Below are 72,089 nucleotides of genomic sequence, written 5' to 3'. Positions count from 1 at the left end.
GCATCTCCTGCCTGGAGGGGAGATGAGAGGGTGGAGGGGGTTAGAAGCTGATGAAAAGGATACAAAAAGAGAGTGGAAGGAGAGAACAGACTGTCTCATTAGGGGGAAGAGTATTTGGGAGTGTGTAACAAGGTGTATATGGGTTTTTGTGTGAAAGACAGACTTGATTTGTAAACTTTCACTTAAAGCACAATAAAAATTATTTAAAAAAAAGAGAGAGAGAGTGGCAGAATGGATTAAAAAACATGATCCATCTATATGCTGCCTACAAGAGACACACCTTAGACTTAGAGACACAAATTAAAACTCAAAGGATGGAAAAACATATCAAGCAAACAACAATCGAAAAAGAGCAGGAGGGGCAATATTAATTTCTGACAAAATACACTGTGAGGTTAAATCTACCAAAAAGGATAAGGAAGGACACTATACAATGATTAAAGGGACAATATACCAGGAGGATATATCCATATTAAATATTTATGCACCCAGTGACAGGGCTGCAAGATACATAAAACAAACTCTAAGAGCTTTGAAAAGTGAGATAGACAGCTCCACAATTACAGTCGGAGACTTCAACACACGACTTTCACTGAAAGAGAGAACATCCAGAAAGAAGCTCAATAAGACACAGAAGACGTAAATGCAACAATCAACCAACCCGACCTCATAGGCATATATAGAACACTCCACCCAACAGCAGCCAAGTATGCTTTCTTTTCTACTGCTCAGGGAACATTCTCTAGAATAGACCACATATTAGGTCATAAAGCAAGTCTTAGCGGAATCCAAAACATTGAAATATTACAAAGCATCTTCTGACCATAAGACCATTAAAGTAGAAATAAATAACAGAAAAAGCAGGGAAAAAAATCAAACACTTGGAAACTGAATAGTACCCTGCTCAAAAACGACGAGGGTATAGAAGACATTAAGGATGGAATAAAGAAATTCATAGAATCCAATGAGAATAAAGACACTGCCTATCAGAACATTTGAGAAACAGCAAAAGCAGTGCTCAGAGGTCAATTTATATCAATAAATCACACATACAAAAAGAAGAAAGGATAAAAATGAAAGAATTATCCCTACAACTTGAACAAATAGAAAGAGAGCAACAAAATAAATGCTCAGGCACCAGAAGAAAGCAAATAATAAAAATAAAAGCAGAACTAAATGAAATAGAGAATGGAAAAACAGCTTAAAGAGTTAATATGACCAAGCCCTGGTTCTTTGAAAATATTTAAAAAATTGGTAAACCATTGGCCAAATGACGAAAGAAGAACAGTAGAGGAAGCAAATAACCAGAATAAGAAATGAGATGAGCAATATTACAACAGACCCAACTGAAATTAAAAGTCATATCAGATTGCTATGAAAAATTGTTTTCTAACAAACTTGAAAACCTAGAAGAAATGGATGAATTTCTACCTACCTAAACGAACACAAACAGAGGCAGAACTACTAAATAAACCAGTAACAAAAGAAGAAATTGAAAAGGTAATTAAACTACTCCCAACAACAACAACAAAAAACTCTGGTCTGGATGGCTTCACTGCAGAGTTCTGCCAAATTTTCAGAGAAGAGTTAACACCACTACTACTAAAGGTATTTCAGAGCATAGAGAAGGACAGAATACTCCCAAACTCATTCTATGAAGCCAGCATATCCCTGATACCGAAACCCCTTAAAGACACCACAAAAAAGATAATTACAGACCTATATCCCTCATGAACTTAAAAAAAAAACCATTAGATGCAAAAATCCTCAACAAAATTCTAGCCAATAGAATTCAACAACATATCAAAAAAATAATTCAACCTGCCAATTTGGATTCATACGCGGTATGCAGGGATGGCTCAACATTAGAAAAACGATTAATGTAACCCATTATATAAATAAAAGACAAGAATCACACGATCTTATCAATTGATGCAGAAAAGGCATTTGACAAAGTCCAACATCCATTCATGATAAAAACTCTCAGCAAAATAGGATTAGAAGAAAAATTCCTCAACAGAGTAAAGGGCATTTACACAAAGCCAAAGCCAACATCATTCTAAATGAGAGAGTCTGAAAGTATTCCCTTTGAGACTGGGAACCAAACAAGGATGCCCTTTATCACTACTCTTATTCAACACTGTGCTGGAGCTCCTAGATAGAGCAATTAAGCTAGATAAAGAAATGAAGGCATCCAGATTGGTAAGGAGGAAGTAAAAGTATATCCGTTTGTAGAAGACATGATCTTATACACAGAAAACCCTATAGAATCCTCAAGAAAACTACTGAAGTGTTCAGCAGAGTATCAGGATACAAGATAAACATACAAAAATCAGTTGGATTCCTCTACACCAACAAAAATAATGTAGAAGAGGAAATCACCAAATTAAAACCATTTATAGTAGCCCCCAAGAAGATAAAATACTTAGGAATAAATCTTACCAGAGACGTAAAAGATCTATACAAAGAGAACTAAAACACTACTGCAAGAAACCAAAAGAGACCTCCGTAAGTGGAAAAACATACCTTGCTCTTGGATAGGAAGATTTAATATTGTAAAAATGTCTATTCTACCAAAAGCGATCTATAGATATGATGCAATTCTGATCTAAATTCCAATGACTTTTTTTAATGAGATGGAGAAACAAATCACCAACTTCATAGGGAAGGGAAAGAGGCCCCGGATAAGTAAAGCATTACTGAAAAGGAACAAAGTGGGAGTCCTCACACTACCTGATTTTAGAACCTATTATGCCACCACAGTAGCCAAAGCAGCCTGGTACTGGTACAACAAAAGATACATAGACCTATGGAACAGAATTGAGAATCCAGGCATAAATCCATCCACATATGAGCAGCTGATATTTGACAAAGGCCCAAAGTCAGTTAAATGGGGAAAAGACAGTCTCTTTAACAAATGGTGCTGGGATAACTGGATATTCATCTGCAAAAAAATGAAACAAGACTCATACCTCACATCATGCGCAAGCACAAACTTAAAATGGATCAAAGACCTAAATATAAAATCTGAAATTATAAAGATCGTGAAAGAAAAAAATAGGGAAAATGCTAGGAGGTCTAATACATGGCAAAAACAGTATACAAAACATTACTAACAATGCACAAGTACCAGAAGAGAAACTAGATAATAGGGAGCATCTAAAAGTCAAACACCTATGCTGATCCAAAGACTTCGCCAAAAGAGTAAAAAGATTACCTATAGACTGGGAAAAAGTTTTTAGCTATGACATTTCCAATCAGCATCTGATCTCTAAGATCTACATGATACTGCAAAAACTCAACAACAAAAAGGCAAATAATCAAATTTAAAAATGGGCAAAGAATATGAACAGGCACTTCACTAAAGAAGACATTCAGGGAGCTAACAGATATATGAGGAAATGCTCACAATCATTAGCCATTAGAGAAATGCAAATCAAAACTACAATGAGATTCCATCTCGCTCTGACAGGGCTGGCATTAACCCAAAAAACACAAATAATAAATGTTGGAGAGGTTGTGGAGAGACTGGAGTACTTCTACACTGCTGGTGGGAATGTCAAATGGTACAACCACTTTGGAAATCGATTTGGTGCTTCCTGAAAAAGCTAGAAATAGAACTACCATACATCTAGGAATCCCACTCCTTGGAATATATCCTAGAGAAATAAGAGCCTTTACATGGACAGATATATGCACACCCATGTTCATTGCAGCACTGTTTACAATAGCAAAAAGATTGAAGCAACCAAGGTGCCCATCAACAGATGAATGGATAAATAAGTTATGGTATATTCACACAATGGAATACTACCCATCAATAAAGAACAGTGATGAAACCCTGAATCATTTCATAACATGGAGAAATCTGGAAGGCATTATGCTGAGTGAAATTAGTTGCAAAAGGACAAATATTGGATAAGACCATTATTGTAAGATCTCTAGAAATAGTTTAAACAGAAGAAAATATTCTTTGACGGTTAAGATAGGTGTGAGGGAGGGAGGGAGGAAGGGAGAGGGATTTTCACTAATTAGATAGTAGGTAAGAACTATTTTACGCGAAGGGAAAGGCAACACGCAGTACAGGAGAGTTCAGCACAACTGCACTAAACCAAAAGAAAAGAAGTTTCCTGAATAAACTGAACACTTTGAAGGCCAGCATAGCAGGGGCAGGGGTTTGGGGACCATGGTTTCAGGGGACATCTACGTCAGTTGGCATAATATAATCTCATAAGAAAACATTCTGTATCCTGCTTTGGAGAGTGATGTCTGGGGTCTTAAATGGTAGCAAATCGTCATCTAAGATGCATCAATTCTTCTCAACCTACCTGGAACAAAGGAGAATGAAGAACACCAAAGACACAAGGTAATTGTGAGCCCAAGAGACAGAAAGGGCCACATAAACCAGAGACTACATCAGCCTGAGACCAGAAGAACTAGATGACTGCCCTGACGGAAACACAACAGAGAATCCCTGAGGGAGCATGAGAGCATTGGGACGCAGACTTCAATTCTCTTGAAAAGACCAGACTTAATGGTCTGACTGAGATTGGAAGGACCCCAGAAGTCATGGTCCCCAGACCTTCTGTTAGCCCAAGACAGGAACCATTCCCAAAGCCAACTCTTCAGAGAGAAATTGGACTGGACTATAGGATAGAAAATGATACTGGTAAAGAGTAAGCTTCTTGGACCAAGTGGACACCTGAGACTATGTGGGCAGCTCCTGCCTGGAGGGGAGATGAGAGGGCAGAGGGGGTCAGAAGCTGGCCAAAGGGACATGAAAATAGAAAGTGGACAGAAGGTGTTGCTGTTTCATGAGCAAGTTGTATATAAATTTTTGTATGACAGACTGACTTGATTTGTAAACTTTCACTTAAACCACAATAAAAATTAAAAAAAAAAAGAATCTGAATTCTGTTCCACATTTTTCTCCCATTCTATCAAGATCCATCTATTGTATCCCTGATCAGAACAGTTGGTAGTGGTAGCAAGGAACCATCTAGTTCTGCTCTCAAGGTAGATGAGGTTGTGTTTCATGTAGACTATTAGTCCTTTAAATTAGTTTCCTCTGAGTCTTTGGTTTTATTTTTCTTCTGCTTCAGACGAGTAGTGACCAATAGTTGTATCTTAGATGGATGCTCGCAAGCTGATAAGACTCCAGAGATTACTCACCAGTCTTTCTCCATTGAGAATAATATCATCACTTGGCTTTCCATATATGCCCTTTTATTTTGAAGAATTTCACTTCTGTTCCTTTTTTGTTGAGAATTGTTAACAGGAAACGTTGTTAGATTTTACCAAATGCCATTTATGCATCAATTATATGACCACGAGGTTCTTTTTCTTTTTTAATTTATGTGGTGAATTACATTGATTGATTTTCTCAAGTTGAACCACACTTGCATTCCTGGTATGAATCCCGTTGATCATGATGTATGATTTTCTTAATATATTATTGAATTCTGTTTGCCAGAATTTTGATAAGAATTTTTGCGTCTACATTCATGAAGGATACTAGTCTGTAATTTTCTTTTTTTGTGATGCCTTTACCTGACTTTGGTATATAGGTGATGCTGACTTTATAGAATGCGTTAGTGAGTATTCCTTCTTCTTCTATATTTTGGAAGAATTTATGTAGAATTGGTGTCAACGCATTTCTGAATGTTTAGTAACATTCCCTGGTGAATTCATCATCTCCTGGGTTTTTTGTTTTTGTTGTTGGGAATTTTCTGATGATATCTACAGTCTTTTATTTTGTTATGAGTCTGTTTATATTTTCCACCTCTATTTGTGTTAGTTTAGGTAGGTAGTGTGTTTCAATGAATTTGTCCATTTCTTCAGGTTTTTCAAATTTGTTGCAATAGGCTTTTTCATAGTATTCTGTTATGATTCTCCTTATCTCAGCTGGCTCTTATAATGTCTTCAGTTACATTTCTTATTTTGGTTACTTTCACCTTTTAATTTTTTTTTTCTTTTGTCAGTCTAGTCAGTGGTTTGTCTATTTTATTGATCCTTTCAAAGAACCAACTTTTGGTCTTGTTGATTCTTTCTTTTTCTTTTTTCCATTTCATTTATTTCTGCTCTGACTTATATTATTTCCTTTCTTCTAGTTTCTTTGGTCTTCTTTAGATCCTCCTCTTCTTTTTGTTTAAATTGTCTGGTTAAGTCACTGATTTTGGATCTTTCTCCTTTTGTAATATAGGCATTTATTGCTATGAATTTCCCTCTGAACACTGCTTTTGCCATATCTCATATGTTTTGGGATGTTCTGTTTATATTTTTGTTTGATTCTAGGTATTTTTAAATTTTTTTATTTCTTCTATGGTCCAATAGCCTTTTAGTAGTGTATTATTTAGTTTCCATGTATTCCTTTGTTGTTTTCTGCTTTTTCCTTATTCCTTATTCTTCCTGTTATTGATTTCTAGCTTCACTTTGTTATTATCAGAGATCATGCTTTGTATGGTTTCAATTTTTTGACATAAGATATGATCTATTCTAAAGAATGTCCCATGTGTATTGAAGAAGAATGTGAATTGTGCTGCCGTTGGGTGGTATGTTCTACATATGTCTGTTAAGTCCAATTGGTTAACAGTGTTATTCAGATCTTGTATATCTTTACTGATTTCTTTCTAGTTGTTCTGTCATCAAAAGTGGAGTATTAAAATCTCCTACTATTATTTTAGAATTTGTCTTTAATTCTGTTAGTTTGCTTCATAAATTTAGGGGCTCTGTTGTTGAGTCATAAATATTTATAATTGTTATGACTTCTTGGTGAATTGATCCTTTTATCATAACATTATGTAGCATCCTTCTTTGTCTCATAACAGATTTTGACTTAAAGTCTATTTTATGAGATATTAATATTGTCACGCCTGCTCTCTTTTGGTTACTGTTTGCTTGGTATCTTTTTTTTTTTCCCATTCTTTGATTTTTAACCTGTTTTTGTCTTTTTGCCTGAGGTGTGCTTCTTATAGGCAACACATTGATGGAACATATTCTTTTTTATCCATTCTGCCATTCTGTTTCTCTTGACTGGTCCATTTAATCCATTTGCACTCAGTTCAGTTATTGATAGGGATAAATTTATTGCAGCCATTTTTTGTTTTTGTGTTCTTTACCTTCTTTGTTGAGTTCTTTTTGTATGTGGATTTTCTTCTCCTTTCATTTATTATTGTTCTTTTTGTGCTTACTGAGTCTTTGTTTTTCTTCTATGTTTTGGTAAGTAGATTTATTAATTTTCTTTGCAGTTACTATGAGGTTTACATTTAACATCTTACATTTAAAACAGTCTGTTATATCTTGAAATTGTCTTAACTTCCTCATCGTATAGAAGTTCTATAACTGCACCAATCATTCTTCCTTTTGTTTTGATGTGGTCATCAATTACAACTTTGTGTCTTGGAGTCCCTGTAACCTTTTTTTTTTTACTTTATTTTACTCTTGTGATGTCAACTTTTTCTTGTTAAGTTGTGTGCTTTCTTCATGTATTCTGGATATTAAACCCTTATCTGATATATGGTTTCCAAAATTTTTCTCCCAGTATCTTCACTTTGTTAATAAAGTTGTTTGATGTAAAGAAGTCTTTAATTTCAATGAGGTCCCGTTTATCTATTTTGTCTTTTGTTGCTTGTGCTTTCAGTGTCATATCTAAGAATTCATTGTTAAAAACTAAGATCCCAAACTTTAGCCCTATGTTTGCTTTTAAGAATTTTATGGTTTTGGGTCATATGTTAAGGCCTTTGATGCATTTTGAATTAGCCTTTTTATGTAGTGTGAGTTATGGCTCTAACTTCATTATTTTGCATGTAGATATTCAATTGTCCCAGCACCATTAATTAAAGAAACTATTCTTTTCCCATTTGATGGATTTAGCACCTTTGTGAAATATTAATTGACCATAGATATGTGTGCTTATCTTTGGACCCTCAATTCTATCCCATTGATTTGAATATGCCTCAGAAACAGACTGTTTCGATTACTATACCTTTATAATATGGTTTAAAATTAGGAAGTTTGAGGCCTCCTACTCTGTTCTTTTCTCTTTTTTTACCCAATATTGTTTGACTATTTGGGGCACTTTGCATTTCCATATAAATTTGAGAGTTGGCTTTTCTACTTCTGCAAAGAAAGCTGTTCAAATGTTGATAAGTATTGTCTCCAATCTATAGATTGCTTTAGGTAGAAAAATATAGATTTATTATAGTACTTTCAACATGTAATGAAACTCCCATTACCTGATTTCAGCAACTAAATAATACATCAGTGCCTGTAATTATTCTTCATGACCATTAAGATATCCAAACACTTTAATGTTTGTGATTGGGGAAAAATATTTACATTTATGTTGAATTAACCTAAAGTCTTTCATTCACATGATTTTCTTAAATTTATCTCTCTCATTCTAGGTAACTAAGATTAAGTACCCTGGGGAATTCTCAAGCATTTGTTAGGAAACCAAGAGCCAATAGGAAGTCTACAGAACCCTAAAGAAAACATTTCTAAACAGAGATGACATATTTGGACACAAAAATCTCCAGAATATATTAGATTCCCAATATATAATTAAAAAACTTACAGAGATACGCAGTTCATATTACAGTTGAATAGCCCCATAAAGGTACCTACTATTTTCATTAAGTATAGCAAATCTCAGTAAACTTCACTGTTCTTAAATATTCAGCTTCACATACTGGTCCCTACAACATGCTATGATTACTCAAATTCACAAAGAGAAATGCCTACAGATTAGAGATACTACAGACACAGACACTGAATATAATTGGTCACTGATGATTTTATTGGTCCTAAAAAAATTCCATAAAAATTATCAGGTGTAATAATTTATAAAAAAAAAAAAACATAATTTATAGAACCTTGAAAAATACATAGAAGTTTTTTACAACATGGCAATTGTGAAGATCAGACTTATAGTATGGAGATTTGTAGACCTGCTCCCAAGCAAAATAACCTTAACTGTTAAAAAAAATATTTTAAAAAGAGTCATTTAAAGTCTCCAGAAATTTTTCTAGGCACATCCAATAAATGAAGACATATTTATTGTATAAAATCTGCTGCATCTCAATAAGAATAGTGAGTCTTAGGAGCACTTGACCTGTAACCTGCTTACTCTCTGTGCTCTCCAGCTCAGCCTGACAGAAGTTCCATTTCACACAGTTGTGGACAAGAATATGGGGCTCCCTCTCACCATAGCTCCAACTCAAGGACTATATCATCTGGATAGGAGGGGGAGGCATTTCTAATCCAATCCAGCTCCATGCTGCAGTGACTAAATTCCAGGTGAGTGCAGACAAGTGGTTTGAGATGCCTTTGTCAACCAAGCATCCATACTTAACATGGAGCATCCCAAGCATGGCAGGCCAAGAATACTGGGACCTCAATCACCCTCACCCCACTCACTAGTATGGAGGCTCAATGTCGTATTGTGGATGTCTATCTCAGACATGGCAAGCCAGTAATACTGTGGCTGTCATGGCTCTGACTCCAGTTCACATGTAGGGTGGAGGTTGCAGGCAGACAGAGGCAGTCCAGGAAGACCAGGGGTTACAGTCCAACCTGTTGTCCTGCATGAATGCCACTCTAAGAAAATCAAGTCGTTAAACCCATCCCTTTCCTCAAGAGCATTAGTTCACAGATTTTTCCCTGGGAGAGAAGCAAGCCTGTTCGCCACAAAGGCAATTACTTTATTTAGAATTGGGTGTGAGAATGTTAAAACTTAAGTATGCCCTTGAAAACAATTGAGATTTAGGTGATAAGCAATCAGAAGAGGTTGGTAACTCCATGAAAATAAAGAGCTAAACCATAGGCCAGTTAGTTTACTGAAGAGAAACAGGGAAAGGGACAACTAAGAAGACTCCTTATTTTGGTCAGAACAAGCCTCAAAGCCTTGCCTCAAAAGCTACTTCTGCCTGAAATTAATTGGACCCTACTGTGCAGAAATTCGTGTACAAGAATATTACCAAAAACAATAGATCAGTCAATCAGCAATTCATAGAGCCTTAATCTGTGTGGTATCAACAGAAGCAGACAATTTAACAGAGCAATCAGGGAGAAAGAAAGTGAATGAAAGCTGTGTTAAAAGCACTGTCATCCCAGGGTGACTATGCCAATAAGCATGACTGCAGCCTCTGAGGAATGACATCAAAGACTTCATACTGTTGGGGGAATAGCCTTCCTTAATATAATCCACCCAAGTCACTGCATTAATAAACAAAAATAATAAACAATCTTGTGAGTGTATCAGTATACAGAGTTGCAGCACTATATTGTCTAAAATGTCCAATTTTCAATAAAACCTTATAAGATGCAAAAAATCAGAAGAGTGTGACCCATACATAGGATAAACAGCAGGCAAGAGAAACTGCATGCTAGATGGTCCAGATATTGAATTTAACCTACTAAGACTTCCAAATAGCCATTATAAATATGTTCAAAAACTAAGTAAACCATATTGACAGAATTAAAGGAAAGTAATATGACAAATCTGTCTTGGAAGAAGTACAGCCATAATGCTCCTTAAAAGCAAGTATGGAGAAACCTTGTCTCACATATTTTGGAGATGTTGTCAGAAGGGACCAGTCCCTGGACAAGGATATCATGCTTGGTAAAGTAGAGGGTGATCAAAAAAGAGGAAGTACCTCAAGAAGAAGCACTGACACAGTAGCTGTAACAATGGACTAAAATATAGCAATTTTTGTGAGAATGGCACAGGACTGGACAGTGTTTTGTTCTATTGTACACAGGGTAGCGGTGAGTCAGAACTGACTTGACAGCACCTAACAACAACAAAAGCAACATTATGACAATATCTCATCAAATAAAGAGAGAAATTTTTTTTAAAGATAGGAATTCAAGAGTAAAAAACAAAATAATCAAAGTAAAAATTTACTATGGGGCAAGTATATTTAAACAGGCATGAGAAACAACAAATCCAGGGATACAATGTCTAAATGAAAAACACTTTCATTTAATATTCTATGCAAAACTTACCCATTGCCCTTGAGTCAAATCCACTGCATTTGAATAATTTTGTAACAAAATATGAGCACACCACTATTTATACCTCTCTGCATTAAGTTGAAAATATCAGAAAGCATATATACTAAAATGCTAGTAGGAAGTGTTTTGTATTGATGGAGTAAGGATCAAGACAGGCCCTCTCCCCAATAAAACAACAATTTAACTTGTGAGAATTAAAAACATACACAATTGCTAAAACATACACAATTGCTAAAAACATCAGGGAACTGTCATAAGGGCATATAGCAAATAGAGACATATTCGAGTATATCTACCTAATCACAGTAAGAACTGCATGAGTCTGTGACATTTAAGCCATGATCTACTCCTGCTCATTAAACTCTACCCTGGATGTATGCAGCTAATAATACAGAAGTCCCTTCCCCCTCCCCAATTCCCAGTCTGAGGCTAATGGTTTCATTCAAAGAAAGGCAGATTTCTGCCATTTCTCATCCCTTCTAGCCACAAGGTACAGAACCTCTATTCTGGGTGTGCAGTACAGAGAAGATTGTGTTTGCCTTCCTACACGAAGTCTGACTCATAGAATGGAAGCTCTACCACTAGTGTAGCAGGGCTGAGAATACTGGTTACAAATTGCCCTTGCCCCAGTTTATTCAGAAGGAAGATGGACATTCTGGAAGGGCCATCCAAGAAGACTAGGGGATGACTACTCCTCACAATGCCTACTCATAGACTTGAGGTGGCATTCTTAGAAAAGTATGTTTCTGCCACCAGCTCCAGTACAATGGTGCAAGGGTTCTGCCAAAGGGAAAAAAAAAAGCAATAGATGAAGGGCATAAGAACAAAGAGCTGCACTGCTCTGCTTGAAGCACTGATTTTGTTTGGAGTAGGGAGTGAAGGACTCCATGTCTAAGAACACTTTAAAAACAATGGTGATCTTGGTGGAGAGCAGTTAGTACAATGAATGTAATTCCATGGTATAAGCAGAACAGCAGACAAGGAGTTTAAAAAAGGTAACCAGGGAAAGAAACACCAAGAATACCTTCCTGGGAGCACGGTAGATTCCAGAGGTTGAGAAGAATGGACATATATGCTAGACCACACCCATTCAGAAGAATCAGAATATAATGTGGAGCATACTTGAAAGTTTTACCGAAGTTGCCCAAAAACCTGTAAACACAATAGTGAAGATTCACTGGCAAAGGGGCATAAACACAACTTGTAACCAAACACTGACTGAATATTAAGCTACTTTGACTCAGTAGTTACTCCTAGGAAACCAGACTTTTTTTTTATGATCGGTTGGTATTCATACAATGGATGCAATGCTCTTTCTTGATAAAAACTCTCGCCAAAATAGGAAAGAAGGAAAATTCCTCAACATAACTACGGACATATATGCAAAACCAACCTTAGTCTCAGTGGAGAAAGATTGAGAGCATTTCCCTTGAGAACAGGAATGAAACAAGGATGCCCTTTATCACCACTCTTATTGAATATTGTACTGGAAGTTCTAGCTAGAGCAAAAAGGCAAGAAAGGGAAATAAAGGGAATCCAAATTGAAAAGGAAAAAGTAAAACTATTCTTACACGTTGATGACATGATCCTATAAAAGAAAATCCAAGAGAGATTCTATAAGAAAGTTACTAGAGCTAACAGAAGGATTCAGCAAGGTGACAAGGTAGAAGATCAACATACAAAAACCCGTTGAGTTTCTCTACACTTACAAGGAGGGCTCTGAAAAGGAAATCAAGAAATTTGCAATAGCCTCCAAAAGGATAAAATACTTAGGATAAAACATAACCAAGGACATAAAAGAATTATACAAGAAAAACTATAAAACACTACTGCAAGTAACTAAAAGAGATCTACATAAGTGGAAAAACATTCCATCCTCATGGAATGGAAGACTTAACATTGTGAAAATGTCAATACTACCCAAAGTGGTCTATACATATAATGAAATCCAAATCCCAACATTCTTTAATGAAATAGAAAAAACTAATCTCCAATTATTTATGGACAGGAAAGAGGTCCTTAACAGCTAAAGAAATATTGAAGAGGAAAAATAAAGTAGGCCTCACATTTCTTCATCTCAAATCTTACTACTCAGCCACAGTAATCAAAACAGCCTGCTACTGGCTCAATGACAGACACATAGACCAATGAAATGGAGTTGAGAACCCAGAAGTAAATCCATATCTCCATGGGCAGTTGAACTTTGACAAAGGGTCAAAGTTCATTCAATGGGGAGGTGATTAACAAATGGTGCTGGCAAAACTGGATATTCATATGCAGAAAAAATGAAGCAAGATCCATACTTCACACAATGTACAAAAACTAATTCAAAAGACTTAAACGTTAAAGCTAAAACTATAAAGTTCCTGGAAGATAACATATGGTCAAAACTAGGAGACCCAATTTTCAGCATCAATAGTCTATCAGACAAAACTAAAAATGCATGAACAATGAAAGATAAATTAGACACCTGGGGCCTCCTAAAAATTAAATAGTTATGCTCATCAAAAGACTACCAACAGAGTAAAAAGACAACCTAGAGTCTGGGAAAAAAATCTTTGGTGATGACATATCTGATAAGGGTCTAATCTCTGAAATATGCAGAAAACTTCACCAACTCAACAACAAAAAGACAAACAATCCGATCAAAAAAAATGGCAAAGAACATGAAGACACTTTACCAAAGAGGACATTCAGGCAGCCAACAAATACATGAAGAGATGCTCATGGTCATTAGCCATTAGAGAGATGCCAATCAAAACTAACATGAGATGCCATCTCACCCCTGCAAAAATGACACTGATCAAAAAAAACAGAAAACGACAAATGCTGGAGATGCTGCGGGGGTATTGGAGCTCTTACACATTGCTAGTGGGATTTTAAAATAATACAACCTGTATAGAAAACAGTATGGCCCTTCCTCAAATAGCTAGAAATAGAAATACCTTATGATCCAGCAATCCTACTCCTAGATGTATATCCTAGAGATATAAGAGCAGTGACACAAATAGACATATACACACCTATGTACATTGCAGCATTATCCACATTAGCAAAAAGATGGAAACAACCTAAGTGCCCATCAACAGATGAATGGATAAACAAATTGTAATACATACAATAGAATAGTACGCAACTATAAAGAATAATGAGTAGTTCATGAAACATAACACGGATGAATCTGGAGGACATTATGCTGAGTGAAGTAAGCCAGTCACAAAAGGACAAATATTGTATGGTCTCACTTTTATAAAAAAGTCAAGAATAGGTGTACATACATAGAGAAAGCAACATTCTTTAGTGGTTACCAGGGATGGGAGGTGGGAGATAGGGGAAATCATCTTGTAGGTAGTAGAAAATTTTTATTTTTGGTGATGGGAAAGGTAATGTCCAATATAAGTGAAGCCTGCACAACTTGTCCAAGGTAAATGAAGACAGTAAGAAGTATGCAAGAATAAGAGAAAATGTTGGTAAATGCTATAACATACAATTTTGCAACAGTGTAACCCGATGATGGTGGGTCCTGCCTGGCATGACCCCTCGAGTCAATTAAGAGACAGTAGGCCTTTGAGAAAGAGACTTTATTGCAAGCCAGTCAAGCAACGAGCTTGGAGACTAAGTCTCAAATCAAGTTGCCGGAGGTTGGGGACCCTACGGCAGTTATAGTGTTCCAGATAGGGAACTTATCCTTAATTCATGAAGTTTATAGGAATAGGTGGGCAATTCTAGTAACTAATTAACATGTATGGGGGTGTAGTGGGGGGTGCAATATGACGGCTAGAGGGCATGTGTTTTTTGGGGGGATATGACCTATAGAGTTTATCTAAGGACAATTTTTTGGCTTATTGGTCATGTCCGAATGGAGGGGAAGTGGAGATGGATAGTGAAGTGGTCTTGAGCAGAGGAGCAGCAATACACCTTGGGCTATTACACAGAATGCCTTATCAGGCACTCACAAAGCAAGAGTGTGATGAAAACCCACCACGGGAGGAGGGGAAATAGTTTAACCCTGTAAGTTACAACAACAATAATAACAACCAAAAATGTACATGGTTAAGTAGGTAGATATGTATACATATATGTGCATAGGCAGCTGGTGGCTCAGTGCTTAAGAGCTTGGCTGCAAAAGGCTGGCAGTTTGAATCCATCAGCCACTCCTTGGAAACCCTTGGAACAGTTCTACTCTGTCCTATAGTTTTGCTATGAGCAAGAGTTGACTCAACAGCAACAGATTTTTTTTACGTATATAGAAAGGCACATGTGAGTATACAAGTGTGCATGTATAGGTGTATCTATAGGCATATGTATATACATGTTTATGTGTGCTGCGTATATATTCATATATATAATAAACCATATAGAGGTCACAGTTACAGAAGTATTGAGGAATTGGTTTATTGGGTAAGAAGGTTTGGGACCATTGTCTTATGGAACAACTTGGTCAATTCGCATAACATAGTTCATAATCATGATGCTCTACATCCTAGTTCAGTGAGTAGCATCTGGGGTCTAAAAACCTTGCAAGTGGCCATCTAAGATACAACTGTTGGTCTCTACTCATCTGGAACAAAAGAGAATGAAGGAAACCAAAGATTCAAAGAAGAAAATCGTTCACAGGACTAATAGCCCACATGAACCGCAGTCTCATCTAACCTGAGACTTGAAGAACTAGATGGTGCCCCGCTGCTGCTACCACTACTGACCATTCTGATGAGGGACACAATAGAAGGTTGTGCATAGGAAAGGAGAAAAATATAGAACAAAACTCAAATTCCTTAAAAAGGCTACACTTGCTGGACATATAGAGACTAGAGGAACTCCCGAGGTTATCCTTCCCTAAGATACCCTTTGAACTTGGAACTGAAGCCACTCCCAATGGTCACCTTTCAGCCAAATAATAGATGGACTTATAAAATAAACAATATCACCTGTGAATACTGTGCTCCCTTAAATCAACTATATGAGATCAAATGGTCAACATTTACCCTAAAACTAAGATGAGAAGCTCAGGAGAGGCAGGGAAGCTAGATCAATGGAAATACAAAAAACATAATGGAAATAATGAGAATGTTGACACATTGTGAAAAATGTAACAAATGTCATGGAACAATTTGTATAAAAATTGTTAAATGAGAACCTAATTTGCTATGTAAACTTCCATGTAAAACACAATATAATATTTTTTAAAAACAATTATACACAGTGATCAAGTGAGATTTATCCCAGGAATGTGAAGACATTTAAACATTTGAAAATCAATCAATTTAATATACCGCATTAATAGAACAAAGAAAAAGAGCCACTAAATCATCTCAATCAATGCAGGAAAGGCATTTGACAAAATTCAACAACTATCATGATAAAAAGCATGCTAGAATAGAAGGAAAATTCATAATACAATAAAGGGCATTTATGGAAAACCCACAGCTAGCATCATACTCAATGGAGAAAGATTGAGAGCTTTCCCCTTAAGACCAGAAACAAGGCAAGGATGCCTGTTCTCACCACTGCTATTCAGTGTAACACTGGGAAGTCCTGGCCAGAGCAATTAGCAAAAAAAAAAAAATAAATAAATAACAATAATAACATAAAAGGTATTCAAATTGGGAAGGGAGAAGGAAAACTACCCCTTTTCACTGACGACATGATCCTACACATAGAAAACCTCAAAGAATCCACAAGAAAGCTACTATAGCTAATAAAGAAATTCAGGAGAATGGCAGGATACAGTCAACACACAATAATCAGTTGGATTTCTATACATCAGCAATGAGCATTCTGGCAAGAAAATTAAGGGAACAACTCAACTTACAGTAGCATCTGTAAGAATAAAATACTAGAAATAGATTTAACCAAGGAAGTGAAATATTTATGCACAGAAAACTATAAATCTTTACTGAATAAAATTAAAGAAAATCAAAATAAATGATAGGACTTACTATAAAGCTATAGATATCAAGACAGTGTGGTATTGGTGAAAGAATAGACAAATAGACCAATGTAACAGAACACAGAGCTCAGAAATAGAACCACAGGAATATAGTCAACTGATATTTGACAAAGGAGCAAAAGCAATTCAAAGGAGAATGGTTAGTCTTTTCAACAAATAGTATTGAAACAATTGGACACCTGCTTGTAGCTTATTTGCAGATAAGAAAATCTGGACACTAACCTTACACCTTTCACAAAAATTAATTCAAAATAGATCATAGATACATATGTAAAACACAAAACTATAAAACTCCTAGAAGATAACATAGGAGAAAATCTAGGTGACTTGAGTTTAGTGATGAGTTTTTATATGTAATACCAAAAACACAATCTATGAAAAAAATTAATAAATTGGATTACATGAAAATTAAGAACTTCTACTCTGTGAATGACACTGTTAACAGAATAAAAAAAAACACACCACAGAGTGTGGAAAACATTATTTGTAAACACATATTTGATAAAGGACTTGTACCCAAATTATACAAAGAACACCTAAAACTCAACAATAAGAAAGCAAACAACCCAGTTTAAAATGAGAAAAAATCTGAACAAACACCTCACGGAAGAAGATATACAGAACAAAAATAAGCATATGAAAAGATAACATCATAAAATAACATCATAATAACAGAAATATCATTAGGGAATTGCAAATTAATACGAGATACTGTTATGGATTGAATTGTGTTCCCCAAAAATGTGTGTGAACTTGGCTAGGGCATGATTCCCAGTATTGTGTGACTGTCCACCATTTTGTCATCTGATGTGATTTTCCTATGCTTTGTAAATCCTACCTCTATGATGTTAATGAGGCAGGATTAGAGGCAGTTATGTTAATGAGCAGGACTCAATCTACAAGATTAAGTTATGTTTTGAGTCAATCTCTTTTGAGATATAAAAGAGAGAGGCAAGCAGAGAGACAGGGGGACATCATGCCACCAAGAATGGAGAACCAGGAGGAAAGTGTGTCCTTTGGAATCGAGGTCCCTGTGCTAGAAGCTCCTAGAAGAGGGGAAGATTGAAGACAAGGAATTTTCCCATAGCTGCAAGAAAGAGGAAGACTTCCTCTAGAGCTGGCACCTTGAATTTGGACTTCTAGCCTCCTCAACTTGAGAGAATAAAATTCCGTTTGTTAAATCTATCCTCTTGTGGTTATTTCTGATATAGCAGCCCTAGACGACTAAGGCAGATAGCAAAACATACCTATTAGAATGGACAAAAATTAAAAAAAAAAAAATAATACCAAATGCAGGTGAGGATGAGGAGCAATAGGAAATCTCATTTATTCCAGGTAGGAATGCAAAATGATACTTTGCAAGGCAGTTTGGAAGTTTCTTGCAAAGCTAAACATAGCTTTCCATATAATCCAACAATCACACTCTTAGGTATTTAACCCAATGACCTGAAAATTTATGTTAATACAAAAACCTGCACACAAATGTTTAAAGCAGACTTATTCATAATTGCCAAAAAGTGAAAGCAACCAAGACAGCCTCAACACACGAATGGATAAACAAATTGTGACACAACTATACTATAGAACATTATTCAGAGATTTAAAAAAATGATCCATCGAGCCATGAAAAGACATGGAGAAACCATAAATGCCTATTGCTAAGTGAAAGAAGCTCATCTGAAAAGGCTATATACTATATGATCTCAAATATGTGATATTGTGCAAAGGGCAATACTACAGAGACAGTAAAAACACCAGCATTTCTCAGACATGGAGGGAGTGAGGGAGAGGACGAACAGGTGAAGCACAGGGTATTTTCAGGAGCTGAAACAATTCTGTATTATATTGTAATGGTAGATACATGATTTTACACATTTGTTAAAATTCATAAAATTACACAATAAGAAGACAGTCCTAATGTAAACAATGGACTGTAGTTTAAGATAATGTATGAATATTGCTTCATCAATTGTAATGAACATACCACAATAATACAATATGTTGATAACAAGGCATTGTGTGCAATGGAGACGGCATATATGGGAATTGTCAGTACTATCTGCTCCATTTTTTCTGTAAAATTAAAATTTTTCTGAAAATTCAGTCTACTAATAAGAAAAATCAAGTTTACAAAATGAGGTGAAATATGGGTAAAACATATATCTGAAACAGACTCGTATCTACTCTTAAAACACATTAACAAGAAGACAACCCCATAAACAAACTGGCAAATGTTTTGAAGAGGCACTTCACAAAAGGAGATGTAGAACTGCCAAGTAAGCACATGCAAAGATATTAGCAATCATTAATCACTATGTAAATTCAGATTAAAATACCCTGAGATAACAGTATACATACATTAAAAAAAACAGTTGAAATTAAAAATAACAAATTAAAAAGATTGACCATTCCAAGTGGTGGCAAGGATGTGAAGCAAATGGAAGTTGCATACACAGCTGATTGGTACCCTTGAGCACTTTGGAAAAAAACTGGGCAGCTTCTCATAAAGGTAAACATATACCTACCCTACAACCAACCAGACCATTTTGTTTCTTCATAATTACTCAAAAGAAATGAAAGCATACATCTACACAAAGACTTGCCTGGAAATGTTTATAGCAGCTATAAAAACCCTGGAAACTACCCTAACCTCTCTCAACAAGAGAATGGATAAATAACTTATGACATATCCATATAATACAATATAGTCTGGTATAAAAATAATTAAACTATTCATACATAAAACAACAATGTTGAATCTCAAAATATTCTATTTGAAAGAGCGCTGATAAAAAAGTGCATATCCTATTATTAAATTTATATAACATCCTAGAAAATGCAAACTAATATATAATGACCAAAAGTAGATCAGTTAATGATGGTGATAATAGGAGGTAGATTACAAAAGAACACCATAAAACTTTAGGGGGTGATTGATATGTGCATTATCTTTTTGTGCTGATTATTTCATAATTATTTCATACTTGTATACAAATGTCATAACCATTAAATTTTACACCTTACGTATGTGTAATTTATTTTATACCAATTGTACCTCAAAAAAAACTAAAATAAATCAACTGTATATTTTCTACTAGCTACAAATAATAGGAAAAGGAAATAAAGATTCCATTCCATTTATGATTGTGCCAAAAACTTAAAATACTTAAGAATAAATTTAACCCCAGATGCAAAATCCTTCTTCAGTAAAAATTTCAGAATGTCAATGAGAAAAGTTAAAGAAGACATAAATAAGGAGGTATATGTTTATGGATTGGAAGAGTCAATGATGTTCTGTAAAATTAAAATTTCTCTGAAAATTCAGTCTACTAACAAGAAAAATCAAGCTACAATTCTCCTCAAGTTGACCTATAGATTCACCAAAATCCAAATAAAATCTCTTTGAAGAAACTGGTATGCTCATTTTAAAATTTTATACACAAATGAAAATGACCTAGTGTAGCCAAAACAATTTTGAAAAAGAATAAGTTTTCCATTACCTGATTAGGAATGAATCTCTAAGAATCAAGACAGTGTGGTATTGATAAAAATATGGACATATAGATCAATGGAACAGAATAACTCCGCAAAAATGTTGACCACGTACGGTCAGTTGGTTTTTGACAAAAGTGCCAAGACAATTCGACGGTGAAAGGAAAGCCATTTCAAACAGTGGTAATGGTTCCTCTGGGTATCAGTGTGGGGGGGGGAGGGAAGATCTTTACGTAACACCATATGCAAAATGTAACACAAAATGGACGATAGACCTAAATGAGTAAGCTACAACTATCCAATTTCTACAGGAAAACCTAGGAGAAAAACTTTGACTCCAAGATAGGCAAAGATTTCTTTTACAGGGCATGCAAATCATACACTGTAAAATATGTGTTAAAACCGAAGTTTATCAACATTTTTTGGGGGGAGCTTTTTGAAAGACACACTTATGAAAACTAATATAAAAGCCACATAATGCAAATATATGTGCATATAACACAGGACTGCATCCAGAGTACATAAATAACATTTGCAAATTATTAAGAAGGCAAACAATTTAGTTAAAAATAGGAAAATGACGTGAACAGACACATGACCAAAAGAGCTAAGAATGGAAAATGAGCACATGAAAATATTTTTTTTTATTTATTGTATTGTTGCTTTTGAGAATATGCAAAGCCAAACATACACCAAATCAACCATTTCTACATGTACAATTGACTGACATTGCATGAAAATATTTTTAAGATCATTAGTTATCAGGGAAGTGCATATTAAAACCACAAGGTGAAACCACTACACAACACTTCAGAATGGCTAAAATTAAGATAATGTAAAAAGAAAATATCAAGTATTGGAGAGGTTTTGAAGCAACTGAAACTCTCATATATTGCTGGCTGGATTGAAAAATCATAAATTACTTTCGCAAAACTCTTTGGCAAGTTATTAAAACATTGAAACATAGGACTATACTATGGCCCAGCCATTTCACACCTAGGTATTTACCCCAAAGAAATGAAAACATTTCTTCACACAAAGGCTTTTGCACAACTGTTTCTAGCAACTATATTCATGTGATCCAAGAGTCGGAAAGAACCTAAATAAATGGCCACTAACAGGTGGGCAATGGGTTTTTTTTTTTTTTAACAGGTGAATGAATAAACACACTGTGGCATATCCATACTACGGAATACTACTCAGCAGTAAGAAGAAACGAACTACCAATACATGCAACAACATGGATATCTGCAAAAACGTAATGATTTTAAAAAGCGTTACGTTTATTGAAAGAAGCTAGACATAAAAATATTCCTACTGTATGATTCTACTTAAATAAAACTTTAGAATATGCCTAGATAGCATTTTCTGTAGCAACAGAATCCATGGTGACAGAAAGCAAATCAGTGATTGCCTGAAGGAAAAAGAAAAGATGGGTTGAAAGGCAGGAAGAAATTTGGGGATGATGAAAATTTTCTGTTACTTCATTTCTGTGAAAATTTTATGGGTATATACATATGACAAAACTAATCAATTGGTATACTTCAAATGGACACAGTTTATCATATGTAAATTATATCTTTATAAAGTTAATTAAATAAGAAACAGGTGGAAACAATCATGATAAAATATAGGCAAAATAAAATACAATAGTAGAGATGAATAGGAACATTCATAAAGATAAAGGACATATTAATGATTTGGAAGATCAGGTCTAGTAATTCGCCCAGAAAAATAAAGGGAAATATAAGGAGACAGAAGATATAAAAGAAGATAGGAGTAGGTAGTAGCAATATATTTAATGGGGAGTTCTGGAGATAAAATAATTATAATTGAAAATATCAAAGACAAAGTATTTGAAGAAATAATGGAAATAAATTTATCAGAATTAAAGAAAGATTAATAATATCAGAGTAAACAAGACATAATATTGTGAAACTGAAAATTCATGAAAAATACAATCCTGGACACTTTGTAGTAAAATTTAAGAATTGATCATATACTAGGCTGTAAAACACATCTTAACAAATTTTGCTAATTTGGAATTATACCCACAATGTTCTCCGATCACAACCCAATTATAAGTGAATAATAAAAATAAAAATGTTTTAATGCTAACATATTTGTAAATATTTAAAAATCTACCCATCAAAATAATCTAAATAATCACATAATCCATATATGGATATAAATACTTTCCACATATAGCACTATCCTTCACATTACAGAAAACCTACCCCTTAAATATGTTGTTGTTAGGTACCATCGAGTCAGTTCTGACTCACAGCAACCCTGTGTAAAATGGAATGAAACACTACCTGGTCCTGCGAGATCCTCATGACCATTGTTATGTTGAGCCCATTATTGCCCCACTATGTGAATCCGTCTAGTTGAGGATCTTCCTCTTTTTCATTGACCCTCTACTTTACCAAGAGTGATGTCCTTCTCCAGGGACTGATCAGTCTTAATAATGTGTCCAAAGTATGTGAGATGAAGTCTCACTGTTCATGTTCCTAAAGGAGCATTCTGGCTGTACTTCTTCCTAGGTAGATTTGTTTCTTCTTTTAGCAGTCCATGAACTATTCAATATTCTTGGAAAACACCATAATTCAAAGGCATCAATTCTTCCTCAGTCTTCCTTATTCACTGCCCAGCTTTCACATGCATATGAGGAGACTGAAAACATCATGTCTTGGGTCAGGCGCACCTTAGTCCTTAAAGTGACATCTTTGCTTTTGAACACTTTAAACAGGTCTTTTGCAGCAGATATGCCGAATGCAATGTGTCCTTTGATTTCTGGACTGCCGCGCCCGTGGGTGTTGATTGCAGATCCAAGTAAAATAAAATCTTTGACAAATTCAATCTTTTCTCTGTTTATCATGATTTTGCTTATTGGTTCACTTGTGAGGATTTTTGTTTTCTTTATGTTGAGGTGTAATCCATACTGAAGGATGTAGTCTTTGATCTTCATCAGTAAGTGCTTCAAGTCCTCTTCACTTTCAGCAAGCATACTGCAGGTTGCTAATGAGTCTTCCTCGAATCCTGATGCCATGTTCTTCTTCATACAGTCCAGCTTCTTGGATTATTTGCTCAGTATGCAGATTGAATAGGTATGATGAAAGGATACAATCCTGAAACACACCTTTCCTGACTTTAAAACATACAGTATCTCCTTGTTCTGTCCGAACAACTGCCTCTTGATCTATGAACAGCTTCCTCATGAGCACAGTTAGGTGTTCTGGAATTCCCATTCTTCACAATGTGATCCATAATTTATTATGATCCACACAGCTGAATGCCTTTGCATAATCAATAAAACACAGGTAAACATCCTTCTGGTATTCTCTGGTTTCAGACAGGATCCATCTGACATCAGCTATGATATCCCTTGTTCCACTTCCTCTTCCTAATCCAGCTTGAATTTCTGGCAGTTCCCTGTTGATATATTGCTGTAAACCCTTTTGAACGATATTCAGCAAAATTTTACTTGCAAGTGATATTGATGATATTGTTAGAAAATGTCTGCATTCTGTTGGATTACCTTTCTTGGGACTAGGTATAAATATAGGTCTCTTCCAGCTGGTTGGCCAGGTATTAAATTTCTTGGCATAGACAAGTGAGCACTTCCAGCACTGCATCCTTTTGTTGAAACATCTCAATTAGTATTCTACTAATTCCTGGAACCTTATTTTTCACAATGTTTTCAGTGCAGCTTGGATTTATTTCTTCAGTATCATTGGTTCTTGATCATATGCTGCCTCCTGAAATGTCTGAATGTCAACCAATTCTTTTTGGTACAGTGACTCTGTGTATTCATTCCATCTTCTTTTGTTGCTTTCTGTGTCATTCAGTATTTTGACCACAGAATCCTTCACTATTGCAACTTGAAGCTTGAATTTTTTCTTCCGTTCTGTCAGCTTGGGAAATGCTGAACGTGTTCTTCCCTTTTGGTTTTCTAACACCAGGTCTTTGCATATGTCATTATAATACTTTACCTTGTCTTCTCAAGCCGCCCTTTGAAATCATCCGTTCAGCTCTTTTACTTCATTATTTCTTCATTTTGCTACTCGACATTCAAAAGCAAGTTTCAGAGTCTCTTCTGACATCCATTTTGGTGTTTTCTATCTTTCCTGTCTTTTTAATGGCCTCTTGGTTTCTTCATGTATGACATCCTTGATGTCATTTGACAACTTGCCTGATCTTAAATCATTAGTGTTCAATGTGTCAAATCTATTCTTGAGATGGTCTCTAAATGCAGTTGGGTTGTACTCAAGGTCATACTTTGGCTCTCGTAGACTTGCTCTAATTTTCTTCAGCTTCAACTTGAACTTACGTGTGAGTGACTGATGGTCTGTTCCGCAGTCAGCCCCTGGCCTTGTTTTGGCTGAGAATATTGAACTTATCCATCGTCTCTTTCCACACATGTAGTAGATTTGATTCCTGTGTATTCTATTTGGTGAGGCCCATGTGTATAGTCACTTTTTATGTTGTTGAAAAAAGGTATTTGCAATGAAGAAGTTGTTGGTCTTGCAAAATTCTACAATTCAATGTCCTGCATCATTTCTATCACCAAGACCATGTTTTCCAACTACCAATCCTTCTTCTTTGTTTACAACTTTCATATTCCAGTCACCAGTAATTATCAATGCATTCTTACTGCATGTTCGATCAAGTTCGGACTGCAGAAGTTGGTGAAAATCTTCAATTTTGTCATCTTTCACCTTAGTGGTTGGCGCATCAATTGGAATGATAGTCATATTAACTGGTCTTCCTTGTAGGCATATGGGTATTGTCCTATCACTGACAACGTTGTACTTCAGGATAGATCTTGAAGTGTTCTTTTTGACAATGAATGCAATACCATTTCTCTTCAATTTGTCTTTCCTGGCATAGTAGACCACATTATTGTCTGATCCAAAATGTCCAATACCAGTCCATTTCAACTCACCAATGCCTAGGATATTGACGTTCATGCATTTCATTTCATTTTTTTTTCCTAGATTCATTCTTCGCACATCCCACATTTGGAAAAAAAAAACCCAAAAATTTACAACTCTTTCCCTGAGACAAATAAAGTAGTCTTTTATGAAGTGAACTTTTATATGAGCCATGATAATCACAAAAGTCATCTTAAACATCAAAGTTAACCAACTCAACAAAGGATGCCTTGCAGGGTTTTTAATTTATTTTTTGGAAAATTATTACTATGAAGTAATCTCTGCCCCTTAAATTCATGTTATCCACTTTATTGTGACTTTGGCAGATTTTGTAGTATCTTAAAGAATTGTCCAACAATTTATAGAAATTAAAGCTCTACAAACAGGTCTCCAACACTTTAAAGAATCCTACACCTTAACAGAGTCTCTCAGTGAGAACAGATACAAAGAGATACAAAATAAGTGTGATAACTACTTTAAACCCTAAGTTTTCCTAAAAAGATTCCATTACCCCCAGCATTCAAATAGTCTCACAGTGGAACTCCTTCTATTTGTAGACATAGAAAATTCAAAACTGTATTTTCTGCTTTCATACAAATTAAAGCTAGATAATTGTCCTCCAACATACCACAGAAAAACAACTCACAATAGGGAGTTTCTACAGCTCAAAAGGTAGTTCAGAGCTCTGTTACATTTCTGTTAACATTTTAAATACACTCGACCATTGTTAAATTCTCTGTTCCTATGAGAGATATCAGATTGTTGACTGCTTCTATAGTAACTTAAGAATTCAGGTGAAAGCTATAGATGACCTCTATTTCAAATAGATTCTGTTTCCTTTCCATACAGTCAGACATTACTTTTCAGGCACAATGGTCCCCTTATACCATTTGTCTTCACCCCAAATGCCAAGAAGGATTAAGTAGTTCATTACACTTTGTTGGCATACTGGCATTTGTGTACCTCTTGACTACAACATGCTGGTCATTATCCCCAATGTAGGTTCATACAATTTGATAAACTTACAGGGAGTTCATCTAATAAATGGGATTCCTATAAGTAATGCAACGGGCTGCATAGACTTGCATATATATCTGCTCTAAAAGATAAGTTGTACTACAAAATAGGTTAGTGAATTTATATTGATTATTTCACCAAACAAAATGTGCATTCCCTTCTGTCTTAATTATCTATGCGGCTGCAATGAAAATACCACAAGTGGATGGCTTTAACAAAAAGAAATCTACTCTTTCACAGCCTAGGAGGCTAGAAGTCCAAATTCAGGGTGCCAGCTCCAGAGGAAGAATTTCTCTAAGACGAATGGGATTCCTGGGTAGCAGAAATGGTTAACCTCTCAACTAGTAGCCTAAAGGTTGGCAATTTGAATCCACCCAGAGGTGCCTCAGAAGACAGGCCTGGCAATCTGCTTCTGAAAGGTCACAGCCATGAAAACCCTATAGAGCACTTCTACTCTGTGCACATGGGGTTGTCATGAGTCCGAACGCACTGGACGGCAACTAACAACAACAAAGACGAATATACTTCCCATCTTGTGACTCATGTTATCCTTGATTGGATTCTAATTATGTTATTTTTTAAATAGCCCATGAAGGGATGTTGTATACCACAAAGACAGAGTGGGTACACCAAAAATCATAATTGGCTAAACAGAATATTACAGAAGTATTGGCTAAAAATACTGACTTCTTCTTATTCTAGGTTCAGAATGTATTTCCCATGGCATCTCGAATATAACATAACATTTAAAAATGCACAGATATTTTCAAAGACCATAATCTTGACTGGGCCTACTCTCCTTTATTGGTTCACACAATAAACACAGAAATATCATACAGCACGCAGATTCTTCTTTTTTTCTTGAAGATCCCCATGCCATTTCTGGATTAAGTAGATTTAAAGAGTTTCTGTATACTTCATGTTTCACGGTTTATTAGAATTTTGGGGCACGGCATTCCTCTGATATATCCTTGTGATTTGATTATGGTAATCATTACCTGGGGTGTGGGTACTCAGGAACCTTATATAAATTGCTTCCAAACAGAGCACCAAGGTACTCTCCTTGCCAAAAATACTCCTTTGAAGTAACTATTTTTTGTCATCCACCCAACAAGAGCCTTAAGAATTTCCTAAGGAATTCTTCAACAATTAAAAAAAAATCATGACTCATTATCTCATAAATGGCAACTGTACATGTGGACCTCACCAGACAGAATACATGAGAATCAAATTGACTACATCTGTGGAAAGAGGCTATGGAAAAGCTTAATATCAGCATTCAGAACAAGGTCAGGGACCGAATGTGGAACACACTGTCAATTGCTTATATGCAGGTTCAAAATAAAACTGAATAAAATTAGAACACGTCCATGAGAGCCAAAGTATGACCTTGCATATATCCCGCCTGAATTGAGACCATCTCAAGAATAGATTTGACGAGTTGAACACTAATGACTGAAGACCAGACTAGTTGTGGAATGATATTAAGGACATCATATATGAAGAAAGCAAGAGGTCGTTAAAAAGACAGTAAAGAAAGAAAAGAGCAAAATGAATATCAGAAAAGACTGTGAAACTTGCTTTTGAACGTCAAGTAGCTAAAGTGAAAGGAAGAAATGATGAAGTAAAAGAGCTGAACAGAAGATCTCAAAGGGCAGCTTTAGAAGATAAAGTATCATAATGATATGTGCAAAGACCTGGTGTTAGGAAACCAAAAGGGAAGAACACATTCGGCATTTCTCAAGCTGAAAGACCTGAAGAAAAAATTCAAGCCTCGAGTTGCAATAGTGAAGAATTCTACAGGGAAAATATTAAAAGACCCAGTAAGCATCAAAAGAAGTTGGAAGGAATACCCAGAGTCACTAGACCAAAAAGAATTGGTTGACGTTCAACCATTTCAGGACGTAGCATATGATCAGGAACTGATGGTACTGAAAGAAGTCCAAGTTGCACTGAAGGCATTGGCAGAAAACAAGGCTTCAGGAACTGACAGAATACCAGTTGAGATGTTTTCAACAAACGAGTGCAGCACTAGAAGCTAGAAGTGTTCACTCATCTATGCCGAGAAAACTGAAAGACAGCTACTTGGCCAACCGACTGAAAGAGATCCATATGTATGCCTATTCCCAAGAAAGGCGCACCAACAGAATGTGGAAATTATCTAACAATATCATTAATATCACACACAAGTAAAATTTTGCTGACAATCATTCAAAAGTGACTGCAGCAGTATATCAACAGGGAACTGCCAGTATTCAAGCCAGATTCAGAAGTGGATGTGGAACAAGGGATATCATTGCTGATGTCAGATGGATCCTGGCAGAAACTAGAGAATACCAGAAAGATGTTTACCTGTGTTTTATTGACTATGAAAAGGCATTTGACTGTGTGGATCATAACAAATTAAGGATAACATTGTGAATAATGGGAATTCCAGAACATTTCATTGTACTCATGAGGAACCTGTACATAGATCAAGAGGCAGTCGTTTGAACAGAACAAGGGGATACTACATGGTTTAATGTCAGTGTGTCAGGGTTGTATCCTTTCACCATACCTACTGAATCTGTATGCTGAACAAATAATCCTAGAAACTAGACTATATGAAGAATGGAGCATCAGGATTGGAGGAAGACTCAATAACAGTTGCCTGTGTTATTCAGATGACACAACCTTGCTGGCTGAAAGTGAAGAGGACTTGTGAGGAAGATCAAGGACTACAGCCTTCAGTATGGATTACACCTCAACATAAAGAAAACAAAAATCCTCACAACTGGGCCAATGAGCAACATCATGATAAATGGAGAAAAGATTGAAGTTGTCAAGGATTTCATTTTACTTGGATCCACAATCAACAGCCATGGAAGCAGCAGTCAAGAAATCAAAAGACACGTTGCATTGGGCAAATATGCTGCAAAGGACCTCTTTAAAGTGTTTAAAAGCAAAGATGTCACCTTGAAGTCTAAGGTGTGCCTTACCCAAGCCATGGTGTTTTCCATCACCTCATAAGCATGTGAAAGCTAGACAATGAAGAAGGAAGACTGAAGAAGAATTGATGCCTTTGAATTGTGGTGTTGGAGAAGAATATTGAATATACCATGGACTGCCAAAAGAAAGAACAAATCTGTCTCGGAAGAAGTACGAACCGAATGCTCCTTAGAAGCAAGGATGGCGAGGCTGTGTCTCACATACGTTGGACACATTATCAGGAGGGATCATTCCTAGAAAAGGACGCCCTGCTTTGTAGACAACAAGGTCAGCGAAAAAGAGGAAGGCCCTTGCTGAGATGGATTGACACAGTGGCTGCAACAATAGGCTTAAGCTAGCAACAATTGTGAGGATGAAGCAGAACCAGGCAGTGTTTTGTTCTGTTATACATAGGGTTGCTATGAGTAGGAATCGGCTCAGTGACACCTAACAACGAAAACAACATTATCTCACCTAAGCCAAGCCTTTAAAGAGCCTTGAAACTAAAACAAATACAAATTGCAAGAGATTGGAATTAGTTTCAGGAGCAGAATGTTTCCTTTGTACCCGAGGTTTCTGGGCTGAGAAGCTCCCAGACCGGGGGAAGATTGATGACAAGGACAGACAGAGAGAGAAAGCCTTCCCCTAGAACCGGCACCATGAATTGGACCTCTAGCCTCCTAGATTGTGAGAGAATAAATTTCTCTTTGTTGAAGCCATCCAGTTATGGGATTTCTGTTATAGCAGCACTAGATAAGACAGGCCTCAAACATATTATAGCAATACAAACTAAAAGTATAAAATTTTCTTTAATTTAGAGCAGTAGTTCTCAACTAGGGGTGATTTTACTCCTCAGGGCACATTTGACAATGTCTAGAGATATTTTTGGTTGTCATAACTAGAAAAGGTGCTACCAGCATCTAGTGATTAGAGACCAGACATGCTCCTAAACATTCTACTATTCACAGGACAGCCCCCCACAACAAAGAATGACACATCCCAAAATGTTAATAACAGGTTGAGAAACCTGCCTTAGAGGCATGTAACTCTCATCATAGATATCACACCATGAAGGATGATATTATCCCTATTTAAAAAACATAATATTGATTGGGTAAACTCTAACAACAGTTTCACTACAATTATAAGTAAATCCTCTATTTCAAACATATAAATAATTAAAAATAAAAGTGGTGCTGTACAACCTCATACGTATATGTATTTAACTTGAATTTCAGGTCTACCTTCTCCAATAAATTCAATATCTATTATTTGCACCATTAAAGTGGCTAGTCTCATTTTCCCATTTTTCTGCTCCAAGATAATCCATCCCCAGTGCCTTTCAGTCAACCTCTAAAATGTGTTGATTACTTTAAATCGACCATTTCAACAAACAAAATCTGTACAATCCTCAACAGTCACAGCATCTTCATTTTTGTTTTGTATTAATCATTCCTATTAAGTTTTTTCCTAAAAGTTACAGCTGCTAATCTGGACACTTATTAGTGCCTTAGACAATGCTTCAACATTTTAAAGATATTCAAGACTTCTCATCACATCCTATATCTTCCAAAAAACAAAAAAACACTATCCCACAGAATATGTCTGGATTTTGTTCAACTTATAGTCAAATACTTCATAAAGGCGTATGTGTACTTTAGATAAACAGCAAATTGCCAATGAACTCTTCCAGGTTATATTCAACCTCAAGTGGCATAAAGAAGTATAATATCACAGTGTAATATTCATATTTGTTTCAGAGTGTTCAAATCCACGTATTTTCTCTGACAAATAGATATTTTCAAACACCACTTATTTCATTGCTCTCATCAAAAATCACTTTCTCTTAACTTGGCCTAGTTTAATTTAACTGAAATATACACCATTTAAACCCTCTACATAATAGTGTTTAAACATTTTTCCTAAAACCTCCTCTTGAATTTCTAGATGCAATGTCCACTTCAGTATGTTTCTCACCCCTTCAAACATGGTGTTAGGTGGTGTTGAGTCAGTTCTGATTCATTATGACTTATGTGCAACAGAATGAAACACTGCCTCGTCCTGCACCATCCTCACAATCGTTGTTATGTTTGAGTCCATTGTTGCAGTCACTGTGACAATCCATCTTGTTAAGGGTCTTCCTCTTTTTCAATGGCCCTCTGACTTACCAAGCATGACATCCTTCTTAAGGGACTAGTCCCTCCTGATAACGTGTCCAAAGCACGTGAGACGAAGTCTCACCATGCTTGCTTCCAAGGGGCACTCTGGCTGTACTTCTTCCAAGACAGACTTGTTTGGTCTTCTGGCAGTCTAATATATATTCGATATTCTTCCACAACGCCATAACCATAATTCAAAGGAGTCAATTCTTCTTCGGTCTTTCTTATTCATTGTCCAGCTTTCGCATGCATATGAGGCGATAGAAAATATCATGACTTGGGTCAGAACGCACCTTAGTCCTCAAAGAGACATCTTTGCTTTTCAATACTTTGAAGAGGTCTTTTGAAGCAGATTTGCCCAATGCAATACATCGTTTGATTTCTTGGCTGCTGCTTCATTGGGTGTTGATTGTGGATCCAAGCAAAATGAAATCCTTGACAACTTCAATATATCTCCCTTTGTTATGATTTTGCTTATTGGTCCTGTTGTGAGGATTTTTGCTTTCTTTATGTTGAGGTGTAATCCATACTGAAGACTGTAGTCTTTTGTCTTCATCAGTAAGTTCTTCAAGTCCTCTTCACTTTTGGCAAGCAAGGTTGTGTTATCTGCATATAACATTTTGTTAGTAAGTCTTCCTCCAATCCTGATGACACATTCTTTTTCATATAGTCTAGTGTCTTAGAGTATTTGTTCAACATACAAATTGAATAAACCACCAAAACCAAACCCATCGCTGTCGAGTCAATTCTGACTCACAGCAACCCTAGAGGGTAAAGTAGAACTGTCCCAAAGGGCTTCCAAGAGGTGCCTGGTGGAATTGTACCGCATACCTTTTAGTTAGCAGCTGAACTCTTAACCACTACAGAGAAGTAAGGTGAAAGAATACAGCCTTTTCACTCACATTTTCCTATTTTTCACCATGCAGTATCCCCTTGTTCTATTTGAATGACTGACTCTTGATCCATGTCCATGTTTCTCATGAGCACAATTAGGTTTTCTGAAATTCTCATTATTTATAGTGTTATTCATAATTTGTTATGATCCACACAGCCCAATGCCTTTTTCATAGTCAATAAAACACAAGTAGCATCTTTCTCATATTCTCTGCTATTGGCCAAGACCCATCTGACATTCTGACATCAGTAATGATACTCCTCATTCCTAAAATCACATAACCATTTGGGTATTTCATCTATATTTGTCTACTCAAATTATGTAGATTTCTCACTATTTTCTCTTCATAGAACTTATCACTATTGTGTGTGTACATATATCTTAAACAGTGTGATTATTTATAAAATACATACCTCCCTGTATCCAATTTAGTCTCCAAGTTTCTGAAAGGCAAGAAGTGTCTGTCTTGATCATTATGTTGTTTTCAGTGCCTGATAAATATTTAAATTAATTAACTAGCTAATTAATTCAAGGGCTCAAGTTTGTATCCTCCAACTTTTCAAGCCATTCGTGAACAGGCACTTCTTTGCTGCCCATGTGGAAAAGTGTACCAATTAATAAAAAGGGTAGAGGCAAATTACAACCCCTCCTATCCACCACTTTTGAATGAAACATGGTAGAGCTATGGCTCACTAAGGACTCTAAAGAATACAATATTACTTTCAGTCTTTAGAATCTCCAGCAATGACAATACCCAGCAGAAGAATCAGTATGGTCTAATGGGAGCAGCAGTGCCAGGCAAGATGCACTAATAATTATTGGAGAAGGGCTGGAATAGGACAGCAGTTTTTAAAATAAAAACAGATTATTATAATATGTGAACACATGTGGTAATATCCTCCAAAAAGTTTGATGAGTGGATAAATTTTCAGGGGACTAGTAAAATATGAATGTAAGAACCTGTGAAAAATTCTCACAACAACTCTGCAAAATAGGTATGTATAACCCATTTTACACTTGGGAAAACTGAGTCATTTGCCAGGGGTAACACAACTAGTAAGTTTCAGAGTTCATATTTTAGCCCAAATAGTCCAAATTCTTTATGTTTAATCACTATGCCCTGCTGCCTACTTGCACAGAACCAGCCCCTCTTCATGTAAGTGTGTTGTGAAACAGAGAGCAATCTATACTATTTCCTTTCTCTGGGACTGAAGAAAGATGAGGGCAAACAGAACTTTAGAAATATTGCCTAGAGAGACAGTATCCTGGGAATTTTCCCAACCTATTGTACAGAGCTTTGCCTTACCTTGAAATGGTTAAAATGATGGTAGGTAAGTGGCAAGAGGACAGCAGAAAAATAAAACTACTTAGCCTCAACTCATAGTCTGGCATATCTTAATCATTAGTAGAATAAATATTTTAATGGACCTATTGGGTTCTTATTATGTATTTAATACTCTTTAAGGACAAACCACTACTATGCAATAACATATATAAGTTTTGCTTTGAGGATCTAAGAAAATTCTACTAGACTGTCAATTTGTGCCTGAAATTCAATCATGGGTACTCATTTTATCACAAGACTTGATTGTTATTAAAATGATGATGTCCCTGTATGATATGATGCTGTGGAAGAGACATCTTAAAACTCTTTACTAATAGCTGCTTCCCCTCTGTTTCCAGGAATGAGGAAAGATTGTACTTCCCCTACACTTAGAAGTTAAATATAGTAATCTGACTTGGTTTGGCCAAATGTGAGTGAAAGTGATATGTATCACTTCCACGTAGAAGTCTTTGAGTGAACCCCCATATGTTTTCTCCTGCTTCTGCAATTGTGAAAGCACATGTTGATATAGAGCTGGAAAACTGACCCATCGTATAGAGGACAGCTGCTTCGGGGAGGTTCCTAGGCTCACAATGGACTTTATGTTGTTGTTGTTGTTAGGTGCCATCGAGTCCATTCCGACTCATAGCAACCCTATGCACAAAGGAACGAAACAATGCCCGGTCCTGCGCCATCCTTACAATCGTTGTTATGCCTGAGCTCATGGTTGCAGCCACTGTGTCAATCCACCTTGTTGAGGGTCTTCCTCTTTTCTTCTGACCCTGTACTCTGCCAAGCAAGATGTCCTTCTCCAGGGACTGATCCCTCCTGACAATATGTCCTAAGTATGTAAGAGGCAGTCTCACCATCCTTGCTTCTAAGGAGCATTCTGGTTGTACTTCTTCTAAGATAGGTTTGTTCGTTCTTTTGGCAGTCCATGGTATATTCAATATTCTTCTCCAACACCACAATTCAAAGGCGTCAACTCTTCTTCAGTCTTCCTTCTTCATTGTCCAGCTTTCACATGCATATGATGTGATTGAAAATACCATGGCTTGGGTCAGGCGCACCTTAGTCTTCAGGGTGACATCTTTGCTCTTCAACACTTTGAAGAGGTCTTTTGCAGCAGATTTGCCCAATGCAATATGTCTTTTGATTTCTTGACTGCTGCTTCCATGGCTGTTGATTGTGGATCCAAGTAAAATGAAATCCTTGACTTCGATCTTTTCTCCATTTATTATGGTGTTGCTCATTGGCCCAGTTGTGAGGATTTTTGTTTTCTTTATGTTGAGGTGTAATCCATACTGAAGGCTGTAGTCCTTGATCTTCCTCACAAGTCCTCTTCATTTTCAGCAAGCAAGGTTGTGTCATCTGAATAACACAGGCAACTGTTATTGAGTCTTCCTCCAATCTTGATGCCCCGTTCTTCTTCATATAGTCCAGCTTCTCGGATTATTTGTTCAGCATACAGATTGCATAGGTATGGTGAAAGAATACAACCCTGACGCACACCTTTCCTGACTTGAAACCAATCAGTATCCCCTTGTTCTGTCCGAACAACTGCCTCTTGATCTATGTAAAGGTTCCTCATGAGCACAATTAAGCGCTCTAGAATTCCCATTCTTCGCAATGTTATCCATAAGTTGTTATGATCCACACAGTCAAATGCCTTTGCATAGTCAATAAAACACAGGTAAACATCCTTCTGGTGTTCTCTGCTTTCAGCCAGGATCCATCTGACATCAGCGATGATATCCCTGGTTCCACATCCTCTTCTGAAACCAGCCTGAACTTCTGGCAGTTCCCTGTCGATATACTGCTGCAGCTGTTTTTGAATGATCTTAGCATAATTTTGCTTGTGTGTGATATTAATGATATTGTTCTATAATTTCCACATTTGGTTGGCTCACCTTTCTTAGGAATAGGCATAAATATGGATCTCTTCCAGTGAGTTGGTCAGGAAGCTGTCTTCCATATTTCTTGGCATAGACGAGTGAGCACCTCCAGCGCTGCATCTGTTTGTTCAAACATCTCAATTGATATTCCATCAATTCCTGGAGCCTTGTTTTTTGCCAGTGCCTTCAGGGCCGCTTGGACTTCTTCCTTTAGTACCATCAGTTTCTGATCATATGCCACCTTTTGAAATGGTTGAATATCGACTAATTCTTTTTGGTATAATGACTCTGTGTATTCCTTCCATCTTCTTTTGATGCTTCCTGCATCGTTTAATATTTTCCCCATGGAATCCTTCACTATTGCAACTCAAGGCTTGAATTTTTTCTTCAGATCTTTCAGCTTGAGAAACGCCGAGTGTGTTCTTCCCTTTTGGTTTTCCATCTCCAGCTCTTTGCACATGTCATTATAATACTTCATTTTGTCTTCTTGAGAGGCCCTTTGAAATCTTCTGTTCAGTTCTTTTACTTCATCAATTCTTCCTTTTGCTTTAGCTGCTCGACGCTCAAGAACAAGTTTCAGAGTCTCCTCTGACATCCATCTTGGTCTTTTCTTTCTTTCCTGTCTTTTCAGTGACCTCTTGCTTTCTTCATGGGTGATGTCCTTGATGTCATTCCACAACTCTTCTGGTCTTCAGTCACTAGTGTTCAAGGCATCAAATCTATTCTTCAGATGGTCTCTAAATCCAGGTGGGATATACTCAAGGTCGTATTTTGGCTCTCGTGGACTTGCTCTGATTTTCTTCAGTTTCAGCTTGAAATTGCATATGAGCAATTGATGGCCTGTTCCACAGTCGGCCCCTGGCCTTGTTCTGACTGATGGTATTGAGCTTTTCCGTCGTCTTTTTCCACACATGTAGTTAATTTGATCTCTGTGTGTTCCTTCTGGTGAGATCCATGTGTATAGTCGCCGTTTATGTTGGTGAAAGAAGGTATTTTCGATGAAGAAGTCGTTGGTCTTGCAAAATTCTATCATTCGATCTCCGGCATTGTTTCTATCACCAAGGCCAGATTTTCCAACTACAGATCCTTCTACTTTGTTTCCAGCTTTCGCATTCCAATCACCAGTAATTATCAATGCATCTTGATTGCATGTTCAATCAATTTCAGACTGCAGCAGCTGATAAAAACCTTCTATTTCTTCACCTTTGGCTCTAGTGGTTGGTGCATAAATTTGAATAATAGTCGTATTAACTGGTCTTCCTTGAAGGCGTGTGGATATTTTCCTATCACTGACAGCATTGTACTTCAGGATAGATATTGAAACGTTCTTTTTGACGATGAATGCAACACCATTCCTCTTCGAGTTTTCGTTCCCAGCATAGTAGACTATTTGATTGTCCGATTCAAAATGGCCAATACCAGTCCATTTCAGCTCACTAATGCCTAGGATCCCGATATTTATGCATTCCTTACCATTTTTGACAATTTCCAATTTTCCTAGATTCATACCTTAGATATTTTAAGACATTTTATGATATTTTAAGACCTTGAGATTTTGGTGCTTTGGAATTTTTGTGCTGTTTTGTTTTGTCCTTCCTAAACCTGGTGAACTAACTAGCAATTCACCACCTCTGAATTGCTTTCCCAAGTAGAATTAATAACCCCCCTCTATTTTTATATCCTCTATTAATAACCCTTTTTATGTTATAGCATTTGCCACATTTTATAATTGTATATATAGCTTTGTGTCCCATCAGACTAAAAGTGCCTTAAAAGCAGAGATTGTGTCATATTCACTCCACCTCATTTAGTCCAGTACCTAGTACATCATAAACTCTAAGTAAATGTTTACTGATTTAAAAATACTAGAATTCTAAAAGGGATACAGGGATTCCTACTTGAACTGAGGAAAGGGGAGAAAACAAGATTCTGGGACTCCAACTGTAAAGTTTGATGACTTCTCAGCTTTACCACAGGTTACTGTTTCTTTTTGATGGCAACCACGAATGGGTCTGCAACGCTACTAGTTCTCAAAGACTTTTCCTGGCCCATGAAAATAGCCTGAATCTGTGAGAGCTTCTACCTGAGGTTAAAACCACACTTTTAAACATTTTTCTCCTTTTCTCAGTCCTGGCGTCACTTTGAATCTTTTCATTCACTCTTTCATTATCAAATTATTGGTTGACTCCACCCCTATATTTCCAAGCTTCAATGTGTGAGTATGAAAAAAATCAGATTGGTCTAAAAAAACCGTATTGTCCCCTTTTGAGCAAGGTTTTTAGAAACACGTCACCTATGGATTAGTGTCCCGTGGACGAGATGCATACACTAGCCAAGCCAGCTGTAGCTGGGAGCTAAATGGAAAGACAAAATCATCCACAACCTCCTCTTGTGGTTTGTGGGCTGCACAGTAAAGAATGGAAGAAGTCTGAGCTCAATGCCTCCATGTACTATCAAGGTACTAAATCAAAAGTACTTAATAGTGCAAAAGGCAGTTTGTAAAACTATAGAACAAACATGCAATAGCTCCATGATACATCAGTTTTTCTTGGCATATCAGGACAATAAGTTTATTCAATTTATTTTTTTACTATGAATACACAGATCCACTATGGAGTATAATTCAAAATTATCATTTTTTAAAACATGAGGGTAAACCCTTCAAAGAAATCTGACACTTGGTGAGGACCACCATCCACCCCTTACCCAAGGAGTATACATTCACTCACTTCTGACATTTGTGGCCCTTCAGTGGAAAAATTTAAGAAGCACAGGACTCAAAATAATAGCTATCATTTATTGAGGGCTTACTATACTTTAGATACATTATTCCATTTATTCCTGATGACAAGCTTTTGAGTGTTCTTATTCCTGTTTTTGTTTGTTGGTTGTTTTTTTTTTTTATTCCTGTTTTACAGGTGAGGACACTGAACCTCAATGATATGAACTACTTTGCACAAAGTTACACAACTAGTAAGGGGTGAAAACAGTACCTAAACCTAATTCAGTATGACTCTGGAACCCATGCTATTAATCACTACCCTATACAACTTTGGCCTATCTTACTTTGATAGTATTCAGGTGTTATTCACTGACATCTCATAGCAACACTTGTCCTCAAAACAAGGCAAAAGGGTAATAACTATATGAAATAGTGATTCATGATGGAATTTTGGCCTATTAAAATCACTTGGAGACCTTAAAAGAAACGGTGGTCAGGGCTTTTGTATCTTAAAAATATATTTTATATAAATATTGGTCAACAACCAATATTGATATTTTTAAAATATTAATGTTCTAGATCTTTGTACTTAAAGTGTGGTCTGTGAACCATCAGCATCAGCATCACCTGGAATTTTGTTGGACTACAGAATCCCATCCCTGACCTCTTGTATGAGAATCTGCATTTTAAGAAGATTCCTGGATAATTTATATACATATTAACATTAGAGAAGCACTAATACCAACCAGTGATTACCAAACCTGCTTTCATGACAACCACCTGGATAATTTATGAAAGTATGGATTCCTGGAACACATTCAGGTCCTACTAAATCAGAATATTCAGATCATTGCACCAAGCTGGTTGTCATTCCAAAAGGGATTCGCAGAGACACCCCACCGCCACCACTGCCACCACTGCCATGGGCCTGTCAGCTGGTTGACAGTTTCACCATTAAAGATCATTTATTTACTTAAAAGTTAAGTCATTTTATCCAACCAGGAGAAAAAATAATAAAATGCTAAGAAGAGTAATACATAATTCATTAATGCCACCCTCAAAATTATTTCCGCCGCCACATTTCTAATGAAGAAAGAAGAAAGAGAGAGAAATAGAAGAAATGTGCATGCCCTGAGAATGGATCTTGCCTCATGACTCACCAGTCAAAACAAGAGAGTAAAGTATCCAAGGAAAGGAGCAGCTGAAAGGAAAGATGAGAGAAATACTAAAGACTACTTGTCTTGCATCACTATTTTCCCAAGAACTGGTGCTGTCTTTAACACAAAGTTGATACAAGATCCTGAACTTTGGAAAATGGCCCTTGAAATGCTGCTGTCCGATGTACCAACAGGCATTCATTTTAATTGCTGAAACTATACAAAGTTAAGTTTACAACAAACTTTTTTAAATCAAGCCCTAGAATAGGAAGGCTGGGCTGAGTAAAAGATTCATTATTGATAAGACTGAATTGATAATTCCTCTTTGCTTCACTAAATGGTGGTCTTTGCTCTGAGACAGGTGCATTTAATATGAGCAGCATCCCTAACTTAATAAGACATTATCTTCCAGTGAGACATGGCTCCATGAGCAATGCTGCTAATTGGCTGACTTTTTTATCAGATTGGATAGGTTTTTTGCATTTTCCACACATAAAAGTTCCAACCTTCAAGCAATGGCTGTATTTCCATGTGAGTCAAAGCATACTCACTTGTGTGTAGCGGTTAGTGACTTGTGGAATAAAAAAATAAGCACGTTTTCTCAGTGATACATGGTATAGAAAGGAGTGTATTTGTATCAGTATTTAATAGTTATCCAGTACTCATATTAACTTATCTGAATCTTATTCCAAATCATACCTGAAGAAAAACATGAAAGGTTGCATGAAAAAGTAGTCAGAGTAAAGCAAACAGGTTTTGGGGGATTTTGGAAGTGTCAGTGACTGATCACTGAGCAAAGTTCATCAGAAATCTCTAAGAGTTTGTATACTCATAACAAAAGCATAAGAAATTAGATATAGCATTTTACTGTCCTGTTAGCATTATAATACAAAAGAATCAATTAATCGCATGTAAATTTGAAATGCATACTGAATTTTTTTTTATTTCAACTTACCCTCCCAATAAGATGCTTGAATTCATATTACACAACATCTTCAAGTAGTGGCCGAACCTATACTCAAGCTCATTCTGTCCTGAGACAGCTCAATATTTTGTTATCCATGCCTCTTTCTTACTTAACACACAGCCACAAATCTGCCTCATTTATCTTCAACACACTAATCCTGATTTTACTCCTTGGAGAAACCTAATCCTTTCTCCCCTTTAAATTTTGATATAGTTATCCTATCCATTATTTGATTTCTCCTTTCCAGTTCAAGTATCCCTAGTTTTTCCAAATAATTTTTCATATCATAAGTTTTAAAATTCTAATTTCATCTTGACCATTTTTTTCTGAATATACTCTCATTTGTTCCTCTTGTTTTTGTTGTTGTTAGCTGCCATCGAGTCAGTTCCGCCTCATAGCGACCCTATGTACAACAGAAGAAAACACTGCCCAGTCCTGAGCCATCCTCACAATCGTTGTTATGCTTGAGCCCATTGTTGCAGCCACTGTGTCAATCTATCTCATTGTGGGTCTTCCTTCTTTTCTTTGACCCTCTACCAAGCATGATGTCCTTCTCCAGGGACTGATCCCTCCTGATAACATATCCAAAGTATGTGACACGTAATCTCACCTTCCTTGCTTCTAAGGAGCACTCTGGTTGTACTTCTCCCAGGTAAGATTTGTTCATTCTTTTGGCAGTCCATGATATATTCAATATTCTTCGCCAACACCACAATTCAAAGGCGTCAATTCTTCTTCAGTCTTCCTTATTCATTGTCCAGCTTTCTTATGTTCCTCTTAAGTCTAAAAATTTGAAGATAGCATGCAAGTTCAAAGTAGCCCTGGTGGCACAGAGGTTAAATTCTTGGCTTCTAAATAAAAGTTTGGTGATTCAAACTCACCAGCCACTCCACAGGAGAAAGACGTGGCAGTCTACGTCTGTAAAGATTACAGCCTTGGAAACCCTACAGGGCAGTTCTACTCTGTTGTGTAGGGTCATTAAGATCGGAAATGACTCTATGGCAACTGATTTTATTCCAGTTAATATCTCACATCTCACCTATGTCATGACAATCCTAAAGCAGAAAAGATAACTTTTTGGGAAAATACATGGATTGATATCGCCACTTTATATTGCCTAGTAGCGGGCATCACAGTGATACACAAAACTTACTAATTTTAAATGACAACTAATTATTTTTAATACATTATGGCAAACTGACCCTAGCTGCTGTTAAATGACTACTACCCTTGAAACAAACTTCTTCTTTGTGGTTAACCATAGAAGAGTTACAAAGGAAAAAAGAAACTCATCCTCAAAGGAAACAGAATTTTATTTGAAGACTGTATTGTATAGTGCTTTCATACATTCAGGTGTTTATTGATCTCTTTAGTGCTCAGCATTGTACAAGAGACCATGTGCAATATATTTAAGTATATCCATTGTCCTATTTCTCAAGGTGACCGTGCTGTGTGTGGAAGAGAACTATATGTCCATGTTTTCCCAAGACAGTACTTCTTTATGCATATTATCTCAGGATAATTTATAGTAGCTCCTTTCAAAAAAATATTCTATTCTGGGAGTAAACTATATGGTTACCTTTCTTATATGAAAGGCAATACAGAGGAAATGCAGAGATTTCTGGGTAAGAAGGTGTGATGCTTAGCATTACAAGATTGCCACAGGGAGAAGCAGAGACTGACTATTTACCAGTTGTTTGTCTTTTGAACCTGGTAACACAGCTAAATTACATTATCCAACTTTCCCTGAAGTCAAGTGCAATCATGTGACTGAGTTCTTGCCAATAAAATGTGGATGGAAGTAAAATATGTCATTTCCAGGCATGACTTATAATGCTCTTTCTTTTCTCGTCTGCCACATTAATGGAGAATACTGTTGGGATCTAGACGAGAGTAGAGTCATAAGTTGGAAGGACCACGAGTCCTTGAATTATTGTGTGGGGCAGAGTTCCCCTGCTCAATCCGCTGATTCACATGGACATAACCCAAACATGTAACATTAAAATTGAACATTTGTTGTGTTAACTGAGATTGGAGGTTGTTATAGCAGTTAGCAATCCTATATGTTTCCAAGAAGAACTGTGCTCCATAGCGTTTTCAAGGTTGTGCTCTTTTGGAAACAGATTGCCAGGCCTTTCTTCCAAGATGCCTCCGGGTGGGTTGAAATTGCAAACCTTTCAATTAGTATTTGACTCTTTGCACCACTCAGAGACTCCTATGGTAAAGACAGGTAGCATGAAAGTTAGGTCTTGATTGAAATTGCTCTATTGTTGAATATCTTCCTACTATAACACTTTAGTCAGAATCGACTCAACAGCTCTGGGTTTTGGTTTGGTTTATAACACTTTCAAGTTGCATAAAGGAAAATGAATATAAATTAGGAAATGAATATGTTCCCTTAGCAATACTTCAATTCATGAAGTTTAGGAGGGAGATTAAAGCCAAGCATTAGAGACTTATGAACTCCTTATAGAACCAAGTATGACTGTGGTAACACTACAAGCAAATTCCTGTTCCACCAGCTACAGAGAATACACAAGGTCCACAGAGAGAAGACCAAATTCTTGCTCTTAAATCACTGTCTCTTCCTTCTCAGAGAATTTACAGGTTTCTCCATCTTTGTTTTTCCTTCAACTTGTTGTTCTTAATTTTCATTTTGTGGAATTTCATGCAATTTTATATGTTACCCAATACCTCTTTGGAAGAAGTAGGAAAGGAAAGACAGAAGACAAGATGAGTCACCTCATTGGCCCCTTTACTTTAGGCTCATAACCAAATCCTGGCACTAGAGTTCTTACCAATCAAATAGTCAAAAGACACATACAACACCAACTCAAGGAAAAGACCATCAAGAGAAAGAGAAAGTGCCTCTTCTTAAAATCAAGATCAGAATTTGCCTAAACGCCTATTCTTAAAACTTCCAAGAATTGGTGAATGAGAGGGAGATGTGGATGGCATGGCCCTCAGGAAGCTCAGAGCATCTCACTACAAATACTAATTTTGAAATAGTGAGTCAGTACACTTTTGGATTGAAGACATTTCCCCCCTCCCTTCCTGGAGTCTGGCACTACCAAAGGTAATGGGGCATAATAAGATATAAATAATAATATATAAAATAAGCTAGCATGGCATTAATCCTTACAGTGACAAATGTCTGAGTTGTTTAGGTATTCTATCCAAATGATAGACCACTAGGATAATCTTTTTTTTCTTATTACTCACTCAAGGTTTTTCCATTCCTCAATCTGCAACAATTGGGTGGAAAAAGTAACTGTCAATTCACACCAAAACTTTGACGTAAAAGGAGGTAAGAATTCATAACAGAAACAGTAGGAATTAAAAGTACCAAAGGATGGTGGAAGAGGGAAACAGAATGTTGGGAATGAGGGAATAATTCCTGAGGCTGAGGAAACGGTCACATCATACACTCTAAACTTTGGGAATGAAGCTGTGCACTCATGTATGGTATCACTCTCCATTTACTATGGACATTGTAACGGTTGGACTATGTTATTTGAATCTGAAGAAACCATGTAACACAATATTTTTTTCTGAAGTGTGTGTGTGTGTGCATGTGTGTGTGTTCTCTTTTATTTCTCATCCGATCATCAGCAGGCACTGGGATTCCTCTAGGATGAAAGATAAAGAGGGAAAGAAATACTTGCGTAGGGTAGAAATAACATGACCGGTTTTAAAACTTTCTTATTTTTCTACTGCACACCCTCAAACGAAGAGGCATGATGCCAGGGTTATACAGTCACAAGGTAAAAGGAGAAGAACATATTCAAGTGAGGGTGTGCCATCCATCCTTACTCTCAAACAGTACTCCTTCTTCCTACCACCTTCCATAGTACAAACACACAGCACCCTCTACTTCTTCTGAGTCTTGATAAGGTTCCAAATCTATGGGAAGATCAGGTGAGAGAAACTATTTGATATGCCTTTTCAATATTTCTTAAACGTGCTTTGAAATTATGGGGTAGGGAGGAAAATTATGGATAATTAGGGGCCATTCTCAAATTTGTCTGCCTTAAAAATTTGGTAAACTGAGAAACAGTCACCCCCCCCATCTGAGTCCCTCTAAAATGCAGCTATACCACTCATGAGAAGTGGCTTAGCTCATCATGAGCATTCCTGTTATGTCTCCACACAACCAATACATTTTAACAAAAAAGGTGATCAGTTGAAAAGATAGGCCACCTCAACCCTTCAAACATTTTCAAATCAAACTGTGAAATTCCAACCTGCTTTTCTATCACGATTTAGTTGCCTCCGGCTCCATTCTCATTGGAATTAAGTGACCTTCTAAACTTCAGCATAAAGCAGAATTAGAAATTCCAATTCGGATAGCCATGTATCTCTTGGCAAGCCACTTCATGTTTTGGGGCCTTGGTTTTCTCACATATGATACTGAGGGGTCATGGCTAGATGATCTCCAAGAATGCTTCACATCAAACACACTATGCTTTTGCATCCCCTTTCAGAATTTCTAGCTTACATTTGAAAAAATCATATATGTGCAACGAAGATTTCAACTAATACAACAAACAAGTGTCTGAAATTTAACATGTATTTATTAGTAAGATTTTAAAGTCTGCAAATCCAATGAAACAAACAAAAAGTACCATTTGGTAAAGATCATTGGACAATTCTAAAGGTGAGTTCATAATATTTACTGTCACATTCAACAATAGTCATATGAATTTAATATAATGACTAAATGTGGCTAATAGCCACTACATGAAAGGGCAATTAGCAGTTTACTGGAGCTTCTATTCTGTGAGCATAAGCATTATTAGTATTTGAAAATATTGACTGAGTCAGGGTTACTACGAACATGCAAAAGCCTTATAAAATTTAGACATACCTGTGATATATTTTCATTTATTAATGGGCACTATTCTAGTGGTTACCCTATGGAATTCATAGGCTGACCACAGCCCATAAGAATACTCAAAAAGGACCTATAGGCCAATTCTTATTAATGATTGTGATATGGCAACCTATATTTTTACTTGAGATTCTGATACAAATTAATAATTAATCTAGAAGGCTCTCCCCTCCCCCCCCCCCGCCATGATATACCATTCAATTACCCCCGGACTTTTCATTAATTCTGGTGAGTTTCTCTCTCTCTCTTTTTGTAAGCATAAATGGGTAAAGAGAAGGTGGATATGGTTTAAATAAAGAAATACTTGGACTTCATAATGCAGGTTAAAACATGATTCAGTTAATGAATGTGTTAATTATTCTTTCTCTTCACTAATATTTAACATGGTTGACTCTTTAGCCAAGATGCACAAGACTATTCACAGAAATAGAGGCATATCTCCCCACCCTCCAGGCCAGAACTAGCCTTCTCTGGACTCATCATGTCCCCTTGCTAATACACACCTTTTTTCAATTCTGAAAATATGACTTTTAGTTGCATTTATTCAAGTAGATCTTGTATGTGTTTAATATTTTTATAAATCTATTGCTCAAGTATAGGTCTCTTTGTGCTGGAAAGACACACAATCTGGAGACGAAAATGCAAAATACTTTCACTTTCAGATGTAACAAGTTTCTACTCAGCCCATTAAAATGTGCATTATTAAATCTGTGCTTCTTTCTAAATTCTAAATTCTGCATGCTAAGGAAAACGAGGCATTATTATACTATATACTATGTATAATATATATCATATACATATTTCTTAGTAAAACAACAAGCAAAAAACAAATACCTTTCTGTAAATCATGTCAGCTTTGGAAAGATTGAAAAAAAATCATGGCATCAGAGTTTGAGGTTAAACCCTTGGTAACTATTTATAAATACATTAAGGAAACCAGAGCCATTCTTTTTGTCTCTGCAACCTGAGACCAAATGAACACTCATTCTAGTTCCCTTCAAAATGATGTGTCCTAACTTTTCTTTTACCATTGTAATGCCACTCTCCACATTCATTCATTTTGCAATGGCGTATAATCAATATTTCCTGGAGGCAAGTAATGCTCTGAGCAGTTGGCAAAGACCAAAGCCTGAAATTTGCTTTACCTTTTTACTAGCTTCCATCAGGAATATACCCAGAGGATTTCACCGTGGCCTTTTGGCATCTTACTGTTTCACTTCTGAAATGCCTCAAGTTCCCGGCCAATGCAATGAAATATAATTCCTGATGTGAATACAAAGGGAGTCCCAAAAGCAGCAAACATGAATGACCATCCATACTGCACATCAATGAGGACGTTCTCTGGGACACAGCTGTTGCTCCTTTCTATAGATATGTATTGTGGGAAATCAACAGCATATTCCTTCCATAGCACAAACAGGCTGAGGATCAGGCTAAACAGTGCTCCTGCGGAAGAAAGGCAAAAAAGTATTTATTCCCCATACAAAGGTAGAACCTGACAATAAACATTTCCACAAACAAAAAATAACTTTGAGGGAACATTAATCTGCCAATTGATTTGGCTTCATTTCTGAGAACAGTATCCCAAAACCACTGCCGTTGAGTCGATTTGGAAACTGAGATCAGTAGGCTTTCATAAATACAGAAAATTTCTCTTGTAAACATCTCTAAGTTCTGTAAACAATGTCAAATCTTCTCCTTGTGGACATGGTCAACTATCACTTTGAAAAAGAAAAGGTGGACTAGGGAGCTATTCTTGTCCCTCTACACCAGCATTTTAATGACCATTACCACCAAAAATGGGAAAAAAAAAAAAAAAAGACTTAGCCCCTAACAAAGCTGGTTCTGTCCAAATTGGCCATAATACATTCAACCAATCATGTTTATATTTATAAAATGCTCACCATCATATATGCATATATATTTTAATATAATGAAAATAACCCATTACTAAATTACTTAACATTTTCCCAAATCTTAAAAAAAAAAAAATTGATTCCCCAGAAAGATATGCCATTGTAATTATAGCTGTCACACATTCTCGTTCACTGCTACATACTGCTGAGGTAACTCAACCTGAATATGATAAACAAAGACTTACAATACAGCCTAACAGTACAGGTGCATAAAAATATTTAATGATTTAAAATGTATTTTTATTCATCTTAATTGATCTATTAATTCAGGAGTTGATTGTCTTTGTAAACATCACAATCATTGAAGTAAAGCCCCAAATCCCCTTTGATTAATACCTCCAATTCTTGTACTGTACCATTGTTATCAGTTTGATTGTACCTCTTCTGACCTAATTGAAGTTAAAAGAAGATCGTGTAAAGGCTATGCTTACCACGCCAAAGCCTGCACGTTAACAACAGAATTTCAGACATTTACAAAGTACTCTTTTATATGAAATCATACCAGATGGAAATTCCTCTCAAGTCATATTGAGAGAGTATTTCTAGACCACAGTGTTCTGGATGTTTATTGATGAGCCACATCCACTAAGGTATCTACAAGTTCTGTAATTCCAGACAAACAATATTAATCTGATCAGGCAGAGCAGTATCAGTTCAGGTCTGGCAGTTTCAGAGCTCCATTTTTACTCATCACTCTCCTATATGCAGTTATCTTTTTTTTTTTTTTAACTTTTATTGAGCTTCAAGTGAACGTTTACAAATCAAGTCAGTCTGTCACATATAAGTTTACATACATCTTACTCCGTACTCCCCCTTACTCTCCCCCTAATGAGTCAGCCCTTCCAGTCTCTCCTTTCGTGACAATTTTGCCAGCTTCCCACTCTCTCTATCCTCCCATCCCCCCTCCAGACAGGAGATGCCAACACAATCTCAAGTGTCCACCTGATATAATTAGCTCACTCTTCATCAGCATCTCTCTCCCACCCATTGTCCAGTTCCTTTCATGTCTGATGACTTGTCTTCGGGGATGGTTCCTGTCCTGGGCCAATAGAAGGTCTCGGGACTCTGGCCACCAGGATTTCTCTAGTCTCAGTCAGACCATTAAGTATGGTCTTTTTATGAGAATTTGGGGTCTGCATCCCACCGATCTCCTGCTCCCTCAGGGGTTCTCTGTTGTGCTCCCTGTCAGGGCAGTCATCGATTGTGGCCGGGCACCAACTAGTTCTTTTGGTCTCAGGATGATGTAGGTCTCTAGTTCATGTGGCCCTTTCTGTCTCTTGGCTCTTAGTTGTCGTGTGACCTTGGTGTTCTTCATTCTCCTTTGCTCCAGGTGGGTTGAGACCAATTGATGCATCTTAGATGGCCGCTTGTTAGCATTTAAGACACCAGATGCCACATTTCAAAGTGGGATGCAGAATGTTTTCATAATAGAATTATTTTGCCAATTGACTTAGAAGTCCCCGCAAACCATGGTCCCCAAACCCCCGCCCTTGCTCCGCTGACCTTTGAAGCATTCATTTTATCCTGGAAACTTCTTTGCTTTTGGTCCAGTCCAATTGAGCTGACCTTCCATGTATTGAGTGTTGTCCTTCCCTTCACCTAAAGCAGTTCTTATCTACTAATTAATCGATAAAAAACCCTATCCCTCCCTCCCCCCCTCGTAACCACAAAAGTATGTGTTCTTCTCAGTTTTTACTATTTCTCAAGATCTTATAATAGTGGTCTTATACAATATTTGTCCTTTTGCCTCTGACTAATTTCGCTCAGCATAATGCCTTCCAGGTTCCTCCATGTTATGAAATGTTTCACAGATTTGTCACTGTTCTTTATCGATGCGTAGTATTCCATTGTGTGAATATACCACAATTTATTTACCCATTCATCCGTTGATGGACACCTTGGTTGCTTCCAGCTTTTTGCTATTGTAAACAGAGCTGCAATAAACATGGGTGTGCATATATCTGTTTGTGTGAAGGCTCTTATTTCTCCAGGGTATATTCCGAGGAGTGGGATTTCTGGGTTGTATGGTAGTTCTATTTCTAACTGTTTAAGATAACGCCAGATAGATTTCAAAAGTGGTTGTACCATTTTACATTCCCACCAGCAGTGTATAAGAGTTCCAATCTCTCCGCAGCCTCTCCAACATTTATTCTTTTGTGTTTTTTGGATTAATGCCAGCCTTGTAGGAGTGAGATGGAATCTCATCGTAGTTTTAATTTGCATTTCTCTAATGGCTAATGATGGAGAGCATTTTCTCATGTATCTGTTAGCTGCCTGAATATCTTCTTTAGTGAAGTGTGTGTTCATATCCTTTGCCCACTTGTTGATTGGGTTGTTTGTCTTTTTCTGGTTGAGTTTTGACAGAATCATGTAGATTTTAGAGATCAGGCGCTGGTCGGAGATGTCATAGCTGAAAATTCGTTCCCAGTCTGTAGGTGGTCTTTTTACTCTTTTGGTGAAGTCTTTAGATGAGCATAGGTGTTTGATTTTTAGGAGCTCCCAGTTATCGGGTTTCTCTTCGTCATTTTTGGTAATGTTTTGTATTCTGTTTATGCCTTGGATTAGGGCTCCTAGAGTTGTCTCTATTTTTTCTTCCATGATCTTTATCATTTTAGTCTTTATGTTTAGGTCTCTGATCCACTTGGAGTTAGTTTTTGTGCATGGTGTGAGGTATGGGTCCTGTTTCATTTTTTTGCAAATGGATATCCAGTTATGCCAGCACCATTTCTTAAAAAAAACTATCTTTTCCCCAATTAACTGACACCGGGACTTTGTCAAATATCAGCTGCTCATACATGGATGGATTTATATCTGGGTTCTCAATTCTGTTCCATTGGTCTATGTGTCTGTTGTTATACCAGTACCAGCGTGTTTTGACTACTGTGGCTGTATAATAGCTTCTGAAATCAGGTAGAGTGAGGCCTCCCACTTTCTTCTTCTTTTTCAGTAATGCTTTGCTTATCCGAGGCTTCTTTCCCTTCCATATGAAATTGGTGATTTGTTTCTCTATCACCTTAAAAAATGACATTGGAATTTGGATCGGAAGTGCATTGTATGTATTGATGGCTTTTGGTAGAATAGACATTTTTACTATGTTAAGTCTTCCTATCCATGAGCAAGGTATGTTTTTCCACTTAAGTATGTCCTTTTGAATTTCTTGTAGTAGGGCTTTGTAGTTTTCTTTGTATAGGTCTTTTACATCCTTGGTAAGATTTATTCCTAAGTATTTTATCTTCTTGGGGGCTACTGTGAATGGTATTGATTTGGTTATTTCCTCTTCGGTGTTCTTTTTGTTGATGTAGAGGAATCCAAGTGATTTTTGTATGTTTATTTTATAACCTGAGACTCTGCCAAACTCTTCTATTAGTTTCAGTAGTTTTCTGGAGGATTCCTTAGGGTTTTCTGTGTATAAGATCATGTCATCTGCAAATAGAGATAATTTTACTTCCTCCTTGCCAATCCGGATGCCCTTTCTTTCTTTGTCTAGCCTAATTGCCCTGGCTAGGACTTCTAGCACAATGTTGAATAAGAGCGGTGATAAAGGGCATCCTTGTCTGGTTCCCGTTCTCAAGGGAAATGCTTTCAGGTTCTCTCCATTTAGAGTGATATTGGCTGTTGGCTTTGCATAAAAAAACTAGTGCCATAGATGCCCTTTATTATGTTGAGGAATTTTCCTTCAATTCCTATTTTGGTGAGAGTTTTTATCATAAATGGGTGTTGGACTTTGTCAAATGCCTTTTCTGCATCAATTGATAAGATCATGTGGTTTTTGTCTTTTGTTTTATTTATGTGATGGATTACATTAATGGTTTTTCTGATATTAAACCAGCCTTGCATACCTGGTATAAATCCCGCTTGATCGTGGTGAATTATTTTTTTCATATGTTGTTGAATTCTATTGGCTAGAATTTTGTTGAGGATTTTTGCATCTATGTCCATGAGGGATATAGGTCTATAATTTTCTTTTTTTGTAATGTCTTTACCTGGTTTTGGTATCAGGGAGATGGTGGCTTCATAGAATGAGTTGGGTAGTATTCCGTCATTTTCTATGCTTTGAAATACCTTCAGTAGTAGTGGGGTTAACTCTTCTCTGAAAGTTTGGTAGAACTCTGCAGTGAAGCCGTCCGGGCCAGGGCTTTTTTTTTGTTGGGAGTTTTTTGATTACCGTTTCAATCTCTTTTTTTGTTATGGGTCTATTTAGTTGTTCTACTTCTGAATGTGTTAGTTTAGGTAGGTAGTGTTTTTCCAGGAATTCATCCATTTCTTCTAGGTTTTCAAATTTGTTAGAGTACAATTTTTCTTGATAATCTGATATGATTCTTTTAATTTCATTTGGTTCTGTTGTGATGTGGTCCTTTTCGTTTCTTATTCGGGTTATTTGCTTCCTTTCCTGTATTTCTTTAGTCAGTCTAGCCAATGGTTTATCAATTTTGTTAATTTTTTCAAAGAACCAGCTTTTGGCTTTGTTAAGTCTTTCAATTGTTTTTCTGTTCTCTAATTCATTTAGTTCAGCTCTAATTTTTATTATTTGTTTTCTTCTGGTGCCTGATGGATTCTTTTGTTGCTCACTTTCTATTTGTTCCAGTTGTAGGGACAGTTCTCTGATTTTGGCTCTTTCTTCTTTTTGTATGTGTGCATTTATCAATATAAATTGGCCTCTGAGCACTGCTTTTGCTGTGTCCCAGAGGTTTTGATAGGAAGTATTTTCATTCTCGTTGCATTCTATGAATTTCCTTATTCCCTCCTTGATGTCTTCTATAACCCAGTCTTTTTTCAGGAGGGTATTGTTCAGTTTCCAAGTATTTGATTTCTTTTCCCTAGTTTTTCTGTTATTGATTTCTAGTTTTATTGCCTTGTGGTCTGAGAAGATGCTTTGTAATATTTCGATGTTTTGGATTCTGCAAAGGTTTGTTTTATGACCTAATATGTGGTCTAATCTAGAGAATGTTCCATGTGCGCTAGAAAAAAAAGTATACTTTGCAGCAGTTGGGTGGAGAGTTCTATATAAGTCAGTGAGGTCAAGTTGGTTGATTGTTGTAAGTAGGTCTTCTGTGTCTCTATTGAGCTTCGTACTGGATGTCCTGTCCTTCTCCGAAAGTGGTGTGTTGAAGTCTCCTACTATAATTGTGGAGGTGTCTATCTCACTTTTCAGTTCTGTTAAAATTTGATTTATGTATCTTGCAGCCCTATCATTGGGTGCATAAATATTTAATATGGTTATGTCTTCCTGATCAGTTGTCCCTTTTATCATTATGTAGTGTCCTTCTTTATCCTTTGTGGTGGACTTAAGTCTAAAGTCTATTTTGTCAGAAATTAATATTGCTACTCCTCTTCTTTTTTGCTTATTGTTTGCTTGATATATTTTTTTCCATCCTTTGAGTTTTAGTTTGTTTGTGTCTCTAAGTCTAAGGTGTGTCTCTTGTAGGCAGCATATAGACAGATCGTGTTTCTTTATCCAGTCTGAGACCCTCTGTCTCTTAATTGGTGCATTTAGTCCATTTACATTCAGCGTAATTATAGATAAATAAGTGTTTAGTGTTGTCATTTTGATGCCTTTTTATGTGTGTTGTTGACAATTTCATTTTTCCACCTGCTTTTTTGTGCTGAGACATTTTTCTTATTAAATTGTGAGATCCTCGTTTTCGTAGTGTTTGACTTTATGTTTGTTGAGTCATTACGTTTTTCTTGGCTTTTACCTTGAGTTATGGAGTTGTTATACCTCTTTGTGGTTACCTTATTATTTACCCTTATTTTTCTAAGTAAAAACCTAACTTGTATTGTTCTATATAGCCTTGTATCACTCTCCATATGGCGGTTTTATGCATCCTGTATTTAGTCCCTCTTTTTGATTATTGTGATCTTTTGCATATTGACTTCTGTGATTCCCTGTTATGAGTATTTTTTTAATTAATCTTAATTTGTTTTTGTGATTTCCCTATTTGAGTTGATATCAGGATGTTCTGTTTTGTGATCTTGTATTGTGCTGGTATCTGATATTATTGGTTTTCTGACCAAACAATATCCTTTAGTATTTCTTGTAGCTTTGGTTTGGTTCTTGCAAATTCTCTAAACTTGTGTTTATCTGTAAATATCGTAATTTCGCCTTCATATTTCAGAGAGAGTTTTGCTGGATATATGATCCTTGGCTGGCAGTTTTTCTCCTTCAGTGTTCTGTATATGTCATCCCATTCCCTTCTTGCCTGCATGGTTTCTGCTGAGTAGTCTGAACTTATTCTTATTGATTCTCCCTTGAAGGAAACCTTTCTTTTCTCCCTGGCTGCTTTTAAAATTTTCTGTTTATCTTTGGTTTTGGCGAGTTTGATGATAATATGTCTTGGTGTTTTTCTTTTTGGATCAATCTTAAATGGGGTTCGATGAGCATCTTGGACAGATATCCTTTCGTCTTTCATGATGTTGGGGAAGTTTTGTGTCAGGAGTTCTTCAACTATTTTCTCTGTGTTTTCTGTCCTCCCTCCCTGTTCTGGGACTCCAATCACCCGCAAGTTATCCTTCTTGATAGAGTCCCACATGATTCTTAGGGTTTCTTCTTTTTTTTAAATTCTTTTATCTGATTTTTTTTCAGCTATGTTGGTGTTAATTCCCTGGTCCTCCAGATGTCCCAGTCTGCATTCTAATTGCTCGAGTCTGCTCCTCTGACTTCCTATTGCATTGTCTAATTCTGTAACTTTATTGTTAATCTTTTGGATTTTTACATGCTGTCTCTCTATGGATTCTTGCAACTTATTAATTTTTCCACTATGTTCTTGAATAATCTTTTTGAGTTCTTCAACAGTTTTATCAGTGTGTTCCTTGGCTTTTTCTGCAGTTTGCCTTATTTCGTTTGTGATGTCTTAAAGCATTCTGTAAATTAGTTTTTTATATTCTGTATCTGATAATTCCAGGATTGTATCTTCATTTGGGAAAGATTTTGATTCTTTTGTTTGGGGGGTTGTAGAAGCTGTCATGGTCTGCTTCTTTATGTGGTTTGATATGGACTGCTGTCTCCGAGCCATCACTGGGAAACTAGTTTTTCCAGAAAATCTCCTAAAAAAAATGCAGTCAGATCCCTATCAAAATTGCCTTTGGGTTATAACTGCCACCTTGTTCCCTGTAAGGATGAAAGTCTGAGATTTGGATTATATATGCTTGGCTGTAGCTGGTTCTGTGTTTTTAGTCCAATTAGGTGTGGATTTTTGGTCCCTGAGTTTTTTTTTGTTGTTGTTCCTTCTCTCAGGCCGAAAGAGTGGGTTAGGAAAAGACCAAAAGAAAAAAAAAAGGGGGGAAAGCAAAGCCGCCGCGGAACCAGAGCCAGAGAGGCAATTCCAATGTTAATGAAGCCTCCTGGGAAGGGTGGGGGAGGGATCAGAGAGATAGGAGAGTAGCACCTCAGAATATAGCCAGAGTTGCTTGTCTTGCTTGGAATGACTATTATATCTGAGATTCCCTCGGGGCGTGTCGCCTATGTGTGCTGGCTGTGTGGAGATTGCCCCCCAGGATCTGGCCCACTGAAGCCTCAGTCAGATCCTCCGCTGCCAGTTCCACGCCCAGCATAAAGGTTTCCCTGCTGGGACGGTGCACTCCCGACTCCAAAATCAGTCTCTGCCTCCCGGGGACTTCTCGTCCCGCCAGCCGTTGCCGCGCCGCCCCCGCGGACCGGCTGGGCCCCCTCCCGGGGTTGGTTCAGGGGAGTGGAGCAGCTCTCCGTGCTTGTGCTGTGCCATCGCCCAGTCAAAATCCCGGCGGGACGGTTCCCTGGCTGGGACACTACTCTACCAGCTCCAAGACCAGTCACTGCCTCCCGGGGACTTCTCCCCCCAGCTACGTCGCCACGCCGCCCATGCAAACGGGCTGGGCCCCCTCCCTGGGTGAGTTCAGGGCGGCAGGGCTGGGCCCCTTGTTTGCGCCATCAGCTCCCCTGGGCTCTGCCCTAAATCGGGCGCCAAAGGTTACCTGACTGGGACGCTGGCTCCAGGCTCCAAAAACAATCGCTGCTTCCCCATGTTTGTTCTTTTTCCGTCTCTAAATCTGTGTTTGTTGTTCAGGGTTCATAGATTGTTATGTACTTGATCGATTCACTTGTTTTTCCGAGTCTTTGTTGCAAGAGGGATCTGGGATAGCGTCTCCCTAGTCCGCCATCTTCACCAGAGAGTCTGCAGTTATCTTTTAAGTAGCACATCATTCAAAAGCCATTTTTTCTTTTGATTTTTTTTTTCCTTTTACATTTTTTAAATCCCTATCCTATATAACCAAAGGGTCGGCAGTTCGAATCTGCCAGGCTCTCCTTGGAAACTCTATGGGTCAATTCTACTCTGTCCTATAGGGTCGCTGTGAGTCGGAATCGACTCGACAGCACTGTGCTTTTGGGTTGGGTATCCTATATATGTCATAATTTAGTATTAATATCAAGACAGTCTCTGGGTGGTGCAAACAATTAACATGTTACACTGTTAACCAAGAAGTCGCAACTTTGAGTCTACCCAGAGTTGCCTTGAAAGAAGGGCTTGGTGATCTACTTCTGAAAAATAGGCCACTGAAAACCCTAGGGAGCACAGTTCTACTTGACACACATGGGATCACCATTAGTTGGTATCAACTCAATGGCAACTAGTTAATATCAAGTCTGATATTTTCAAGACTTTGAAAACTATTATGTATTATACAAGATTATAAGATTTGTGTTATTATTAGTAATAGAATCTAAAAGATTATTATTCAAGATCATAAGATTTTAGAGAGGTGTATAAAATTAGATAAAATGTAATGAGATATTGAATATACTTAAACTGCTTGAAAGTTCTATACTATTTAGCTAGTAGTTATTCAATAAATTGTATCTATCATTACCAAAAAGTGGGAAACCCTCAGTGAAGTGGATTGATGCAGTAGCCACAACAATGGACTCAAACATACCAACGATCATGAACATGGCACAGGACCAGGCAACATTTTGTTCTACTACACATAAGATCACCATGAGTTGGAGCCAACTCCATGGCAACTAACAACAACATCACCACCATCATAATTAAATTTGCATATTGCATCACAAGATGTAAATAGACATTTAATACATTAAGGTAAAATGTGAAATTAATTGATGTCCTTTGGAAGTATTCTCAGAGACACAACAGAAGCACTTAGAGAATTTTCTACACATCCCCACAATTTCACCAAGTCCCTTGTCTTCCCAAAATCTTTGTACTTTATAGTTTCAGGTTATTTGTTTAAATGATTATTTTCACTACACCACAAGTTCCTGGTAATATTGCTTTGAAGATGGAGAAAAAGCTATGAGAGGAGAGGATAAAGAGGAGTTTCCTTAAATATGAACTCATCTGCTTGCAATTAGGTAAGAGGTTGACATTTTCCCATTTATCCTTAATCTAAAAACAACCTCAATCACATTTAAACATGAAAAGTAATACAAAATAAAAACACTAAAATGTTGCCATTGGATTTATTTTTCCTTTTCACAGAAATTACTCTCCTTACTTTGGCACACTTTCTGATTTCCAGCTTCTGTCAAAAGCATATCTTCTTTTTTTTTATTTTTCCCACCCTAAAACGTGTCTTTATTTAGGATCCAGCGAACTGCTGGACAAACGCTTAATAAATGCTTCCTTTCATAATAATGATTCAATTTGTCAACAGCACCGATGGATCGCTTTTTATATTTATTTTCTCTTTTTACCTGTTTCATTCTGAAAGATACTGAAAGCAATATCAGATGTTTTTGATTCATATCACCAGGGTTTTACACATGAATATGCTGAAACCTGATTTGCACTCTACCCTTGAGTATTCTAGTGAAACTGCCTTGCAAAAAGTTTGGTTTATAACTAATAACACAACCCCAGAATCCACTCCAAATATGTCTTAGAGGAAATTCTGCTTGTCAGTAAATAATATTATAATGAATAGTTTATGAGATGAAACATATTCCCCACAACAATCAACCAGCTCACATCGTATAGGCCTTTCTGCAGTACCATATGGAGATGATTAACTTATTTTTTCAAAATATTTCACATACCCCATGTCAGACAAGTAACACTGGATTATATAATACCTCTGTACCCATGCAATTTATGTTTCTTTGTTACTCTTTCTCATAAGAGCTGTTAGAAAAGGGCCAGTTGCCAGGAAAAGGACTTCTAATTTGGAGAAAGAGTCTAGTATTGCTTCCTTAGGGAAGAACTCTATCAAAGGTGTTTTCTAGTTCTGTGGTTGTAATTTCACACTAGCTATTGTTTTCTTTGTCAGCTGCCAGGAAATTTGTCCTGGACTCGTGGTGGCCTCATGGACAACGGGATCAGACCATTGTGATCCAGAGAGTTTTTGCTGACTGATTTTCAGGAGTTGACCACCAGGCCTTTCTTTCTAGTCTACCTTAGCCTGGAAGCTCCACTGAGACCTGTTCAGGATCATGGCAAATGCAAGCCTCCACTGACAGTTGGGTGGTGGCTGTTCCTGAGGTGCATTGGCCAGGAATTGAACCTGGTCACCTGCATGGAAGGCAAGAATTCTACCACTAACCACTACTGCCCCCATTCATACTTTCTAGGATCTTAATGAAATATGTTTGACCAAACTCAAAGACCAGCTATATGCAAGCAATTCCTTAGAATAGCAGTGTTTCTCATATTTGTCTGTCCATAAAATTCACCAAAGAATCACCAAGGCTGATATATATTCGTAGTACTTTACCCAGAAGGCTCTGATTCAGAAGGTCTCATTTGGACCTTTGAATCCATATTTCTAGCTAGTGCCCCAGGTGATTCTTATGATGAGACAAAGTTAAGAACACTTTCCTACAGAAAGATCACAGCAAAATGAAACCAAATTTGTGCAAAAGGTTTTTTTAATGACTAAAATAGAATGATCAAGTGGGGGAAATGATTTAATCTGATCAGTTCTCTTAGATCAATTTAAGTCAAAATAATCCTGGGCGAAGTATATTTGTAACACTTCTAGTGTGATGGAGATGAATTAGCAAATTTCATTTGGATTGATGTAGAGACCAAACTTAAGAACTTACCCTGGAATAAAATAATAAAGTGAGGAGGAGGAGGAGGAAAAGGACAGCAATAATAGCTTTTTTTTTTCACTCTTGACCATGTCAGGCACTAAGTGCTTTCAGTATAGTCTTATATTTAATTCTTAAAAGAGCACTGTCATGGATTGAATTATGTTCCCCCAAAAATGTGTATATTAACTTGGTTAGGCCATGATTCCCAGTATTCTGTGGTTGCCCTCCATTTTGTGATTTTAATTTTATATTGAGAGGATTAGGGTGGGATTTTAACGCCATCCTTACGCAGGTCACCTCCTTGATCCAATGGAAAGGGAGTTTCCCTGGGGTGTTGCCTGCTCTGCTTTTATCTCTTGAGATAAAAGGAAAGGGAAGCAAGCAGAGAGTTGGGGACCTCATACCACCAAGAAAGCAGCATCAGGAGCAGAGCGGGTCCTTTGGACATGGGGCCCGTGCGCCTTAGAAGCTCCTTGACCAGAGGAAGATTGAGGATAAGGACCTTCCTCCAGAGCCGACAGAGAGAGAAAGCCTTCCTCTGGAGCCAACGCCCTGTATTTGGACTTGTAACCTACTAGACTGTGAGAAAATAAATTTCTGCTTGTAAAAGCCATCCATTTGTGGTATTTCTGTTATGGCAGCAGTAGATAACTAAGACAAGCACTAAGAGGCAGGTATAGTTTTTGGCCCTGTTGAAAGATGAGGAAACTGAGGCAAGAGGTTATATGGTTAATTAATTACATTTTTTTAAAAAAAACTTCTCATAAAAAGTAAATATAAGAACTGCCACTTTGCCAGCAAGCAAAAAATTGAGCAGGATAGGTGCAAAAAAAAAAAAATGCTTGATAAATTTCAATTTGTAGGCAAGATTTTATACAGACAAGCCCCAATTTGGATAAACATTCATTAACACTATTTGCTTGTTCATACTATCTGATATGAGACAATTTTGCATAACCATACAAAATTACGTTTTAATAGCCATATGCTGTCACACTTTATCTGCCAACATTGACCAAGTTTTATAAAGGACACAGTCGGCTTGAAGTAAAACTTCCTGAATTCTAATTCCAGCTCCATCATTTAATGATTGTTTGAAAGGGTACCTCTTAATAGTCTGTAACTTTTGACAAGAAACAAGCCAATTAACTAGAAAGTTACTTAAAATAAATCCAATCACCAATAAGTAATTTACCAAAATTATTAAAAAATTTAACAAAAAATTCTTTGTTTTAACTAATTATTATGTTACAAAAATTTATACTATATGAGATGGTTTTAATAGCTTTTAAATAATTCTTCAAAGTTTTAGTTGCCTGAAGACAACAAAGACGAAGAAGCAAAGAGAAAGTCTGAAAGCTTCAAAATTCTGGAATGTTGGTGCTGACAGATCTCTTACCAATCCAACCATTATGAATACTGTGCATGTCTTAAATAATATTTAAATTTTTATATAAATTGGTAAATTTGTTAAATTTGCTCAATTGATCCCTGGGAAAATTGTTTCTTCAGTGACTGTTTGTCAACAAATTTATCTAGAACCTTACGATTACCCTCTTTCCATGCCTCCCATTTTACTCTCATCGTCTATTGAGAGATAAAATCTGGTATTAAGTCAAATTAAAATTGATATTTATGACATTGTTAAATAGGAAAAAATTCAAAAAGTAAACTTGAAAAAGAATTTTTTTGAAGGAAAGTAGAAAGCACCATGCATCATTTTTTTGCTGATGTTGGAAAGGAACACTACACACACAAACACATTCACACTAATGTGTACGTATATATGTATGTATATATGTGTGTTTATATATTTTCCCCATTTCCACACCCTGCATTCTGAACAAATGTGCCATGTAAGAGGAAAAAAAAATTGACTTACGATCTAGTTAGAGACAAGGTAGATATCAATGAAAGAATTTCTGTCAGAAAAATAAATGGTTTGATCAAGTACTAACTACCAGATTTGGTGGAGATATAAAATGAAGAGAAGAGAGAGCTGAAGTCGGGCCAATTATTTGGGAAAGCCAATAATTGAGGGACCTATAGGATTTGGATTGACTTTGGAAGAGAGGAAAGGGTGATCTAGGATCAGAGGAATGGCATATTATCCAAAGTTTCTTTGTAGAGTGCATCACTTTCAGTTAAGTAAGACAGCAACAACAGACAATAAAAAAGCCATTGGAGGAGAGAACAATTCTTTTATTGCATCCTTGCAATAAAATTGTAAAACGTTAACTCTGAAGGAGGTCAGGGCAATGCTGATGTACCAAAGGAAGATTATAATCAGTTCATATTTGAAAGGAAGCTTGTTAAAATTGTGGAATAATGGTCCATATTACTGTGCTGAAGAAGATTTTTGGAACTTCTCTGACACATTTTTTATAAAAAGGAATTTAGTTACCAAGTTTGCATGTATTTATCAAACACTTATTCTTCATCTAACAAAACAGAGTAACTATAATCAGGGCATTGCTACAGTTACTGTCTTACGAGAAAATTCCCAATCACACTCTCTCTGCAGATGAATTGGGGCTCACAGGATTAGTATTTTGTATCCATGAAGAATGAAAAATTAAGTTTGATAAATATTGTGCATAAGACCTTTTGTTAAAAGTCATGAGATTTAATTCTCACAACACACTGGTAAGATACTTTTGATTGTTATCCCATTTTAAAGATTGGGAAACTAAAACACAAAGAAATTAAATAATATACCCAAGATAATGTATAAGTAATAATTCCTAGATTGAAACAAGGCCTTTCTAATTTAAAAATCTATTGGCCTTCTACTACACATTAAAATACTGAAAATTACTAAAACTCAGCCTTAATTTTCTATTCCCATTAGCATTCCAAGGTATGTGTATCACTCAACGGTTAACACATGCCCCCTAACAAAATGGAGACTGACTCTTGATCACACTAGCCCACATGGACTGTATCCTTCTCTCAATTTCTATAGCTTTTAGCCTTCGCATTATTCATTTACAATCTGTTGTAAATGATATTGCATGGTTCTTTAGATGATTTATCTGATTGCTCCTATTAGATTGAGAGTTCATCGAAACCATGAAATCTACAGCACATCTTTTGTCTTTTCACCTCCCATGGAACCTGGCATACGTATGGAAATTTCCTAAGTTCATAGTATATACATCATGGGTGATCTCTCGAATGCTTTTCTGTAAAAATAAACTTAAAGGTATGCCTTCTAAGATTCAATAAAAACTAAATGAGAACTTCTGCTTCTGCACAATATATAGTAAGTACCATTTTTTTTTTACCATGTTTACTTCCTGCCAGAACAATGTAATAAATAAATAGGACAAAATATATGAAGCAATGGTTCTAATGACACAGGACATCAGGCAACAAAGGACAGTGATCTCTGACAGACATAGAACAAATGAAGTGCACCTTACAATAGTTCAAGCTTACAGCCTTGGGAGAATTTACAGGGCACTGTACAAGAAGATGGAAACCCTGGTGGCATAGTGGTTAAGTGCTATGGCTGCTAAACAACAGGTCGGCAGTTCGAATCTTCCAGGTGCTCCTTGGAAACTCTATGGGGCAGTTCTACTCTGTCCTATAGGGTCACTATGAGTCGGAATCAACTCGACAGCAGTGGGTTTGGTTTTATTTTTTGTACAAGAAGAGGGAACTGAGGAGGACCCTGGTGGACTCACTGAGTAAAGAATATGGAGCTGAGGGTTGGGCAGGATCAAAGTGAGGATAGTTCACTATACAGAGTACCTGTGATGAGAGAATTACACAGAGAAAGAAACTTGGGGATCTGCAGAAGCTGCAGTTTCAGTATTTAGCAGTGTATTGATCAATGCGTGAGTGTGAGGAAACTATTTCAGGTTGGAGAAAGAACCATCTGAAAGCATTAGAGGTAACAATGTCCACCACTCAAATAGGCCAGAAATAATGCCCATACCCACCATCCAGACCGGAAAACCTCATTATTCTTGAGGCACGGGGCAGAGTACTCAGAAGGGTCGTGTCTCCATAGTGGAAAATAATCAGCACTAGAGTAAATGTAGCTCTGGTCCAACTTAACAAAACTTATAAAAGCAAGACTCAAAAAAATCAAATGATTTCCAAAAAATCTCACTGTATTCCTGAACAAAACTCAATAATACATTGTTGTTGTTGTTGTTAGGTGCTGCTGAATTGGTTCTAACTCATGGAGACTCTATGTACAACAGAACGAAACACTGCCCAGTGCTGTGCCATCCTCACAATCATATGCTTGAGCCCATTGTTGCAGCCACTGTGTGAATCCATCTCGTTGAGGATCTTCCCCTTTTTTGCTGACCTTCTACTTTACCAATCATGATGTCCTTCTCCAGAGACTGGTCCCCCTAATAAGATGTCCAAAGTATGTAAGAGAAGTATCATCATTCTTGTTTCTAAGGAGCATTCTGCTTGTACTCATTCCAAGACAGATTTGTTCGTTCTTTTAGTAGTCCATGGTATATTCAACGTTCTTCGCCAACACCATAACTCAAATGTGTCAATTCTTTTTTGGTCTTTCTTATTCATTGTTCAGCTTTCACATGCATATGAGGCACTTGAAAACACCATGGCTTGGATCAGGCACACCTTAGTCCTTAAAGTGTCATTTTTGCTTTTTAACTCTTTGAAAAGGTCTTAAAACACATAAAATGCAAAAATATTTAGCTACCAAGAAAATAAACATCCTAATATCTAGCAACAAATCAAAAAGTACCAGGGAGACTTCTGGCAAGATGGTGGCATGAGCAGGAGAAAGTTTCCAGTCTCCTCTACAAAAACACCAAGAAATACAACAGACCCAGCAGAAACCTATAATGGTCAGAGGATCCTTGCAAAGACCTGTGAAGGTACCTAGTCAAAGAAGGGATATAACAATTAGGAAAAATGTTTCCTACATGTTTTCTGCACCTCCCCCTCCCAGGGCCATGTACCTGAATACTGCATCAGCACCTCATCAACCTAGAGCCATGTGTTGGTGGCGAGAACCAAAGGGGCTTTCAGACGAGCTCTGGTGAACCCTGCACCTCAGCGATCACAGGATTTGTCTACGTATAAAGTCCCCTCAGCTCCAACCAAACTTAGCAGAGATGGATCTCCCTGCTGACTGCTCGGAATGTGCCCTCCCCACTCCCCCTTACTGGTACCTCCCACAGGGAGTGACTGTAACTTCAGTCATCTCATGTCTTGTCATGGGAGAGGAAAGCAACCTGATCAATGGTGGGAGACAAGTGCATCCCCACGCAGCATGAAGGGAGATATTGCACAGGGATGGCAAAACTCTTTCAAGCACTGCACTCCACTGATAATTCAGTTGGTCTGGGCCCCTCATTCCATTACTGGAGCATCTGCAAAAGGTTGTAAAGTGCACCAAAGTGAGGAAGAGAGAGATAAGAAAAGAACAAAAGTTGCACCCTCTGGTGGGCAGATCAGTTAGTGCAAGTGCTCAGGTCTGAGAGTCACTGAAAGAGAAATACCTGGTCTGTAGTAGACAGGGCTTGGAACCAGTTCATTCCAGTTCAAACCCCTGCTGAGAATTTGCATTTCTAACATGTTCCCAGAAAGTAATACGTAAGAGCCATCTGGAGATCTTGTTAAAATGTCAATTCTGATTCAGTATAGCTGAAGTGGAAATGCAAATTCTCAGCAGGGAACTTTTTAGAAATGTAAATTCTCAGCTGGGATTCACATAGGAATGAACCAGTTTGAAGCCCTGGTGGTAGAGAAGGAAGGAGCCCTGGTGGTACAATGGTTAAGCGCTTGGCTGCTAACCAAAAAGTCAGTGGTTTGAACCCAACCAGCTGCTCTGTGGCAAAAACACCTGGAAATTTGCTCCTCTAAAGATTACAGCCTAGGAAACCTCATGAAGCAGTTCTACTCTGTCCTATAGGTTCATTTTGAGTCAGGATCAACTTGACAGCACACAACAATGACAACAGTAGAGAGGGAGGGAAAGTAACAAGCAAGGTTTGAAGATTCTTCCCGAGTAAGGGTTTCTTCCAGAAAACAGTGCTGTTGATAACACGGAATACTGGAGAGAATGGAGAACACTAACATCAATCAAAAACCTAATGTTTCAACATTAACAAAAGAGTATGAGAAATACTAGAAGAATGGAAATGATGGCTCACCCAAAAGAACAAGATTAAGGGAGAAACATCATATGTACGGAAGTTCAGATAACAAACAGAGTGGAACAGTACAATACGACAATATTAAACAATTCATACAATTAAAGGAAAAACAGATGAGAAACTAATGGAAACTAGAAAAATGATGAATTAATGAAACAAGGATATAAACAAAGAGATAGGTGGTATGAAAAGAAAAAAACAGAAATACTGGAATGAAAAATAATAACTAAAATGAGAAACTCAATGAAAGTTTGAATAGAGCTGAGCAGGCAGAAGAAGGAATAAAGGAACTAGAAGATAAGGTAATCAAAATGCTAGAGACTGAAGAATAACAAGGGAGAAGACTCAAGAATACCAAACAGTTTAATAAACTATGGGACAACATCAACCAACATACACATCACGGCAATTGCAGAATGAAATGAGAGAGAAAGGGACAGAAAGAATATCTGAAGACACAAATGACCAAAAAATACTTCCCAAGTCTGATAAAGGACATAAGCCTACAAATCCAAAAAGATCAATGACCTCCAGTTAGGATAAACCCAAAGAGATTCAAATAGAGACATATTATAATCAGGCTCTCAAAAGTTAAAGATAGAGGATTCTGAAAGCAGTGAGAGGCAAGCAAAATTTAAGATACAAAGGAACCCCAATAAGATTAAATACTGATTCATCCTCAGAAACCCTGGAGGCCAGAAGGCAATGGAATAATATATTCAAGTGCTAAAAGAAAGGAACTGTCGGCCAAGAATATTATATCTGACAAAGCTGTCCTTCATGAACAATGGTGAAATTAAGACATTCACAGGTAAACAAAAGCTGCAAGAATGCATTTTCACAAGGCCATCCCTACAAAAATACTAAAATGAGTCCTTCATATGGGAAATAAAGGAAGATAAAGAAACTTGAAGCTGCCTATAGATCTCCAGTAAATGAAATTGCATGGCCTGAGACAAGGGCAAGTTTAATGTATTTTTACTATGTCCTTCCTACTTTATAGCGACAAAAACATAAGTATAAATTTATGTTACAGGACACATGGTGTATGAAGATGTAATTGAGATTACAACATAAATAGGGGGAGCAACTGTAGGAGTAGAGAGGTTTCATACGCTACTGAAGTTAAGCTGTTATCAGTTTAACCTGTTGGCTTGTTGTTAGTTGCCATCAAGTCGGTTCCAACTCATAGCGACACTATGTACAACAGAACGAAACGCTGTCCGATCCTGCACCATCTTCACAATCATTTTTATGTTTGAGCCATTGTTGCAGCCACTGTGTCAATCCATCTCATTGGGGGTCTTTCTCTTTTTCGCTGACCCTCTACTCTACCAAGCGTAATGTCTTTCTCCAGGGACTGGTCCCTACTGATAACATGTCCAAAGTGTGTGAGACGAAGTCTCACCATCCTCGCTTCTAAGGAGCATACTGACTGTACTTCTAAGACAGGTTTGTCCACTAGGTCACTATAAAAGCAAGATATTAAATATAATATTCATGCTAAGCAGAAATAAAATACCTTAAAAAAAGAACACACAGAAGAATGGAGAAACGAATCAAAATGGCTCACTACAGAAAGAACAGCAAAATACAAAAGTCAGTAGCATCAGTGGTATTGAAGGTCAAAGAAAGTATAAGTCACACACCCAAACAAATAGCAGAAACAGAAGTAAATCTTTCTTTATCAATAATTACAGTGAATACAAATGGCCTAAAAACTTCAGTCAAATACTAGAGAGTGGCAGAATGAATTAAAGAAATACAACCCAACTCTATGCTGCCTACAAGAGACACAGCTTAGGTCAAAGGACACAAATAGATTGAAAGTGAAAGAATGAAACAAAATGTTTCATGCAATCTATTATACAAAATAAACTACAAGCCAGAATCTGTCATAAGAGACAAATAAGGGCATTACATAATTATAAAATGATCAATTCATCAAGAAGGTATAACAATTATAAATATATATGCACCTAATATCAGAGCACCCAAAATACATAAAGCAACACTGAAAGAATTTAAAGGAACAATAAACAGTTCTATAATAATAGTGAGACTTCAATACACCAACTCTCAATAATGGACAGAATATTTAGAGAGAAGATAAATAAAAAAATAGTGAAATAAATGACACCATAAACCCACTAGATCTAACAGACATGTATAGAACACATCACCTAACAACAGCACAGTACTCATTCTTATCCAGTGCACATGGATCATTCTTCAGGACAGACAAAATGTTAGACCAAACCTCAATACATTTTTAAAAAATTGAAATCATTCAAAGTATTTTCTTTGATCACAATGCTATGAAACTATAAATTAACAACAGAAAGAAACTGGAAAATGCATAAAAAGATGGAAAATAAACAGCATACTATTAACCAACCAGTGAGTCAAGGAAGAAATAAAAGTGAAATCAGAAAATATTTAGAAATGAATGAAGATAGATCTGAAACATATCAAAATCTATAGGCACAGTGAAAAAACAGTGATCAGAGGGAAATTTATACCTGGAAATGCACATATTAAAAAAGAAGAAAGATCATAGATCAAAACCTAAGCAAAAAACTTGAGAAAAAGTAAAAGGAGAACAAACCAAACCCAAACTAAACAGAAAGAGAAAACAAAGATGGGGAAAGACATAAGTGAAACAGAAGAGAAAAACAACAGAAAAAAATTCAACAAAAGCAGAAGTTGGTTTTTGGAAAGAATCAATGAAATTGACAAGTCTTTGGCTTGACTTGGAAACCCTGGCAGCGTAGTGGTTAAGTGCTACAGCTGCAAACCAAAGGGTTGGCAGTTCAAATCCACCAGGCACCCCTTGGAAGCTCTATGGGGCAGTTCTATTCTGTCCTATAGGGTCGCTATGAGTCGGAATCGACTCAACGGCACTGGGTTTGGTTTTTCTTTTTTTGGTTGGCCTGACTGACAAAGAATAAAAGGGACAAGACATAGGTATCTGATATCAGAAATCAAAGTGGGAAATAAAAATGATCACAAGGGAATACTATGAACAATTGTATGCCAATAAATTAGATAACTTAGATGAAATGGACAAATTCCTAGAAACACACAAACGTCCTACATTAATTTAAGAAGAAATAAAAGACCTCAACAGACTCATAATAAGTGAAGAGATCAAAACAGTTATCAAAATCCTTCCAACAAAGACATGTTCAAGACCTGATGTCTTCATGGGAGAATTCCACCATTTATACATTTACAGAAGAAGTGATGCTGATTCTTCTTAAACTTTAAAAAAAAAATAGAAGGGAATACTCCCTAACCCATTCAACGGCACCTAACAAGAACAACAACATTCTGTGAAGCTAGTGTTATACTGATATCAAAACCAAAGACACCACGAGAAAACTACAGACTAATATTCATGATGAATATAGATGCAAAAGTTCTCCACAAAATATTACCAAACCAAATACAAAAGCATATTAAAAGGATTATATACCACGATCAAGTGAGATTTATCCCAAAAATGCAATGCTGGTTCAACATTAAAAAAAAAACATTAGAAGATCAGTGTAATATACTACATTCATAGAGCAAACGAACAGAAGCACACAATCATCTCAATAGACACAGAGAAGGCTTTTGAAAAAATCCAAATGCTTTCATGATAAAAGCACTCAACAAGATAAGACTAGAAGGGAAATTCCTCAATCTGGTAAAGGGCTTTTATGAAAAACCCACAGCTTTCATCATATTTTATGTAGAAAGACTGGGAGCTTTCCCTTTAAGGTCAGGAACAGGACAGGGATGCCCACTCTCACCACTGCTATTCAATATTATACTGAAAGTGCTAGCCAGAGCAATTAGCCAAGAAAAGAAATGAAAGGCATCCAAATTAGGAAAGAAGTAAAACCATCCCTTTTTCTAGATGACATAATCCTGTGTATAGATGACACCAAAGAATTCACAAGAAAACTATTAGAGTTAATAAATGAATTCAGCAAAGTGGCAGGATACAAGGTCAACACACAAAAATCAGTAGGATTTTTATACATAATCAATGAGCAATTAGAAAAAGGAATTACAGAAATAATTCAATTTACAATAAAAAAAATAGCATCAAAAAAATACCAGGCGTCTCCACAAGATGGTAGTGTAGGCAGTAGAGTGCCTCTATCCCTCAACTAAAAAGAAAAACCAAGCAAAATACAACAAATAACATGGTGGAATGGACAGATTCTGAATTCAGGAAACAAGCTCAAGAGACGAAGCACCCAGGAGAAATGAGAAGGAAGTACGAGCCAGCCAACAAGGAAGGAAGGTTTATCTTTCTATTGCAAGGGAATCCCTGCTGCGTAACCTTCATGTCAGTGAGGCTGAAGTTCCAGAAGATAGGCTGTGAACCTTGAACTGTAAACTGTGAAATGCTGTCTTTTGGCCCAAGAGAGTGGCAAAAGAACTTACTGCTTGCTGAAGGCCAAGTGCGATCAGGGGCCTAACTATGAAAAATAGTGCCTAGAGCAACGGTCAGGACTCCCCGCTCGTCGCAGACATACTCATTCGCTTGTGTTTCTGGGTCTTTGTCATCAAGAGGGCTAGGCGGAAGCGTTAGCCTATTCCACCACCTTGGCCCCATCTCCCAAAGTTCCGATCCAAGGGGGTCCACCCAGCCAGGCCATTTCGCCCCTCAGCCAGGAAGGTCCCGTCTACCCCGCTGGAGCCCTGGAGCACCATGCCGGCCAGCCGGCGTGCCCGGATAGGGATCCCCTCTTGTTGGGAGGCAGGCAGCAGGCGGGCAGGCGGGTTGTTAAATTGCTGAATGATCTCTCACAGCTGGTGATGGAAACTGTGATGGCCAGTACCAAACCCGTTTCCATCAAGTTGATTCGGACTCATAGCAACCCTATAGGACAGAGTAGAACTGCCCCATAGGGTTTCCAAGGAGCATCTGGCGGGTTCAAACTGCCAGCCTTTTGATTAGCAGCTGTAGCACTTAACCACTATGCCTGCTAATTGGCACCCACCTCAAGTGGCACCCAAGGCACAAACATGATGCCCAGGGCACGGTGCCCTACTGCATCCCCCCTAGATAGTCCTCTGACTGTGATGTCAGATTTTTCATATGTGTCTGGAGGTAGCAGGAAAACTTGCAGAGAAACCAGTCATCCTCCACCTCCCCTATCAGGCAGGACTGAGGAAAAATAAACCACTTCTGCCTCCAGCCTCCATCAAACAAAGAATATCCATTTAAAAGTAATGGCTGCATAACAATAGGTATCCTAGGGCACTGAGCAGAGCCTACCCCTGAGACCTAAAACTATTAAAACGAAAAGGTGATTTAGAAAGTGCTTGAGATCTTCCTATAGCCCATGAAAGGTCTGTTTGGTTTATCAATGAGCCTAGGAAGCAGTTGTTGTGGTTGTTAGGTACCATCAAGTTGGTTGCGACTCATAGAGACCCTGCGTACGACAGAATGAAATAGTGCCCAGTCCTGTGCCATCCTCACAATCATTGTTACGCTTGAGCCCATTGTTGCAGCCACTCATTGCGGGTCTTCCTCTTTTTGGCTGACCCTCTACTTTACCAAGCATGATGTCCTTCTTCAGGGACTGGTCCCTCCTGATAGCACGTCCAAAGTATGTGAGACAGTGTCTCTCCATCCTCACTTCTAAGAAGAATTCTGGCTGTACTTCTTCCAAGACAGATTTGTTTGGTCTTTTGGCAGTCCGTGGTATATTAAACATTCTTTGCCAACACCATAATTCAAAGGCGTCAATTCTTCTTCAGTCTTTGCTCATTGTCCAGTTTTCTTTCACACGGAAATGAGGCAACTAAAAACACCATGGCTTTGGTCAGGCACACCTTAGTTCTTAGACTGACATATTTGCTTTTTAACACTTTTAAGAGGTCCCTTGCAGCAGATTTTCCCAATATAATGCATCCTTTGATTTCTTGATGGCTACTTCCATGAGAGTTGCTTGTAGATTCAGGTAAAATGAAATCCTTGACAACTTCGATCTTTTATCCATTTATCATGATGTCACTTATTGGTCCAGATGGGAGGTTTTTTTTATGTTGAGGTGTAATCCATACTGAAGGCTGTAGTCTTCGATCTTCATCAATAAATGCTTCGTGTCCTCTTCACTTTCAGCAAATAAGGTTGTATCATCTGTATAATACAGGTTGTTAATGAGTCTTCCTCCAATCCTGATGCCTCGTTCTTCTTCATATAGTCCAGTTTCTCAGATTATTTGCATAGCGTACGGACTGAATAATTATGGTGAAAGGATACAACCCTGATGCACACTTTTCCTGACTTTAAACCACGCAGTATCCCCTTGTTCTGTTTGAACGACTGCTTCTCGGTCTATGTACAGATTCCACATGAGCACAATTAAGTGTTCTGGAATTCCTATTCTTTGTAATGTTATCCATAATTTGTTATGATACACGCAGTCGAATGTCTTTGCATAGTCAATAAAACACAGATAAATATCTTCCTGGTATTCTCTGCTTTCAGTCAAGATCCATCTGACATCAGTCCTCTTCTGAATCCAGCTTGAATTACTGGCAGTTCCCTGTCAATGTACTGCTACAGCCGCTTTTGAATGATCTTCAGCAAAATTTTACTTGTGTGTGATATTAATGTCCTGGTTGCACAGTGGTTAAGGGCTCAGCTGCTAACCAAAAGGCTGGTGGTTCAAATCCACCAGCCGCTCCTTGGAAACCCTGTGGGGCAGTTCTACTCTGTCCTATAGGATCACTATGAGTCTGAATCAGCTTGATGGCAATGGGTCCAAGTACCACAGTGAACAATTAAAACAACGAGGAAACTACTAGAAGAAGAAAAATGGCTGCTTGTCTTGCCTAAGTGAGCTAGTACACCAATCAACCAGCACCCAGCCTTCCTGATCTCCACCACAAAGGTGGGAATGGAAGCCTGTGTTTCCAGAACAGCCAGCTGGCACCAGGATAGGCAGTGGGGACCTTATTCCCCAACACTTTGGTGTCTTACAATTTGTAAAAAAAAAAAAAAAAAAAAAAAAAGGTGTGGTCCAGTAAAAAAAAAAAGACCTTTGCCGCTGAGTCCATTCCTACTCATAGTGACCCTATAGGTCAGAGTAGAACTGCTCCATAGGATTTCCAAGGAGCCGCTAGTGGACGTGAACTGCAGACCTTTTGGTTAGCAGCAAAGCTCTTAACCACTGAGCCACTAAGTCCAATAAAACAAACAAACAAAAATACCCTGTTGCCCTCCAGTGAAGTCCAAGAGTGCCCTGAAATATCAAGTCAGTTTGCGAGACAAAGCCTCTTTATAGCTGAATCTGTACCGCAGACTCAAAGGGTCAGAGCTCCCTCTAGTGGAAGTTAGGGGGAAAAGACAAGAAAGGAAAAACACAAAATGACAATCACTTGGTTAACGGTAGATTCTGAGTTCCAGAGATACCACAGTATATCAAGAAATATAAATTAGAACAACAATGAGATAGCACATCATGCAAGCTACAATGGTAAAAAATAAATAAAAAGGAAAGAAGGAAGGAAGAAAGAAAAGAAAAGAAGCTTTGGCAAGGATATGGAGAAACGTGCACCATATATATTGCTGGTAGGAATTTAATGA

This window comes from Loxodonta africana, chromosome X, assembly GCF_030014295.1.
Source record: "Loxodonta africana isolate mLoxAfr1 chromosome X, mLoxAfr1.hap2, whole genome shotgun sequence".
Classification (NCBI taxonomy): domain Eukaryota; kingdom Metazoa; phylum Chordata; class Mammalia; order Proboscidea; family Elephantidae; genus Loxodonta; species Loxodonta africana.
The sequence above is the reverse complement of the archived record's forward strand: the minus strand, read 5'-3'. Positions refer to the sequence as shown.